A 72,089-nucleotide genomic window follows, 5' to 3' on the forward strand; every position below is an offset into this window, starting at 1 on the left:
AACGGAGTCAAACAGATGTACGGTTGAGAAGTTAATGAATTTCTAAGATTATTGGATTTTTGGTCTAAAGGAAAAAGGATTTAATTAAACCCTTTTTGAAAAAGAAAAGAAAGAGGGAGGGGAAACAGACTTCCCTCGGACGGCTAATGGGCCGGCCGGCCCGAGAAGGGGCGCGGCTCGGCCGAGCTAATGGGCCGCCCAAAGGCACACGGGGGGGGGGGGGGGGGGGAGGGGGACGGGGGGAGAGGGAGGGGGGAACCGGTGGGCCAGGTCCACCTCGCGTGGTCCCGAGTAGGACCCACTTGTCGGTGGCTCGGCTCACCGTGAGCGGAGTGTAGGCGACGCGATGCTAGGGTTTGGAGCGGGGCGCAGTGCACGCGTGCGGCTCGCGGTGGACGCGGCGCGCGGCGGGCCCACGCGCAGCCTCTCGGCTCTTCGTTGACCGCGCGCACGCGAGCGGGGACGGAGGGAATGACTGACCGGGGTCGGCTTGACCCGGTCCGGCCGAGCTGGCACTGACGTGGCGCCTACGTGGCAGCCACACGGGTCGGCGGGAGGAAGACGACGACGCCGGCCAGAACGGACGACGGACGGCGGCGGATTGCGGCGGGGCGATCTACGGCGATGCAGGCGAAGGCGAGCACACCGGGAGGTTGCACGGGACGAGGGGAGACGAGCCAATGGCTCGAATTTGCCAGAGGGAGTTCGACGGCGGCGGATTGCGGCGGCGGCAACCGGCGGCGAGCAAAGGGGTAACGACGGCGAAACGACGAGGGATCGATTCCTTCGCACTAGAGCATTACGTGACCATCGGAGTCCGTTTCTAGCGTCGGATTGGGCGGAGCTACGCCGAGCGAGGCCGGCGACGAGAGGCGCTTTCGAGCTCGGGCTGCGTCGGCGGCGAGCACACAGCGAGCGGCGGCAGGGCTTGGGGCGGCGCTAGCTAGCTACAGGGGGTCTACTCGTGCTACTACCCGAGTCTAAGGGGAGGAGATGGAGCGAGGAAGGGGAACGGAGAGGATGCACTACCGTGCGGAGCGGAGGGGCGCAGTGACAATGGCCGACGGCGCAGGGCGTGATCGCTCTGGCCTCGGCCCGAGGAAGAGGAGGAAGACGTGCGCTCGGAGTCCCCTTCCGTTCCTAGCGCGCACCGGCTCCTGCACACGCGACGGCGGAAGGCGACGGCAAGCAGGGCACGGGCGAGGCGGCAATGGCGTGGCGGCTTGGAGTGGAACAGGGAGGGAATTGGTTTGGGGAGGGGCTCGGGCTTTTATGGGCGGCTATGTCGGTTAGGGAACCGACCTCGGAGCAGTACTGGGGCGAGAGAGCTTCGAGGGGAAGGGATGGGTTCACGGGTGCGGTCAAACGCGGGTGATGGCTTGGCGTCAAGTGCTCCTCCCTGTCCATGGCGTTGGAACCGAGCGGGAGAAACAGAGGCCGGGCCGAGAGAGGAAAGGGGAAAACGGAGGGGAGAAAGGGAGCTCGAGCCATGCCGATTTGGGGGAGAGAGGGATGGAAGCGGGAGGCGCTGCCTCAGGGTTTTGGACGGATGCGAGCGGCGCGGCTCGGCCACGTGCGCTGGCTTGCGGGGCAGGCCGCGGCGCAGCGCGGCAGGGCGCGGGGCCGGACGGCGCAAGCACGGGCAGCAGGCGGCTGACGACGGCGGCGACCGCGTGGGCGCGCGCGCGAAGCAACTGCGCGTGGGTTTGAATTTGCGGGCGGGGAGCTCGCTGGGGATGGAGCGGGGAGAGAGAGCGAGAGAACGAGAGAGGGGGAGAGCGCTTGGCTCGGCGCACGCGCACGTGCGCGTGCGGCGCATGGGCAGAGCGAGGGAGAGAGAGAGGGAGCTGAGGGGGGAGAGCGGGCCGACAGAGGGAGAATCGGCCCACCAAACGAAAGGGAGGCATAATAGACTTTTGCGGATGAATTTGATTTGGGAAGGATTTGGATTCGGGATTTGAATTTGACGATAGATCGGGGATTTTGAGATCCGGAATGGCACAGAGACTTGACAACACTCAAAGAACAAATTTCGCAATTAGGGTTTTTAAGAATTTAATTTTCCCGCTAGGCGCCACGATGGAACGGGAGCTACAGATCCTTATGTACTTTTATGGCGCACCTAATACATATATTTCTGCTTAGGTAGAATGATCTCATTATTTAATAGTACATAAATAGGTTGTAAGTAGGTTCACTATATGCTTTTCTTCTTAGGTACATACTCCCTCCGTCCCAAAAAAAGACAAATCATGGATTTCCGTGTCCAACTTTGACTGTCCGTCTTATATGAAATTTTTTTATAATTCGTATTTTCATTGTTGTTAGATGATAAAACATGATTAATAATTTATGCGTGACTTGTCTTTTTAATCTTTTTCATAATTTTTTCAAATAAGACGGACGGTCAAACGTTGGGTACGGAAAGCAGGGTTTGTCTTTTTTTCATACGGAGGGAGTAACTTATTTTGAAATCCCGAAGACCCATATTTTTGATAGCACATTTGATACAGTAGCATTATGCGCAGCTTGAAGCAATGTGAGTAATTGGACAGGCATTTATGTCAGTGCGCTTAGCAGCAATGAGTCCACGTGCCTCACGGATATCAAGATCCTTGTTGAACATTCCATTGGGCAGCTTCTAGTCAAAATGGTAGAGAAGGTTAGCCAAGGCAACCTCTGCGTTGGTAAGCCCAAGATTTATACCAGGACATATTCTGCGACCAGAGCCGAATGGAAGAAACTCAAAGTTATTCCCTTTGTATTCTATATCGTTGTTTTCGAACCTCTCTGGCTTGAACTCCTCTGCATCCTCCTAGTACTTACTATCCTTGCATATGGACCACACGTTCACAAATACAGCTGTACCCTTAGGTACGTCATAACCCATGATCTTACATGTTTCACAGCATTTGCGAGGGATCAAGAAGGGCGTAGGGCAATGAAGTCTCAGTGACTCCTTTATTACCATCTACAAATAGCTCAGCTGGGCAATGTCAACTTCAGTTATGGTGTCTTTCCCTGGAAAGGCATGTCTCATCTTAGCTTGTGCCTTTGACATTATTCTTGGGGATCGGATGAGCTCTGCCAATGTCCAGGTAAGTGTTGTTGAAGATGTCTCGCTGCCCCCAGCAAAAATATCCTGGAATGATTATTAATTATTACTCCCTCTGTTTCATAATGTAAGACTTTCTAGTATTGTTCGTATTTATATAGATGTTAATAAATCTAGACACGCATATATGTTTAGATTTATTAACACCTATATGAATATGAGTAATGCTAGAATGACTTACATTATGAAACAGAGGAAGTAATCAAGTGTGTATGCAAGCTATAAATATGGCATATATAAAGAGGCATGGAGAGAGAGAGAGAGTGATGTGAGGGAAATCTTTTATTTTTTAGACCTTTTAATGTTTTAATTTTATCAATAGATCATTCACAAAAATATTTTCAAGAAATAAAAGTTTTGGCAACGCCAACTGATGGCAGGGTGGTTTGGCCGTGCCAGCCACGGTGGCATTGCAAGCAGCTGCCACACCACCTGCGCTTGTTGTGACAGAGTTATTTGGCTACAGAAAGTTCATTTCTTAAAAGTACTTTTGGGAATGGTATATTAATTAAATTAAAACAGTATAAAAGGTCTAGAAAATAGAAAAAAAATCGATGTGAGGCAGGCTTGCATTGCATATGTACGTACCATCAAAAGCACGAGGATAACTTCATTAGTAACAGGAAGCGGCGAAGTGCCTTCCTTCTGGAGCCTGAGCAAGACGTCGAGAGAGCATGACTTGCTGTCCGCTGCCGCCTGATCGGCGGCGACGTTGCCGCTCATCAAGTCCTCTTTGATTTGGTCCTTGTGTTCCTGGATGATCTGCTCTATGATGCGCTCCATCTTCTTGCGGTTCGCCAGCGCCTTGCGCGGCACCGTGGCGACCATAGACGCGAGCTTGGAGGACGGGAAGAGGTCGGCGACGCTGAGCCCCGACGTCTCGCGCGCCATGGCGTGCAGGGCCTCCAGGTACTCCTCGCTGTACCTGCACCGGCTCCCCACGGAGCACCGGAGCACGATGTCGTTGATGAGCCTGGCCCCCATCTCGGTGAGGTTCACGGCGGTGCCGGCCGACACATCGGCGACGAGCCGCGCCACCTCCTCCCGCCGGATGCGGCGGAACGAGCGCACCCGCGCCGTGGTGAGCAGCTCCTGCGTCATCATCTTGCGGAGGTGGCGCCACCGCTCGCCGTAGGGCCCCATCACGATGTCCCTGCCTCCGAAGCTGAACGCCGCCGTGGTGCTGGTCATGTGGCGGTCGGCGAACGCCAGGTCCTGGCTCCGGAGGATCTCCTGCGCCGCCTCCGGCGACGACGCCACCAGCAGCGCCACCTCGCCGAAATACAGCTGCATCACGGGGCCGTGCCTCCGGCGATCAGCGGCAGCGTCCATGGCCCCGGCGGCAGCTTGAGCTTCGCCTTCGACGACGGCTTTGAGTTCGTGGCATATGATATCAGCTTCGACAACAACACCAACACAAGGAGGGATGCCCCCGCACCGACCACTATCTTATTGTCCTCCATCGATCTCCGTACGTCGTCCTTGTTATGCTACTAGTAGCTGTAGCTTGTACTATAGCTTGTGTGTAATGCTATATATAAGCTTTGATATATGCAGATGCTAGTACTACAGCATGTGTGTGCTATATATAGCACTGGCATGTGCAGTTGTGTACTGGGTGTTCTAACTTCAAAGTCAATAGAGTTGTGTATTAGTCGTGCCACTATACTTCAAAGGTGTATTTTTTTAATCAAAACCTCCTATGTCATCGTTGCTTACATAATTCCTTTTCTAAGTTAGTACTACTTTGCTTTATAATATGGAAATTGCTAACCCTCTTAAAGATCCATCCCTAAATGGATTGCAGATTTTGGGCCGCCCGATGTGCTTGGTAACCTCCTCTTGGTCTTCTCTATCACCATACACAACCCAAACTCTGACAGAAGACCTAGGTGGACATGGGCAAGTCTTGGTGATAAAACTAGAGTTATGGGGATGAAGGAGGGCAGTTGGCTAGTGTTATCAAAGGGTGCTTGTGTTAGAAAGTGAGGACTGGTGGTGGCGGATCTGATAGGGTAGAGCCACCAAAAACGAAGAAGACTAGCCAGGGGGAGAAGGCTGCCCAGCACCATTGGCGCATTCCAGGCTACTAGCGACGCCAAGTGGCAGTGAAGAGTAGGAAAGCAAGTCGAGAAGGCATTAAGAGGTGTCAGGGTCTAGCGCTTGTGCAGTGGCGGAGTCAGAAAAAGAAAGAATGATATTAGGCTAATTAGTATTTTTACCATTATATATGGCATCTGATCACAAATCTGAGGAACACGGTTCTATTATTTGGCTTATTCGTGGATTAAGCCAAATTGTATATTTGCAAACAATAAGCAATTTTTATATACGTGTTCTTAGCGATCTAAAAGCAAAGATTAAAAAATAAACTTCAATGAAAAAAACTCCAAAATCAGCTTAAAATTTAAGGTTGAAAATTCAAATTTTGGCTGATAAGTATAAACATAAGCGAAAAGATGAGGCCATCAAACGGACCGCATCCTCGCACTGCATGTATTCTGTGGCTGCACAGAAATTAAAGTAAACTATTATACCAAAAGAGTCAATACGGCTAGGCTGCATAACTGAATTTTCTCGGCTCGTGTTGGAAATGCATGCAAACATGGTAACTGGTAAGAAAAATGACAGCTCGAACATTTGTTTAATTCTTCAGGTGCTTGACCAACAAAGTTTTCTGAATGCGCGTCGATCGGCTTGGCGTGGATCTTTGATCCTACCTATCACGAAGGTTGAAATTATTACTCCATGCGAGCTTGCTGTCTTGACATTTTCCAACTCAAACTTTTGTCTTTTCTATGTTTATTATTTCTGTAGTTTTTAGTGACAGATATTTCGTTTTACAATGGAAATCTTAATATGTATTGATGACGACAGACATTAAAATAAGTCATCATTCATAGTTTAAACTCAATCAATCATTCATATTTCCTCGAAGGCGGCGCGGAGGCTGCCGACGAGCGCGTCGAGGCTGCCCCACGCCTGACGGAGCAGGCACGGGCACGGCGCCGGCGGCGAGGGGTTGCTCCGCTGGCCGCCGTCCTCGCCATCTGAGAGAGAAAAGAGAGAGAAGAGAGGAATGAAGAGAGAGATAGGAGATAGAACTTACATGTGGGCCCAAGGGCATTTTTGACATTTCACGCGATTTCTCTCTCCTCCCCAACCGGAAAGTATTATTTTAATCGACATGGTGTCCACTGGCAAATTACCACGTTTATGGAGTGTTTTCCCCTAAAAGTGAGTTTGGGTAGTGTCCTAGGGCTGAAACCACATATAACAAGTGTCATGTAGCAAAATTTGCCAAATTGGAATGGTAGTTGAGGATAAAATAGGAAGAAATTTGAATGATAAGTGATTAATAAAACCATTAGTACTATATTGTGACAACTATTTTGGAACAAATTTAAATCCTAGAAATACAATTATTATGAGACAGGGGTAATACTTATTTGAATTTCAGGATTGATGGAATGAGTATTTCCTAGCCACCTACTCCTATATATGTGTGCTCCTACAGTCAACCTCTTTTACTCCTTTAATTTTAAAATGCAAAAATATAAAATTGGATTAGATATTTCTTAGATTACAAATCTGGATATACATTCTAGATACAAATCTTAGATTACAAATCTGGATATACGTTTTGTCCAAATTCGTAATACTAGTTTGTATCCTATATATATATATATATATAGTTTTAGGTGGTTATATTTTGAAACGGAGATAGCAACGTTGTGGCACAGGCAGACTATATACCTACACGAGCAGAGCTATTTGTAGTACACATATTTCCCTACGCAGTACATCTGGAACGTACACAGACATCATGGCACTGCTCGCCGTTGGCCAAGCACGCTGCCACAGGCACAGGCTGCCGGTGATTTCATGTGCCGCAACCACGAAGCCGGCGAGGCTGAACCTGCCGCCGGGGCCAAGCACGCTGCCGCTGATCGGCAGCATCCACCACCTGGTGTCCACCTGGTGTCGCCGACGGGGCGGCGGGAAGCCGACGGGGCGCGACTCGAAGTGTAGCATATATGTGTGCATGCCTATTATACAAGTTTAGGCAAAAATAGATAAAAAAATTCAGGTGAATAATAATTAATTACAAAAATATATCATTTCAGGACATTTTTGTGGGTGGCAGCGATACATCGTCAACAACACTGACCTGGACAATGGCAGAGCTCATCAGGTCGCCGAGAGTAATGGCGAAGGTACAAGCCGAGCTACGTCAAGCCTTTCAAGGAAAGAGCACTATCACTGAAGACGATCTTGGAAAATTGAGCTATTTCAAGATGGTAATAAAGGATTCCTTGAGACTACATTGCCCGGCGCCCTTCTTGATCCCTCGGAAATGCCGTGAGACAAGCAAGATCATGGGTTACGATGTATCTAAGGGTACATCGGTATTTGTGAATGTGTGGGTAGGGGTGAAAACGGTACGGAAACGGACGGAAACAACCTTTATCGTTTTCGTTTTCATATTTTTTTCGGAATCGGAATCGGAATCGAAAACCCCGGAAATGAAAACGGAAATGAATATTATCGAAACCGAAAACGGAGCGAAAATGAACCGGCGCGGATATGGTAACGAAAATTTATCGGAATACAAAAACCCCTCAAACTGAGCTTCAAAATTTTGTCAAGTCCAATTCTCAAGTCTCAACAGTCAACAATTCATCATAAAACACAATTATATGAAATCGTCTCAACAGCAAAATATATTCTTCTATAACTTCATATAATTTGCATAATAAATATTTAAAAAAAATTACAGCAAAACACCCTTGTATAAGATATATAGTATACACTATTATTCAGTGCTATACTGCTAACCTGCTATGAGCTATCACTCCATCATCAGTACATAGTTCATCAATTGTTTCGGTCACCACAGAACAGCAACACACATCAATCCATCAGTACAGTACTTGGTTCAATCACAAAACAGCTACTTGCATTTGATGATTCCATCATAAATCTGCAGCACAAAAGAAATCAAATCAATGGTTTAGGCTCGTCGGCTCGTCGCTGGGCTGCTGGCTGCTGCCGCTGGGCTGTTGGCTACTGCCGCTGGGCTGCTGGCTGCTGCGACTGCGAGGCGAGGCGTCGTCGGCTCCTTGGTGTGGCTGTGGCATCGTCATCAGTGGTGGTAGCGGCAGTGAAACGGCAGGACGGCGCCGCGGCCGCGAGACGGCGCTGCGAAACGGCGGGTCAGCGTCGCGAGATGGCGGCGGTACGAGATGGCGTAGACGGTGGGGGCGAGGTCGCAAGGAGCCGAGGACGGCAGACCAGCGGTGGCGCGGGCGCCGGGCGGTGGGCGCTAGTGATGGGCGGAGCGCGATGCTCCGCCGCCGGCTCGCGGTCTCGCAAAGTCGCGATGCCGTGTGGCTGTCTCTCTTCTCTAGGGTTAGCCACTATTTGGGTAGATGCCGCGATTTGGGTTGGGCTGAAAACTTGGGGACGAGTTATATACTATTGATTCTTTGGGCCTTTTTAACTTCGGAAATTCCGATAATTTTTCAGGAATTTTTCCGACCGATTCCGAGTTCCGACGGAAACTGCTATTATCATATTCGATTCCGTTTCCGAGAAATTCCGAAAAAATTCCGACCGGCTGATTCCGTTTCCGAAAACAGGCTTGGAATCCGGAAAGTTTCCGTACCGTTTTTACCCCTATATGTGGGCAATTTGCAGGGATAGTAACTATTGGGAGAATGCCGAGGAATTCATGTCAGAGAGGTTCGAAAACAACAATATAGAATTCAAAGGGAATAACTTTGAGTTTCTTCCATTTGGCTCTGGACGCAGGATATGTCCCGGCATAAATCTTGGGCTGGCCAACATAGAGCTTGCCTTGGCTAACCTCCTTTATCATTTCGATTGGAAGTTGCCGAATGGAATGTTGCACAAGGATCTTAGATATGCGGGAGGCACCTGAACTTCTTGCTGCTAAACACACTAGTCTGAATGTGTGTCCAGTTAGTAAGATTGCTTCAAGGTGTGCATAAGTTCCAGTGTAATTAGAGGTACTATAAGAGATGGGGTCTTCGTAATTTTTAAACAACTTATGTACCTATTTTAGAAAGGCATAGCAAGCCTACTTATATACTGACTAGTAGCATGTCCGTGCTAACGCTACGGTAATATTTATATTAAGCAACCAAAAGACAATATATAAAATGAGATTAATTTTAAGAAATAAAAAATGCCAGATCAAGAGAAGTATAACACCAGCATTCAAATCCAAGTTTTCTTTGCTACTCTTATATACATAATGAAATTTTTCATCTCGCAGCGGTCATGGTTCCTTGGCGACGCGGATTGACTAAATAATAAGAGATCATCGGATGGCGACCAGCATTCGGCGAAGCATTCCCGACCCCCGATACGCACGAAATCGTGGTATGGATCTTGTGGAGAATATGGATATCCCATATCTACATGACAGTTATAATTTAGTCGGATATACGGTACCAAATATAGATAGAATATCTTTATGAAGACTCGGGTTAGTTTTTTACTTGTATGTCAAGGAAATACTCGAGATCTTAGTCGGTTACGATTGTATTTTATCTATAATCCCATATTCCGTTAGGATATGGGCTATATTTTGTAAAGCGGACTCCTTCCCCTATATAAGGAGGGTACGTGTGCCTCTCAGGGCGCGATTCTTTTTTCCAATTTATACAATCAATAACGTACTCGGCGGAATCATCCCCGGACAGGAGTAGGGTATTACTTCTTGAATAAGAAGGCCTGAACCTGTATAAAATTCCTTGTCTCCAAACCCATCCACTTTCCTAGCCTGATAGCCACCCCCTTTTATTATTGCCGAAATCTTGTTTCGACAGTTGGCGCACCAGGTAGGGGCAGCGTCAAGTTTTTGCCAACTAAGTGCGATGGGTTCCGTTTCTGGCATCGACAACTTCGACTTCCCTCCCGGGCAGGCGTTCCGGTTCGGCAGCCTCAACTTCATCATCAACGACTTCGGCAAGATCTCTCTCCTTGACTCAGATTCGAACCAGTCGGGGAGAGACTAGGTCCCCGTGCCGTTCGGTATTCCGAACTCGGCCGAGGCCTACTCCAAGATCATATCTTCCGAGTCGGCTTCAAACCACTCGGACGAGATCCAATCTACTCCTCCGCGACCAGATCAAGACGACGGGTCCTATCCTTCAATCTTGATGAAACTTCCTGATGACCTTGCCGCCGTCTTCACAGCCAAAACATCTCCCACTCGGAGATCTAGGCGAGCTCCGGCATCGGCCCCGATCCAGTCTAGATCCAGGAAGGTTGGCGTTATACTCCAACCTCTTGGGACAGTCTCGACGGAAGAGTTGGATGGCTACCTCAGCTCCCCCGGCGTCAGTTCTCGACCAACCGAGATCCTCGACTACGACGACTTCGGCTACCACTATAACCACGGCGACCTCGACAACTTCGATGACAGCTATGAGGATAACTACACGCCCCTTTTCTTCGGCGTATTCATGGCTGACAACGAAACGGAGGAACAGTGCCGAGCCCGAGAAGCAGACCAAGATTGCGCATGGCAAGAAGCTGAACGTCGCCGACTGGAGGAAGAGCGACAGCGACAGGAGCGAGAACGACTACAGCGTGGGCAACAAGATCGCGAACGGATTGCAAAGGAGGCTGAAGATCGACGGCAACGCGCCTTGGAATCCGGGCGGCGAGCGAGAGAACTCATTGGGCAACAAGACATCGACGGAACAGCGGTCTTTCGCACCCCCCAGTAGAACGCGATTGCAGCAATCACTCTCCTCGACACCTTCCTCAAGGAAGACGCACTCAACCAAGCTGATCATGTTGTCAACATCTTGAACTAGACAAAGACCATGATCGCTGCCTCGGTTCCAGCCAACTCCGCAAGCACCCGCACCCCGACTGGTAGCCGAGTCCCTCATCTTCGATCTTAAGACTATCACCAGCCAAGCCTCAGCATTGCCGGCGCCGGATCTAGTTGCAGGAGCAGAGGACATGATGAATGGTCTGTTCGTTCGCCTCCCGAACGATATAGGGAGCGTCGAGTTGAACGACCACACTCCCCACATCGAAGGCGCCCCATCGATCTTCGCGACACCATCAACCAGCGCCGCGCAGCAAGAGGCCACCATTCACCAGATCGTTACGACGACGATGTGGACGGAGTTGCTGCCTTCACAAGCGATCTGCGTCGAGTGGATTGGCCAGCCGGCTTTAAGCCGTCTAGAATCGAGAAATATGACGGCACCACCAACCCTGGGTCTTGGCTCACCGTCTATGGTCTCGCAATCCGCGCAGCAGGAGGAGACAGCATGGCCATGGCAAACTATCTGCCTGTGGCTCTAGCGGATTCCGCCCGATCCTGGCTCCACGGACTACCCCGTGGCATGATCGGATCATGGGCAGAACTTCATGATCACTTCATCGCCAACTTCTAGGGCACCTTTGAACGCCCCGGTATACAGTTTGATCTCTACAACGTCGTTAAGAAGTCTAGAGAATCCCTTCGAGATTACTTCCGGCGCTTCTCCGAGCAACGCTACAAGATCTCCGACATCACCGACGACGTCATCATTGCCGCCTTTACTAAAGGCATTCGCCACGAGGACCTAGTCGACAAGTTCGGACGCAAACCTCCCAAGACGGTCAAGCAGATGTTTGAAAAAGCAAACGAGTATGCCAAAGCCGAAGATGCTATTACGGCGTCCAAGCAGTCGGGCACCACTTGGAAGCCAAAGAATGACACGCCGACCGCAGGAGGGAGTGGAAGTAACAACCGCAAGGATCGCAAGCGTAAGCCCAAAGAACTTGTGGCAACAACCTCTCCATCTTCCCGACAACGTCCCCGCGTCAACACATTCGACAAGATAATGAACTCCCAATGTCCGCATCATTCTAACTCTAACCACGTGGCCAAAGACTGCTTCGTCTACAAACAATTTACGGAGCAATATATCAAGAATGCACGTAAGCCTTCAGACGGAGAGCAAGGAACATCAAAGAAGAAAGACGATGAAGACGATGCCCCGACTGGTTTTCAAGATCATCGCAAAGAACTCAATCACATCTTCGGCGGACCTCTGGCTTATGAATCTAAGAGAAAGCAGAAGCTAATAGAACAGGAGATCAATGCGGTTCAGCCCAACACGCCCCAATACCTTCGGTGGTCAGAAATAGCAATCAAGTTTGACCGCTTGGATCATCCCGACAGAGTGGTCCACCCGGGGCGGTACCCCCTAGTACTAGACCCAGTGGTTCGCAATGTCAAGCTCCGAAGAACTCTCATCGATGGTGGCAGTGCACTCAACATCCTTTTCGCTAAGACCCTGGACGATATGCAGATTCCTCGCACGGAATTAAAGCCGAGTAATGCACCCTTCCACGGTGTTATCCCAGGATTATCAGCTACTCCACTCGGCCAGATCACTCTTCCGGTCACTTTCGGCACTCGGGAGAATTTTCGCACAGAAAATGTTTGTTTCGAAGTCGCTGATTTCGAGACAGCGTACCATGCTATACTTGGACGACCGGCCCTAGCCAAATTCATGGCCGTCCCACACTACACCTACATGATGATGAAGATGCCTGGTCCTCGAGGAGTCATATCACTACGAAGCGACATCAAGCAAGCCGTCATATGTGACAAAGAAAGTTGCGAGATGGCCCAGACCCGCGAGATTACACTCGACCGAGAAGAGATCCGACTGGCTGCGACCATGGCAAGCGAAGGAGAAGTGCCCGCAACCAAGATGCTCAAAAGCGGAGAAAGCAATGCTAAGACGAAAAAGACTCCCTTAGATCCCTCTGATCCTGATAAGACTACTGTAATAAGCGCTGAGTTAGATTGTAAATAGGAAAGCGCGCTCATCACCTTTCTTCAAAATAATAAAGATATCTTTGCATGGAAACCATCCGATATGCCTGGTATTCCTAGAGAGGTGATTGAGCACTCTTTACATGTTAAGGAAGACGCCAAACCCATCAAGCAACGACTCCGCCGTTTTGCATAGGACAGGAAGGATGCGATCAAGGAGGAATTAACCAAGCTGTTAGCAGCGGGCTTCATCAAGGAAGTCCTTCATCCAGACTGGCTGGCTAACCCAGTCCTGGTTCGGAAAAAGACGGGGCAATGGCGCATGTGTTTTGATTACACCAACCTCAACAAGTCTTGCCCCAAAAACCCTTTTGGGTTACCTCGCATTGACCAGGTGGTTGACTCAACGGCCGGCTGCGAGATACTCAGTTTTTTGGACTGCTACTCGGGATATCATCAGATCCGACTGAAAGAATCCGACTGCTTGAAGACCTCGTTTATTACACACTTCGGGGCCTACTGCTACATCACCATGCCTTTTGGATTGAAGAACGCAGGAGCAACCTATCAAAGCATGATTCAGAGATGTTTCTCGACTCAGATCGGCCGCAATGTTGAAGCTTATGTTGATGATGTAGTCGTCAAGACCAAGCAGAAGGATGACCTAATCACAGATTTAGAGGAAACTTTTACAAGCATTCGTGCTTTCAAGATGAAACTAAACCCTAAAAAGTGCATCTTCGGAGTACCGTCAGGGAAGTTGCTCGGATTTATGGTATCTTAAAGAGGCATACAGGCAAACCCGGAGAAAATCAACGCCATCCTCAACATGAAATCGCCAAGCTACCAAAAAGACGTCCAAAAGCTGACTGGTTGCATGGCGGCGCTCAGCCGGTTCGTCTCACGACTCGGCGAGCGAGGGATGCCCTTTTTCAAGCTGCTGAAGAAGACTGACAATTTTCAGTGGGGACCCGAAGCACAAAAAGCCTTTGAAGACTTCAAGAAACTTCTCACCACTCCACCAGTTTTGGCCTCGCCGCATCCACAAGAGCCGCTACTGTTATATGTGTCGGCGACCTCCCAGGTTGTGAGCACGGTCCTGGTTGTTGAGCGTGAAGAGGAAGGCCATATTCAAAAAGTCCAACGACCAATTATTTTGTCAGCGAGGTTTTAGCCAACTCCAAGACAAGGTATCCTCAGGTTCAAAAGTTATTATATGGTGTCTTAATTACCGTCAGGAAATTATCTCACTACTTTCAAAGTCACTCGGTCACAGTGGTCACATCGTTTCTACTTAGGGATATACTTCATAATCGCGAAGCAAACGGACGGATTGCGAAGTGGGCCTTAGAATTGATGTCTTTGGACATATCGTTCAAACCACGAACTTTGACCAAGTCACAAGCTTTAGCTAATTTCCTTGCCGAGTGGATCGAGTGCCAAGAAGACATGCCAGAGGAAAAGATGGAATATTGGACTATGCATTTTGATGGGTCGAAGAGGCTTACAGGCACTGGAGCTGGGGTTGTTTTAATCTCCCCGACTGGAGAAAGATTGAGCTACGTATTGTGGATACATTTTTCTGCGTCCCATAACGTGGCGGAATACAAGGCACTACTCCATGGATTAAGGATTGCCATCTCTCTAGGCATTCGCCGATTAATTGTCTGAGGGGACTCTCAGTTGGTTGTTAATGAAGTCATGAAAGAGTGGTCCTGTCTAGATGATACTATGACCGCTTATCGACAAGAGGTACGCAAGTTGGAAGACAAATTCGATGGACTCGAGCTCACCCATGTCCTCCGACATAACAATGAGGCAGCCGACAGGCTGGCCAATTTTGGTTCAAAACGGGATGCAGCTCCTTCAGATGTGTTCGTTGAACATCTTTACGAACCAACCGTGCCCAGAAAAGAGACAATTGAAGCCATGGATACTCAAGGCGTAAGCATGATCGAAGCCGACTGGAGAGAACCGTTCATAAAATTTTTGAGCAAACAAGAACTTCCTCAAGACAAAAATGAAGCCGAGCGGATTTCCCAGCGCAGCAAACTTTACATTATTCATGAAACTGATCTGTACAAGAAAAGTCCATCAGGAATACTGCAACACTGTGTGTCTTTGGAAGAAGGAAGACAATTATTGAAGGATATACATTCTGGTATTTGTGGTAACCATGCCGCTACACGGACTATTGTCGGCAAAGCTTATCAGCAAGGTTTTTTCTGGCCTACAGCTGTATCTGATGCTGACAAGGTTGTGCAGACGTGCGAGGGTTGTCAATTTTTTGCCAGACAAATTCACCTACCAGCCCAAAAGTTGCAAACCATCCCATTGTCCTGGCCGTTTGCGGTCTGGGGGCTTGACATGGTCGGCCCGTTTAAAAGGGCAGTCGGGGGTTACACGCATCTCTTTGTGGCTACTGACAAATTCTCCAAATGGATTGAGGCTAAACCGGTCATCACGATTACGGCAGATAAAGCTAGAGATTTTTTCATTAACATTGTGCATCGGTTTGGGGTACCTAATCGGATCATCACTGATAATGGCAGTCAATTCACTGGCGGAGCATTTAAAGACTTTTGTGAAGACTTCGGTATAAAAATTTGCTATGCCTCCGTGGCACACCCCATGAGTAACGGACAAGTCGAGCGTGCTAATGGCATGATACTTCAAGGGATAAAAGCACGAGTTTTTGACCGACTACGTCCCTATGCTGGCAAGTGGGTCAATCAGCTGCCGTCCGTACTTTGGTCTTTACGCACTACTCCCAGTCGGGCTACTGGCCAGTCGCCGTTCTTTTTGGTTTATGGTGCAGAAGCAATGTTGCCAAGTGAAGTGGAATTTGAATCACTACGATTTCGGAACTTCAACGAGGAGCGTTATGAAGAGGGCCGAGTAGACGACATCAATCGATTAGAAGAAGCCCGTGAAGCAGCTTTAATTCAGTCGACTCGGTATTTGCAAGGGTTGCGCCGTTATCATAATCGGAATGTTCGATCGCGAGCCTTTTTAGTCGGCGACCTGCTTCTGAGGAAAATTCAAACGACACAGGATCGGCATAAATTATCTCCCTTATGGGAAGGACCGTTCATAATTGCTGAAGTCACTTGGCCAAGTTCTTATCGACTCAAGCGCGAAGATGGTACTCTCATCAACAATTCTTGGAATATTGAACACCTTCGTCGATTTTATGCTTAGGCATTTCGTTTGTATCTTTCCTCTTTGACTGCTAACCTCAAGTTTTTCCTTGAAGTTTTCAGTCGGGGGGCTACTATGATAATAATAGAGTGTGATTTTTATCAATTCAATTTGCTTACTTGATTTATCATTGCCCTGTTTGGTCTTTCGACTTAGTCAATGAGGACTGAAGGTTTTTAATAGCTTTTGCGGGTTTTAGGCTCAATAAGGCTAGATAAAGGCTTTTAAGAAATCAAAAGCTAAGTATGGAACACCAAGCATAGCATAAATTCATCAATATTGTACAAATTGAGCCTCCATCATCATTAATTGTCAAAATCATTGTTATATCAATCAGTATCAGTTTTTTCATCATCAGACTTATCAGATCCAGTCGGCCGAAGGTCAACTTCTTGGAATCTTTCAACCACATCAGCAGCAATCTTGTCAGCGGCTTTCTGCGCATCGTTAATGAGGTCAAGAGCAGCTTCTTCGCTCGTCCCGTCTGCAAAGCCATTAATGGCATCCATATCAACCCTTGGATAAAGGGATTTGGTCATCGCCAACGCCAGACTTGCTCCCATACTTCCAGCTTCTTTGATGTTCTTGAAATAAGTATCTGGAGCGACTCTCAGCTTGTCGAAGATTTCGGCAGCATCAAGTGTACTCGAACCGGCGTTATTGAAAAACATGGCCTAGATGAGTGGAGTAGCGGCATTAGCGACTTTTTCCCTGGCTCCTTCAAGCTTGTTGATCTTGTCAACTAAGACATCAAACTGTGCTTGAGACTTGATCTTGCGGTCTGCATCAACAGATTCACATTAATGAATCAGCATATAGAAGATAATGGCTTTTGAGGTATTGATTATTGGTACCTTCAACCTCCTTTAAAGCTGAATCTCTCTGTCTTGCCAGCTCTGCCTTGTCATTTTCCAGAGTTTGGATCTGCTTCTCTAGTTGAGATATCTTGGCAGCTTGCACTACATTAACTCCGGTTAATCAAGATTACAGAGATAACAGCACAAATCAGTTGGGCAGAGTTTGCGCGAACCTTTGGATGAGCCACTCAGTTCAAAATTGGATTCCTGGAGCTCAGCAATCTGATCCCTCAGATCGTGTTCATTCTTTCTGGCAAGTTCTCTGGCCTCGTGCAGTTGACTCCTAGTGGTTTCGAGGGTTCCAAGATGAGGAACTAGTTTCTCAAGGGTTGCGGTTTTCGCCTCGTTCCTAAGATGAATCCTCTACAGAGCAGTTTAATCAGCGCTCGAGCCAAACGGCAAACAAGATGGCTGAGGTCAGGCGTCAAGGAACTTACATTTACAATGCGAGTCGCTTGGTTGAGTGCCTTCTTCAGTAGGCAGACTTCTTCATCTTCTTTTTGCCGGTTTATTACAATTCCTTGAGGTTGCAAGTTGTCATCCCACCACTTGACCAGAATGGGAGGGCACGAATCTTCCGCTGCTTGTGTACGGGGATTTTCTTCTTCATCACCAATCATTGGTCCTAATGTACCCACTGACAAAGGTTAGACAATTGATCAGAGTTATTTGGGTCAACATGGTTTCAGACAAAGTGTTTACCCGTAATGATTTCTGGACGAGGACGAGTGGATTCGGATGCCTTTAAAGGAGATCCAGATCTCCGGTCATTGCTGGCATCTTGTCCGCGAGGGTTGTCTGCTTGGGTTTCAACTTCTGGAATCTCTTGGCTTGGCCCTGCGTCCGACTGGTTTCCAGTCGGGGGCTCCTGATTAACTCCGGCTTCGGCTTCAGCCGACTGGTTTCCAGTCGGGGGTTCGTTGCTGGGTTCTACATTGTCACTGGCCCGTAGATTATCACTCAGGAGATCTTTTGCAGTCGGCCTGGTTTCTTTTGAGGAACCCGCCTCCATGTTGGTCGGGTCAGAGTCTTTTCCAAATGGGTCTATATCAGATGGTTTCCTGCAAGTTTGATTGTCAGTACTATTATCGCAATGGGTGCGCATCAATGCAACGGAGATCGTAATATGAGTTGCACCTAGAAGACTTCCTGATCTTTGGCACAGGACGACTGGATGTTTTCTTCCTTGGAGTAGCCTGCTTCGGCAGTTTATTGGTTGCCTCTCGGTCTCCAAGCTTTCTAGCAGTGTCGCCTTCATCGTTACTTAGAACCAGCTTCCTCTTGCGAGAATTTGGCTGGCCGACTGGATCAGGAGCACTTGGTTGAGTTTCAGACCGGATTCTTGGTCCTCCGCTTCCCTGACCAGTTTGGCAGTGAGGTGATTGGTGTTGAGTGATTGGCGGATCCGATTTCATCATAGCAAATTCCTGGGCGTGACATCCTTTATTGTTAACTGATTCAACAAACAGATAAGACCGTATTCTGTGAAAAGTTGAAGTGTTCGGTTACATACCGGTGGAGGAGGATTAAAGGCATTAAATGGCACGACTGGCAGCAAGTGTGAATAGCTGACAACGATAGCATTAGAGAAGATCTTATACATCCTTTCCTTCATGACCTTGAAGTCAAGAGAATCTGGATCTTCACGATTTGGGTCGTGCTTGCCGTCAAATTCGAAGGCTGTGCGAGATCTCTCTTTGATTGGAGCTAACCGACACTTGATAAAGTGCCGTGTGATCTGTTCTCCCTGAAGGCCTTGTTCTTTTAGCTTTATCATGCGCTCCATCAGTTCCACTGCTTGTGCAGCTTCGTCTCCCATTGGCAGTGAGTTCCAAGTATCCCGATAAACTGGAGGAAGACAGGAGTACTCGGGGAGAGCAGGCTCAGGGTTTTGAACATAAAACCAATTTGCATGCCAGCCTTTGTTTCAGGTCTTGAAGGGCATGGAAAAGTATTTTTGGCTTAGCGTTCCCCGGAGTTGGAAACCAGCACCCCCAACAACACGTGGTTTGCTTTTGTTTGGCTGGGGCTTGAGGAAGAAGATGCGGCGGAACAAGGCGAAATGAGGCCTAATGCCCAGAAAAGCTTCGTAGGCATGAATAAAATTGGCGATAAGCACTATGGAGTTTGGATTCAGATGATGCAAGCTAATCCCGTAGAAGTTCAGAATTCCCCGGAAGAACCTTGAGGTTGGAAGAGAAAATCCGCCATAGAAGAAATGAGCAAATACCACGATTTCGTGCGTATCGGGGGTTGGGAATGCTTCGCCGAATGCTGGTCGCCATCCGATGATCTCCTTTGCTGGAAGAACGCCGTGCGCCACCATCTCCTTCAGATTATCTTCCGTCACATCGGAGGGCGCCCGCTGGCTCTCGAAGCTTTCTCTCTGTTCCGCCATGAATGTGGACTGGATGGTTTGATTTGGTCCGAGATACGGCTGGAAAGGGATGGAGAATTGGAGCGGTGGATGCGGGTAGAAATTTTGTGGAGTGTTTGAGGATGGACTGGAGCGGATTGCTGAACCCTAGCTTGGCCGGCGTAGTTTGTACTGTAGCAGGAAATGGGGAAAATGGCGAGAGTCTCGGCGGGGAAGACGAAGAGACGTTTTTCACTTTGGTGATATTAGGGTATCGGGAGTGCTAGCAGGCCTAGGCTGGCACAGTACTTCAGCCCAATTTTATTTCCAGCGTGGCCCATTGTGATCCTTAGGGACTTAGGCACTTTTTGCTTTGGCAATTTGTGCTCACAATGATGTGGTCCAATGCTGTTAAAACCCTTTTTAATGCGGTTTGATAATTCTTTGGAATTAACACGATGCAAACAAAAGGTGCCCGACAGAAAGGTGTTATACCGTTTTTGTAAGCTTTATTAAGCTGTAAAAGCTGTTTGGGTTGATTTGAGATGACTGGTTTACTAATAGTCATTCTTTTAGCATGTTATATGCTTATTTTGGTTATGGTAAGGGTCACAGCCTAGGCTATTAGACTCATTAATTACCGTGATTTTTTATCATGTTTGGTGAATCATTTTAAGAGTTTCTTACTCGGATTCCTATCAAATATGTCTATTTTTGGACCTTTTGAGTGTTTATCACTCGGCCCTTTCAAATTTTTTTATCCTTGATATGTTCAAGGAGTGTTGATAAAACCACTCGGTTCTTGACTACGTGTTTAGTTTTTCAACTAATCACATAGTCGGGGGCTACACCTAATTAGGTGCATCTACTCGATGCACTATGTTTTATTTTCGCCCTTCGCAGTCTTTGATTTTAGCACTCGGCAAACTAGAGCAAGTTGAATTGAAGCACTCGGATTGCTGTTTTTTGTTTCGAGAAGGCTGTTTTGTCAACTGTGAAGGTCTTGGGGGCTACTGTGGAGAATATGGATATCCCATATCTACATGACAATTATAATTTAGTCGGATATACGGTAACAAATATAGATAGAATATCTTTATGAAGACTCGGGTTAGTTTTTTACTTGTATGTTAAGGAAATACCCGAGATCTTAGTCGGTTACGATTGTATTTTATCTATAATCCCATATTCCGTTAGGATATGGGCTGTATTTTGTAAAGCGGACTCCTTCCCCTATATAAGGAGGGTCCGTGTGCCTCTCGGGGCGCGATTCTTTTTTTCAATTTATACAATCAATAACATACTCGGCGGAATCATCCCCGGACAGGAGTAGGGTATTACTTCTTAAATAAGAAGGCCTGAACCTGTATAAAATTCCTTGTCTCCAAACCCATCCACTTTCCTAGCTTGATAGCCACCCCCTTTTATTATTGCCGAAATCTTGTTTCGACACTATATAATGAAATTTTTCATCTCGCAGCGGTCATGGTTCCTTGGCGACGCGGATTGACTAAATAATAAGAAAATGGATGCACAAAGACTAAATGAATCCTTTCCAAGACCAGGTGTTGGCTTATCTGAAACTGAAATCATGTAACCAAGAGATGTGAACTGGAATTATGTCTTCTGTATGCCATTATTAAAAAAAGAAAAGAAAATTGTTGATGTCCAGCTAAACACATATATTGCCAACAGCTGCTGAACATCCATGAAAGCTTTTTCCTCAGACTTTGTGTAATATCAGTATCACAAAGATAAAGATGCATGGGGTTGTAGTGTTATATGGAAAAATACAGCATCAAATCTATTGTAGCTAGATCAGCCACCCTCCTACATGAAAATACACTTTTATATTCGCATGGATGACTTGTACATATTTGAAAGTTTATCTAACCTGCGGAGATATTTCAGGATAGTAAAGTATAGCATTTTTAGATAAACATTCCATGTATTGTGAGATTAGTGTTTCAGTTATCTAATGAAGTCAGAGAGATTCAAACAAAAGACCTGCCACCGGTAGTTGCAAACAGATGTAAAAGGATTATCCGTAAAAGAAAAGGTAGGCAAGTAGTAATTACAGTCACTTTATGATATTCAAATCTACCCAGAAATCTGTAATGACAGAACTATTTCCTAAAAATGATCAGTAGGCTGCATCTGTACACTTTGTAAGTCAATCTCAAATTGTCCTGAGCAATTTATACTTGTTAGACAAATGGTTCATGAGGAATTGAGACACCAACAGCAGACGAATCGCAAACTCAGCATAGCAACAGCAGCAGAGGAGGCCAAACAGTTGTCCATCCCATGCAGTGGAATGAAATACCCACATGAACAACTTTTCCATGTTAATCTATTTTTGTATGTCCTAGTATGAGCGATCACTGTTGTCATTCTTTCAACTCCTAACCAACAAAAAAAAAATATAGAACTGTAGCTAACATAAAAGATCAGGTGATAGAGAAAATAAAAGACTTCCGCTCTCTGCATATATGTTACATTGCAGCATACACCAAAGCACAAATCAGAAAATTCTTACTAAACAGTAAGATTTTCTTGTATGCTTCACTTTTCTAGAGTAAAATATTAGAAGTACGTCAACAAACATCACTAATCCCATGCAGATTTCTGTTTCAAGTAACATGGATATTTTGAATGAATAAGCAGTCAAAATCATATAGGACACATACACAGCTTAACACAGTTCTCTTTTGCCTAAAAGTCCAAAGTAGAAAGAAAGTACACAAACTAAATCAACTTAACTCTCAGATCAGAAAAGTTCCATCTATTACTTAACAGAGTGATAGGTGCACCAAAATTCCATCTATTACTACAATGCTTATGCGCATTTTCACAAGCACGTACAGTGCAAAGGGCTAATACAGTAACCTATTCAGGAGGATATATAGCAGAGCAATGTCTGCTCTGGGTCTCTGTGTTGCTACATTAATTCGACTGCAGCATGTCCACATGGACAATGTCGACGCGTAAATCATTCGTTACCTGGCAATATAGGTAGTGTTTGGTTGCAAGGATGGGATAGGATGGGATGGGATGAACCCACTTTTAGAGGTGTTTGGTTGAGAGGTGAGTGGGATGGGATGGTCCCTGGAGAGGAATATTCCTCTCAGATCCGGGACGAAACGGTCCGCCAAAATCGGCCGGACCAATCCATCCCACTTCGACGGAGAGAACGGTGTCAATTCCCGCAGCCTCCCGCTCGGCTCCGCCGCGGCGCCGCCACGGCCGCTCGTCCCTCCTCCGCCTGCTCCCTCCCCCAGCGCCGCTCCGTCCTCCTCCGGGCAACCGCCGCCGCTCGTCCGCGACCGCCGCTGCCTCGTCCGTGTCCGACCTTCGCCTTCGCGATCGGCCGCCGCCTTGTCCGCGACCGACCGCCGCCGCTCGTCCGCGCCTCACCTCGCCTCTGGGACCGGCCGCCGCTCGCCCGCGCCTCGCCTCGCCTCCGGGACCGGCCGCCGCTTGTCCACGACCGCTGCCTGTCCCTCCTCCACTTGCTCCCTCCCCCGGCGCCGCTCCGTCCTCCTCCGCCTGCTCCCTCCACCTCCGCGACCGCCCCTTCCACATCCGCGACCGCCGCCGCCTCGTCCGCGTCCGACCTCCGCCTCCGCGACCGCCGCCGCCTCGTCCGTGTCCGACCTCCGCCTCCGCGACCAACCGCCGCCTCGTCCGCGACGCCGCCGCTCATCCACGCTCGCCTCGTCTACCTTCGCGACCGTCGCCACTCGTCCGCGACCCGCCTCCGCCTCTCCTCCGCTCGTGCCGACGAGCTCCTTCGTCCCCAATCTCACCGGCAGCCTGGAAGCTAGCCACTGGGAGCAGACGGCCCTAACATCCGTGAAAAATTGTCCATCCCATCCCACCTCAATCCCTTCTACCATACAAAAAAAACTATAACCATTTCATACCATAAACCAAACACACAACTGGAACCATCCCATCCCAAAAAACTGGGATGGGTCTAACCCATTCCACTTGGTCCCCAAACCAAACACACCCTATTCAAGGTGTTTGGGCAGCACCGCAGCAGCAGATCCATTCAAGGTGTGAAGTCATCCGTATACGGTGGCCGGACGTGGTCGCCAGTCATTCTAGGTGTGAACTCATTCGTACAAGCGTGCAGGATCACCGCCGCCAATGTCCCCTCAGAGGATATCCACTCCTAACATCGCCTGACGTGCGGACCGCAGAGTATCAGCCGCCGGGGCGCGAGGAGCCGAGGAGGATCTCCGTTGCCTGGATCATAGGCGGTCACGCGGAGTCGCAGATGATTGACGCCGGCGGTGGCGTGGCTCGAGGTGGCGGTGGCGTGGATCGAGGAGGCGGCTATGGTTGAGGGGAGCGACCGAGAGGAGGGTATGCAAGAGAGAGAGAGAGAGGGGAGAGGGGTGCGTACGGAGGGGAGACGTGGGACGATCTCGAGCCGTTGGATTCGATGATTCTGGATCGTCGGATTTGATGAATGAGGATTGTATAGGAGTGTAGTTGGTGAATTATAGGGTAGAAGATGATGTGTAGTAAAATATATACCATGTGAACCACAAAATTACATCCATTTAAATAACGACATCACTGTACTTGTATATCTGTCCTGCCAAAGATAGAAGCATATAATGATGTTAAATGATGCGTAGGGTTTAGCATATAAGTATGTTAAATGATCTTCACATAAGTATTTTAATGTACTGATGTATAGGGTTTAGCATATAAGTATGTTAAATGATCATCCTCACATCATTTTTATAGTATTTTAATATTTATAATTTCTATAATATTTAACATATTTTCATCCATGTATCCCACAACAAATCCTGAGGTATCACATAGTATACCCAAAAAGCTTGTCCTCTCGCTAGTTGCATGCACTACAACAGATCTAGGCTTCTTTGACGATTCCCTATGACGACTTCATTAATATGTAACGAATTCGTGATAAAATCAACATTAAATTCTCTAACGGCCCATCTTAGCGACAATAGGAGGTCTTGGTGATCAGATATGTACCCATGACAAAAGATAATCGCAAACAATGGGGATTTCGTCATTACCGGTTCGTCTATCACACGGTGATGATGATTACTTCCTAGAACTTGCTAGTTAATGTCCTTATGGTTTTTGCCCCCTTTATTTTTGAAACGAAGCTAAAATTTAAAACTATTTTGGATGGACATGTTGACGATATTAAATCTTTGGCAAAAAGACATCCATACCCTTCCCGACTATTACACATTTCACACTGTTTTTTTATCAATTGTGTATTTGCTTCCATTTGTACATGCAGCTTGCAATTTTTATAAACTCTCACAAGTATGACAATTTTGACAGACTATGGATAAAATGTTGTTTCAAAATTTGACATAATTTTGCCAGAAATTTGGACATATTTTGACAAAAAACAAAGGATAGAATGGCACAAGTTTGACACTCAAGTAGAAGTATAGCAAGTACCAGAACCTCAAGAAAATCAAAATCACAAAGTCAACCAAATCCATCCTTGCAGCCTCGGCGTCGGAATAAACTTTTGAAACATGAGGTTTATTATCCATTTTGTTTGCAGTGAGACTATCTACTTTCAATGCTAGAATAAACTACTCAAAGCAACGAGTTTGTCAGCATGAACAACCTCAATGTCTTGGAGCATTCCTTAAGTACGACATCTCATAATTTATAATTTGGAAGAAGCGTGCATTTTCTTTATAGACACTCTAGAGTGACTGAATAAACTAAAGAACATCACAAATCCGTCTTTCCGATTTTCACCCCCAATGTTGGCGCTGCATGTTTTACTTATGTACAGAAATAATTATGCGTACGTTGTTGTTCCATGATGCAAATTGAGCAAGAGCTCAACTCAATAATTTATTATACACTTCCTTTTGTCAAGAATGATGGACAACTTACTACTACGAAAACCATCTTTCGTGGCAGCCATTTTAGATTTTCGCTGGCGGAATTTGGAGCCGCCACAAAGCAAAGGCCAGTGAAGATCTAATATTTTCGCTGGCGGTTTTGTTCCGCTTGCGAAAATCCATTTTCACAAGCGGACACACGATTTTTGCTAACGGTTTCGGTCCGCTTGCGAAAATCGATTTTTGCAAGCGGACAAACGATTTTTGCTAGCAGTTGAGTGTCGCTTGCGAAAACCCATTTTCTCAGGCGGTTGCTTAAAGAGAACCGTCAGTGAAAATCAACCCACCCCGCCAAAAATTCCCTACCCCAACTTCAAAATTCCCTACCCGACCAAATTCAAAACAATCCATATTTGAAAATGGACATAAACATCATTCAAACACAATCCTAATCTAGAGCATCACAAATACGTACATAATATTAGCATCAATCCAAATACAACATTGACATCATCAACAGAACAAACACAGATTAACCTAACAAACATCCTTACAAACCAAAACACACACAAAAACACAGAGAACCCTAGTCGCCGAAGCCATCGGGACGAGCCACCGCCGCTGCCATCTGCCGGTCACGGAACCAAAATACACAAAAGCACGCTTGCCGGCAGCGTCGCGGTCATCGTCATCGCCGCGGTCACGGTCGTCGTCGTCAGCTCCGCTGCCGGGGACGAGCCGCTGTTGTCACCGCCATCCGCTTCCGGGGACGAGCCGCCACTGTCGACTGGGACGAGCCGCCGCCATCCGCCGACGGGGATGAGCCGCCGCCGGGAACGAGCCGCCGCCATCCGCCGCCGGGGACGAGCTGCCGCCTCCCACGCTACGTGCTCCCTGCGCCACCGCCAGGGCAAATCTGCACGTCCTCCCCGTCGCCGCCTATGTTGTGCCACCAGCGGCGGCCTCCTCCCCTCGGACAGATGGGAGAGGAGGGGATGGGAGGGCAGGGGCGACGCGGAGAGCCGCCGGTCGTCGCCGCCAGAGCCGCCGCCGCTGCCGTCGCTGGTCGTCGCCTCCAGAGCCGCCGCCGCCGTCGCCGGTCGTCGCCGCCAGAGCTGTCGCCTCCGTCGCAGGTGGAGAGGCTGGGAGGGAGGAGAGGGAGGAGAGAGAAGAGGAGTGGATAAGAAGAGGAGGGGATGTGTGGTGTTTTAATGTGGAGAAGAGGATGAGGATGGGTAGGTGGGTGTTTTAATGTGACAGATACTTTTGGTTCGATTTTCACTGGCGGTTCTATTTATTGGTCGCCATGAAAAATTGGACCGCCAGCGAAAATTATCTATTTTCGCTGGCGGTGCACCTAATTGACCGCCAGCAAAAATAGACATATTTTCGCTGGCGGCCGCATTAGATAGGCCGCCAGCGAAAATGTATTTTCGCTGGCGGTCGGTGCCCCTCACCCCCTCATTACAAGTTTGCTCGCGGTTTTCATATTTTTCCGCCAGTGAAAATAATAGAGCAACGTCTTGAAAAATCAATTTTCTAGTAGTGACTAGATGATTTTCAATTGAAATTAAAAACTAAATATGAAACTTGTTAATGTACTAAAGTTTAAAATTTTGAAAACCCGTCTTGATGTCGCTTGAAACAACATAGTTGTATGAAGTAACGTGTTTGCATAACATTGGCTTGTCATATTCACAATGATGCTGCATATGCGGCCTTTGATATACGCTTGTTTTAGTAGTGGATTGAGAATAAAAGTTGATTGCTGCATCTTTACGTGGTCTGTATGGTATACGATTTTGTTGTGGTGGATTTAGTATTTGCCATATGTGCTTTGTGTTTGTTCTTATTGGAATAAAATGATGGACATCCTTTATACACTCCATTTATATCTAAAATACGAAGTAGCTTCGAATCAAATTTAAGCGCACAGTATAATTGTGGAGTACCAATCATGGTAATTAGTTACGACAATGCACTAGGATATATCCTTATAGAGGCAAGCTATTTAAATATGAAAGATAATTTTATTTCTATTTATATCACCTCAAGTTTCACATGTGACATATGATGATACCTGAGCGTATATTTAAACTTCCGAACTACAATATTGTGAAAATTCAGTACAAGACACCGCCAAGGGTGGTAATGCTACCGGGTGCACTATAGTACCTAGGGTAGATACCATATGTAGATGGCAAGTAAAAAGCCAACAGTGCTTGAGCTTGAGCCAGATTCCGGTCAATGTAGAGATCGCCAAACTGCTGGAGGTGTAGCTGCTGCGCTATGGCCTGGACAACGTTAATGTCCTGGTAGTGAGATTGTTGCGCCACCAGCCTGAGCTGTTGCAAGACTTGGTTGTTTCTCAGTTGAAACGCAGTTGATTGCAAGAAGGGGCTTGCCGCAATGCTATACTGCTGCCTTACGAACTCATTGTATGGGCTAAGCACCTGTTGCTGTAGCAGGAGAGGCGACTGCACCTGATATTGCCTAATATTTTGACCTAAAACATCAAACTGCGCAGTGGCGCTGCATGCAGCAATAGCAAGGAGAGCAAAGACGAAAATGATCTTCATTGTTGCAGGACACTAGTTCTTTTAAATTTTTGTTGTATAATGCTTGAATTGTGCGAGCGATGAGGAGGGTTTTCATGGAGTTTGTCCATTTATAGATGCGGTGGCACGGATTTTCTTTCGATTCCTCATCGGTTGCTTTAGTGTGTTTGTTTTGCTTGGATGTCCTATTAGGATCTAAGTGAGTCATGTCATTTGGATGTATGTTCTATTAGGTGCCCCAACAAATCCGCTTTGGTGTCATCATGAAAGTAACTTTTCTGTCCATCATGATGGTTAGCAGGGAAGAAAGATAACGATATGACTCATCGCTCACCTTATGCGTTTGTTTGGTGAGGATTGAATCTGTTATCTAGGTATGTTTATCACGTTTACTAAGCTATTATTTCACTACTGCATGCCATGTTGAACTTTAAGGTCGTGCGGCCTCATGCATCTTGAATTATAAAATTTCAACAGGAATGAGAAAATTATCAGGTGCATTTTATTGTTTCGTACATGCGGTAGTGCAGATTTGATTGTAGGAAGAATTAAGTTAGCGCTGAAATCTAAAATCACCATTCGAGATATTTACGAGAGATCACCATTATAATTTTGCTGAAACATGAGGTTTATTATCCATTTTGTTTGCAGTGAGACTATCTACTTTCAATGCTAGAATAAACTACTCAAAGCAACGAGTTTGTCAGTAAGAACAACCTCAATGTCTTGGAGCATTCCTTAACTACGACATATCATAATTTATAATTTGGAAGAAGCGTGCATTTTCATTATAGTCACTCTACAGTGACAGAATAAACTAAAGAACATCACAAATCCGTCTTTCCGGTTTTCACCCCCATTGTTGCCGCTGCATGTTTTGCTTCTGTACAGAAATAATTATGCCTACGTTGTTGTTCCATGATGCAAATTGAGCGAGAGCTCAACTCAAGAATTTATTATACACTTCCTTTTGCAAGAATGATGGACAACTAGATGATTTTCAATTGAAATTAATATCTATATATGAAACTTGTTAATGTACCAAAGTTTAAAAGTTTGAAAACCCGTCTTGATGTCGCTTGAAACAACATAGTTGCATGAAGTAACGTGTTTGCATGACATTGGCTTGTCATATTCACAATGATGCTGCATATGCGGCCTTTGTTATACGCTTGTTTTAGTAGTGGATGGAGAATCAAAGTTGAATGCTGCATCTTTACGTGGTCTGTATGGTATACAATTTTGTTGTGGTGGATTTAGAATTTGACATATGTGCTTTGTGTTTGTTCTTATTGGAATAAAATGATGGACATCCTTTATACACTCCATTTATATCTAAAATATGAAGTAGTTTCGAATCAAATTTAAGCGCACAGTACAATGCACTAGGATATATCCTTATAGAGGCAAGTTATTTAAATATGAAAGATAATTTTATTTCTATTTATATCATCTCAAGTTTCAGATATCACATATGATGATACCTGAGCTTATATTTTAACATCCGAACTACAATATTGTGAAAATTCAGTACAATATTCCGAGCTAGATATGCGGCCTTTGATATACGCTTGTTTTAGTAGTGGGACTAAATTCAATGGGACTAAATTCTTTTATTCCCTTCTATATTAAATAATCAAGATGAGGCAGCAGTGCAAAATTGCGCCGAATTTTAGGAAAATGGGGTTCACCAAGTCGAGTTCACGCCGCGTTTCTCTTGCGCAAACTCCACTTGGTGAGGGCATTTGTTTGACGGTATTTTGTGATCTTATAAATCCAAGGAGTATTTGTATTATCAAGACAAGCAAACAAAAGAGCAGCTATGATCGTCGCATTCATTAATATGTGAGACTGTATATAGCTTGCTCAATTGCATGGGATGCATGAGCCATGCACGTACTGGCATATGTATGTCCACCTATATGGCTATACATGGGTACATGTGTTCACCCATATATACATGCTTAGCTAATCTATACGTAAGCATGCATGCACAAGGAGACCTGAGTGACATGTGAGCAGCTCATAAACGAGCGCTCGTGACTATATATGTATTCACCGTACGTGCATGTATACGTACAGAAATACCGGGTGGCTTCTATGAGTTAAGAAGCAACATCTAGCTACACGGTTGAAATGTGAAGCTGCACGTGGGCCGGCAGCCCATAGACACATTGCGTTCTCATTGTATATAGGCGATTGTATCAGAATACATGCGTACGCGGGATTTCTCAACTGCAAGCTACTGATGTGCGCGGCTAGCGCCGGATAAACCCAACCAACAAACTTCATCTTATCCAGGTGATTCGGATTAGCGTGATCTGCAGCAACGTCGCCCGGAGGTATCGGAACAAACTCGTGCGGCCACGTCGGCGCCGGAGTATGCGCGCCCATCCGTTAGGTTTTCCCAGCGCCTATAAAAGCCAACGAGAGCCAGCCAGCCAGGGCATGGAGAATCATTCATAAAACACACATCCATCCATCCACACATATGTAGAACAAGAACACAAAGCGGAAGGGCACGCCAACGCGTGCGCCGACAGCCGGCGGCAGCCAACAGGCGCTCTGCCAAGAGACGGCGCCAGGCGATCGACATTCATCCAGCCATCCCTCTGCCCGGCGAGAAGACACGGCGCGCCAGCCGGCGGCTGTGGGCAGAATGAGGAGGAGAGAAGCAGTACACGGACATGGTCTCATCTACACCAGCACACCGGCGGCGAGTACAGCTCCGTCCTTTTCTTTGTTTCTCCTTCGTTTTGCAGATTGATCATGGAGGAGGAACATGGATGTAGAACCACAAGAAGAGATCGATCCATCCACTCATACATAGATCACACGAGGGAATACACAGAGGCCTCGGCGGAAGGGTACGCCGCCGTGCCTGCCGGCCGGCGGCATTCCGACGCTCGGCGAGGGTACAGGAAGCCACCCAAGAGACAGCGCCAGGCGATCGACATCCATGCATCGAGATCCATCCGACTCCCATCAAGATTCATCCACAGCTACTTCGCCGGAGCAGGAGAGCACGCCGCCGGTAGCGCTCGGCGCCGGTGTCCGGCAGAAGGACGTTGGAGGAAGGAGAGCAACCTGAACTTGGCCAATCAACAAGCACGAGAATTAGATCAATGGCTGCCCAAGGTAAAGGCTAACCAAATATTGTTCCTTTCCTGTTATATCTGCAGCACACATGCATGCATGAGGATATTTCTACACACGGCGGGTTAGTGCGTGGTGCATCGTCGTCGCTGGAGTTGTTGAGCCGACCCATCTATGGGCGCCACCTATAAGCTTCGTCACGTCGGAGTTGATGAGATGCCGTTCGTCTGCGATGCCATCGCCTTCATCACACGGCAGTCGCGGACGCCGTCGAGCCACCCACGTCCACAACTAGGCTGCTGCCTCACCAGAAATGCTGTTTCGGGCACTATTCACGCCATCCCGCGAAGATCGCGAGAGCTGCCATGGGCGTTTGCCAAGGCGCTGCCAGCCGAGCGGTGGTCATCCTCGCCAACTGATCACCACCTGCCGAAGATGGTCGTCCCCACGTCGCACTGATGGAGCGTTGGGAATAGTCGGAGCAGCCGCGGGCATCGTCAAGCCATCCCTAATCCGCCAGGAGGTCTTGTCAGATCCAAGGCGAATGCCATCATGCTGCCCGCATCCATGAACGTCGCCGAGTCGCCGAGGCGCTGCCAAGCAGTGCTTGTACCCGCCAATCGATCATCTATCAGGGAAAGCCGTCGTCCTCTCGCCGCCCTGCCGGAGCGCGCCGAAGATTGCCGGAGCCACCGTTGACTGCCATGATTTCTCCTGCTTCTATGTCGGAGGTCAAGCATCATGCATGGCGTCGACAACTATGGCTGCAGCAACTGAGAGTGAGGGCGACAGGATGACGACGAACCGATGCTGTTGAACGCCATGGCAACAAGCTAGCAAATGCACGCTAATTAAGGTAATTATTGTGGCAACGTGGCCGACCAACTGGAGGGTGACACATCATCACCATGCTTCAGTGCTATGCACAAGAAGAAGTCGTCAACGCGATGGCTAAACAAATCCTGTTGATTTCAAGCTTTCTCAGTTAGATGCCGAGCTGTGATTAAATCCGGCTGCCGTCTACATCGTCCACCTCGTCGGCGACACTCTAACGCTCGCCATCCCTGCTCAAGCTACCGGTGATGCCGTCTACCGGATGCCGCCACGTCGTCGAGATACGCCAACGCCCCCATCTCGCCAACTGCGGCTTCTCTTCTGTAATGCACGCCGTACCCTCGCCGGCGATCGTCGGAGTAGCCACTAGTGTCGCTCGAGCTGTTTCTGATCCAGGAGATGGTGGCAGTCGCCAGGATGCCGCTCGAGGAGCCGTCGACACATGCCACCCTGCTTGGACACACTGAAGGTCCCCAGAGCAGTCGCGGACACCGTCGTCAAGTCCAGCTGTGATTGTTTCACTTCATCACGGTGGAGTTGTCATGTCGACCGATCTGTTGGCGCTGATCACAAGCCTCCGTCAAGATCGATGCCACTCGTCCTCAGGACTGATGCCATCTGTTCGAGCTGCGGTGATGATTCTACTCGTTGCGATCTCGCCGAGACGTTAAACGTCGTCGCCTTTTGCCGACCGCTGCCTCGCAACACCGTCAATATCTACCCACCCTCGCCACCGTTGCAATCTTGGTGCCCACAAGCCGTCGTCAAGTCTGGCTGTGCTTCATTCTCTTCATCAGGCCGAGGTCATCGTGCTGTCTGTCCACGACGCCTTCTCTTTGTCACGTCGGAGCGTCAAAGTTCAGTGCCCCTACATCATCGTTGAGCCGTTCGTGATGCCGTCTGGCCATCCCTTCGTCACGTCGGACCGCCACTGCTTGGTTCCCGTGCATCGTCGTCAAGCCGAGGTCGTCGTTTCGTCCATCCACAATGTCTTTCTCTCCGCCGCGCCAAGGCTACGAGATGCCATCCGGCCGCGATGCCCTTCACCTCGTCAAGTCAGAGTCGTCGTTCTGTCATCACGCCAAGATGAGATACCGCCTGTCCGTGATGCTCTCCCTCTTCGTGGAGATTAATGGTGTCGCACATCCGCGTATTGGAGCATCGCTCATCTACGTCAACCTAAAGAAAGAATGGTGTCGTCTGTGATGCCAGGGAACCATTCGTGCTGAATGTACTCCAACAAATGCCCTTAGCCGTTCCGCCGACGAGGCATTTACTTCTTCCAAGGTCAGTGTCATTATCGGTGCCCTCATAGAGCCCCTTTTACGGGCTCATTATCATATCAACTGGATCAATAGTAGATCCATCATCTGAAGGAGGTGCTAAGCCATGTTTGTCTGGCTGTCGTCTACACTGATTTCTTCATCATCTTCATTACAAGTCCCTGTTGTATAAAGGGCATGACGAGTTGGGAGGTGCCTAGCCAAGTGTAATTCGGCTGTTGTCTACACCAACTGTCTTCGTCAACTCTTCATTACTTTGAGCTCGTCTAGCCAGGAGGTGCCCAGCCATGTATATTCGGCTGTTGTGTACACCAACTGACTTCACCAGCTCCTCTTCCCTTTAACACCATTCTGATGCCGTTGCTGTGACTTCTCTACCGTCCAAGCTACGCGAGTTCTATGCATGCTGAAGATCACTCTATCTACACCAGCACGTCACTCAAGACAGATGAGGCGGAGCGACGAGGGTGGGCGGAGTATAAATGAAGGCTATGTCTCCAACACCGGCGCACGGACCGACGAGGCTGTGGATCGCTGTCGGCGCCCACACACACATCCACCATCTTCACCAACATTCATCATGCATGGAGAACTTAAAGCGAAGACGACGAGACGATCACAAGCAGCTTAATCGGAGGTTCTCCTGCAGGCCTATACCTGCAAGTAATTAACTGGGAGCTTCTTGAGGCCCTAGGAACCAGAAGACCACATCGCTGATGTCAGATCTGTCCAACAACAGGCAATGGCACGCACATTTTATATTATACATAGAAATTGTATCTTGTTAATTCAATTAATAAAGATCACGTTTTTGTGTCTCTTTTGTGTTTAATTTACATTGTGTATCTAGGTACACTGGCACACCCGCACTAATTTTCTTTCTAAACATAGAGGGATATATATTCGTATTTTTTCTATCCTAAACAATCACCATTCGAGATATTTACGAGAGATCACCATTATAATTTTGCTGAAACATAAGGTTTATTATCCATTTTGTTTACAGTGAGACTATCTACTTTCAATGCTAGAATAAACAATTCAAAGCAACGAGTTTGTCAACAAGAACAACCTCAATGTCTTGGAGCATTCCTTAAGTACTACATCTCATAATTTTTAATTCGGAAGAAGCGTGCATTTACTTTATAGTCACTCTACAGTGACTGAATAAACTAAAGAACATCACAAATCCGTCTTTCCGGTTTTTACCCCCATTGTTGCCGCTGCATGTTTTGCTTCTGTACAGAAATAATTATGCCTACATTGTTGTTCCATGATGCAAATTGAGTGAGAGCTCAACTCAAGAATTTATTATACACTTCCTTTTGTCTAGAATGATGGACAACTAGATGATTTTCAATTGAAATTAATATCTATATATGAAACTTGTTAATGTACCAAAGTTTAAAATTTTAAAAACCCGTCTTGATGTCGCTTGAAACAACATAGTTGCATGAAGTCACGTGTTTGCACGACATTAGCTTGTCATATTCACAATGATGCTGCATATGCGGCCTTTGATATACGCTTGTTTTAGTAGTGGATGGAGAATCAAAGTTGATTGCTGCATCTTTACGTGGTCTGTATGGTATACGATTTTGTTGTGGTGGATTTAGTATTTTTCATATGTGCTTTGAGTTTGTTCTTATTGGAATAAAATGAAGGACATCCTTTATACACTCCATTTATATCTAAAATACGAAGTAGCTTCGAATCAAATTTAAGCGCACAGTAAAATTATGGAGTACCAATCATGGTAATTAGTTACGACAATGCACTAGGATATATCCTTATAGAGGCAAGCTATTTAAATATGAAAGATAATTTTATTTCTATTTATATCACCTCAAGTTTCACATGTCACATACAATGATACCTGAGCTTATATTTTAACTTCCAAACTACAATATTGTGAAAATTCAGTACAAGACACCGCCAAGGGTGGTAATGCTACCGGGTGCACTATAGTACCTAGGGTAGATACCATATGTAGATGGCAAGTTAAAAGCCAACAGTGCTTGAGCTTGAACCAGATTCCGGTCAATGTAGAGATCGCCAAACTGCTGGAGGTGTAGCTGCTGCGCTATGGCCTGGACAACGTTAATGTCCTGGTAGTGAGATTGTTGCGCCACCAGCCTGAGCTGTTGCAAGACTTGGTTGTTTCTCAGTTGAAACGCAGCTGATTGCAAGAAGGGGCTTGCCGCAATGCTATAATGCTGCCTTACGAACTCATTATATGGGCTAAGCACCTGTTGCTGTAGCAGGAGAGGGGACTGCACCTGATATTGCCTAATATTTTGACCTAAAACATCAAACTGCGCAGTGGCGCTGCATGCAGCAATAGCAAGGAGAGCAAAGACGAAAATGATCTTCATTATTGCAGGACACTAGTTCTTTTAAATTTTTGTTGTATAATGCTTGAATTGTGCGAGCGATGAGGAGGGTTTTTATGGAGTTTGTCCATTTATAGATGCGGTGGCACGGATTTTCTTTCGATTTCTCATCGGTTGATTTAGTGTGTTAGTTTTGCTTGGATGTCCTATTAGGATCTAAGTGAGTCATGTCATTTGGATGTATGTTCTATTAGGTGCCCCAACAAATCCGCTTTGGTGTCATCATGAAAGTAACTTTTCTGTCCATCATGATGGTTAGCAGGGAAGAAAGATAACGATATGCCTCATCGCTCACCTTACGCGTTTGTTTGGTGAGGATTGAATATGTTATCTAGGTATGTTTATCACGTTTACTAAGCTATTATTTCACTACTGCATGCCACGTTGAACGTTAAGGTCGTGCGACCTCATGCATCTTGAATTATAAAATTTCAACAGGAATGACAAAATTATAGTACGGCAGGTGCATTTTATTGTTTCGTTGATGCGGTAGTGAAGATTTGATTGTAGGAAGAATTAAGTTAGCGCTGAAGTCTAAAATCACCATTCGAGATATTTACGAGAGATCACCATTATAATTTTGCTGAAACATGAGGTTTATTATCCATTTTGTTTGCAGTGAGACTATCTACTTTCAATGCTAGAATAAACTACTCAAAGCAACGAGTTTGTTAGCAAGAACAACCTCAATGTCTTGGAGCATTCCTTAAGTACGACATCTCATAATTTTTAATTTGGAAGAAGGGTGCATTTTCTTTATAGTCACTCTACAGTGACAGAATAAACTAAAGAACATCACAAATCCATCTTTCCGGTTTTCACCCCCATTGTTGCCGCTGCATGTTTTGCTTCTGTACAGAAATAATTATGCCTACGTTGTTGTACCATGATTCAAATTGAGCGAGAGCTCAACTCAAGAATTTATTATACACTTCCTTTTGTCTAGAATGATGGACAACTAGATGATTTTCAATTGAAATTAATATCTATATATGAAACTTGTTAATGTACCATAGTTTAAAATTTTGAAAACCCGTCTTGATGTCGCTTGAAACAACATAGTTGCATGAAGTCACGTGTTTGCATGACATTGGCTTGTCATATTCACAATGATGCTGCATATGCGGCCTTTGATATACGCTTGTTTTAGTAGTGGATGGAGAATCAAAGTTGATTGCTGCATCTTTACGTGGTCTGTATGGTATACGATTTTGTTGTGGTGGATTTAGTATTTGTCATATGTGCTTTGAGTTTGTTCTTATTGGAATAAAATGATGGACATCCTTTATACACTCCATTTATATCTAAAATACGAAGTAGCTTCGAATCAAATTTAAGCGCACAGTAAAATTGTGGAGTACCAATCATGGTAATTAGTTACGACAATGCACTAGGATATATCCTTATAGAGGCAAGCTATTTAAATATGAAAGATAATTTTATTTCTATTTATATCACCTCAAGTTTCACATGTCACATACGATGATACCTGAGCTTATATTTTAACTTCCAAACTACAATATTGTGAAAATTCAGTACAAGACACCGCCAAGGGTGGTAATGCTACCGGGTGCACTATAGTACCTAGGGTAGATACCATATGTAGATGGCAAGTTAAAAGCCAACAGTGCTTGAGCTTGAACCAGATTCCGGTCAATGTAGAGATCGCCAAACTGCTGGAGGTGTAGCTGCTGCGCTATGGCCTGGACAACGTTAATGTCCTGGTAGTGAGATTGTTGCGCCACCAGCCTGAGCTGTTGCAAGACTTGGTTGTTTCTCAGTTGAAACGCAGCTGATTGCAAGAAGGGGCTTGCCGCAATGCTATAATGCTGCCTTACGAACTCATTATATGGGCTAAGCACCTGTTGCTGTAGCAGGAGAGGGGACTGCACCTGATATTGCCTAATATTTTGACCTAAAACATCAAACTGCGCAGTGGCGCTGCATGCAGCAATAGCAAGGAGAGCAAAGACGAAAATGATCTTCATTATTGCAGGACACTAGTTCTTTTAAATTTTTGTTGTATAATGCTTGAATTGTGCGAGCGATGAGGAGGGTTTTTATGGAGTTTGTCCATTTATAGATGCGGTGGCACGGATTTTCTTTCGATTTCTCATCGGTTGATTTAGTGTGTTAGTTTTGCTTGGATGTCCTATTAGGATCTAAGTGAGTCATGTCATTTGGATGTATGTTCTATTAGGTGCCCCAACAAATCCGCTTTGGTGTCATCATGAAAGTAACTTTTCTGTCCATCATGATGGTTAGCAGGGAAGAAAGATAACGATATGCCTCATCGCTCACCTTACGCGTTTGTTTGGTGAGGATTGAATATGTTATCTAGGTATGTTTATCACGTTTACTAAGCTATTATTTCACTACTGCATGCCACGTTGAACGTTAAGGTCGTGCGACCTCATGCATCTTGAATTATAAAATTTCAACAGGAATGACAAAATTATAGTACGGCAGGTGCATTTTATTGTTTCGTTGATGCGGTAGTGAAGATTTGATTGTAGGAAGAATTAAGTTAGCGCTGAAGTCTAAAATCACCATTCGAGATATTTACGAGAGATCACCATTATAATTTTGCTGAAACATGAGGTTTATTATCCATTTTGTTTGCAGTGAGACTATCTACTTTCAATGCTAGAATAAACTACTCAAAGCAACGAGTTTGTTAGCAAGAACAACCTCAATGTCTTGGAGCATTCCTTAAGTACGACATCTCATAATTTTTAATTTGGAAGAAGGGTGCATTTTCTTTATAGTCACTCTACAGTGACAGAATAAACTAAAGAACATCACAAATCCATCTTTCCGGTTTTCACCCCCATTGTTGCCGCTGCATGTTTTGCTTCTGTACAGAAATAATTATGCCTACGTTGTTGTACCATGATTCAAATTGAGCGAGAGCTCAACTCAAGAATTTATTATACACTTCCTTTTGTCTAGAATGATGGACAACTAGATGATTTTCAATTGAAATTAATATCTATATATGAAACTTGTTAATGTACCATAGTTTAAAATTTTGAAAACCCGTCTTGATGTCGCTTGAAACAACATAGTTGCATGAAGTCACGTGTTTGCATGACATTGGCTTGTCATATTCACAATGATGCTGCATATGCGGCCTTTGATATACGCTTGTTTTAGTAGTGGATGGAGAATCAAAGTTGATTGCTGCATCTTTACGTGGTCTGTATGGTATACGATTTTGTTGTGGTGGATTTAGTATTTGTCATATGTGCTTTGAGTTTGTTCTTATTGGAATAAAATGATGGACATCCTTTATACACTCCATTTATATCTAAAATACGAAGTAGCTTCGAATCAAATTTAAGCGCACAGTAAAATTGTGGAGTACCAATCATGGTAATTAGTTACGACAATGCACTAGGATATATCCTTATAGAGGCAAGCTATTTAAATATGAAAGATAATTTTATTTCTATTTATATCACCTCAAGTTTCACATGTCACATACGATGATACCTGAGCTTATATTTTAACTTCCAAACTACAATATTGTGAAAATTCAGTACAAGACACCGCCAAGGGTGGTAATGCTACCGGGTGCACTATAGTACCTAGGGTAGATACCATATGTAGATGGCAAGTTAAAAGCCAACAGTGCTTGAGCTTGAACCAGATTCCGGTCAATGTAGAGATCGCCAAACTGCTGGAGGTGTAGCTGCTGCGCTATGGCCTGGACAACGTTAATGTCCTGGTAGTGAGATTGTTGCGCCACCAGCCTGAGCTGTTGCAAGACTTGGTTGTTTCTCAGTTGAAACGCAGCTGATTGCAAGAAGGGGCTTGCCGCAATGCTATAATGCTGCCTTACGAACTCATTATATGGGCTAAGCACCTGTTGCTGTAGCAGGAGAGGGGACTGCACCTGATATTGCCTAATATTTTGACCTAAAACATCAAACTGCGCAGTGGCGCTGCATGCAGCAATAGCAAGGAGAGCAAAGACGAAAATGATCTTCATTATTGCAGGACACTAGTTCTTTTAAATTTTTGTTGTATAATGCTTGAATTGTGCGAGCGATGAGGAGGGTTTTTATGGAGTTTGTCCATTTATAGATGCGGTGGCACGGATTTTCTTTCGATTTCTCATCGGTTGATTTAGTGTGTTAGTTTTGCTTGGATGTCCTATTAGGATCTAAGTGAGTCATGTCATTTGGATGTATGTTCTATTAGGTGCCCCAACAAATCCGCTTTGGTGTCATCATGAAAGTAACTTTTCTGTCCATCATGATGGTTAGCAGGGAAGAAAGATAACGATATGCCTCATCGCTCACCTTACGCGTTTGTTTGGTGAGGATTGAATATGTTATCTAGGTATGTTTATCACGTTTACTAAGCTATTATTTCACTACTGCATGCCACGTTGAACGTTAAGGTCGTGCGACCTCATGCATCTTGAATTATAAAATTTCAACAGGAATGACAAAATTATAGTACGGCAGGTGCATTTTATTGTTTCGTTGATGCGGTAGTGAAGATTTGATTGTAGGAAGAATTAAGTTAGCGCTGAAGTCTAAAATCACCATTCGAGATATTTACGAGAGATCACCATTATAATTTTGCTGAAACATGAGGTTTATTATCCATTTTGTTTGCAGTGAGACTATCTACTTTCAATGCTAGAATAAACTACTCAAAGCAACGAGTTTGTTAGCAAGAACAACCTCAATGTCTTGGAGCATTCCTTAAGTACGACATCTCATAATTTTTAATTTGGAAGAAGGGTGCATTTTCTTTATAGTCACTCTACAGTGACAGAATAAACTAAAGAACATCACAAATCCATCTTTCCGGTTTTCACCCCCATTGTTGCCGCTGCATGTTTTGCTTCTGTACAGAAATAATTATGCCTACGTTGTTGTACCATGATTCAAATTGAGCGAGAGCTCAACTCAAGAATTTATTATACACTTCCTTTTGTCTAGAATGATGGACAACTAGATGATTTTCAATTGAAATTAATATCTATATATGAAACTTGTTAATGTACCATAGTTTAAAATTTTGAAAACCCGTCTTGATGTCGCTTGAAACAACATAGTTGCATGAAGTCACGTGTTTGCATGACATTGGCTTGTCATATTCACAATGATGCTGCATATGCGGCCTTTGATATACGCTTGTTTTAGTAGTGGATGGAGAATCAAAGTTGATTGCTGCATCTTTACGTGGTCTGTATGGTATACGATTTTGTTGTGGTGGATTTAGTATTTGTCATATGTGCTTTGAGTTTGTTCTTATTGGAATAAAATGATGGACATCCTTTATACACTCCATTTATATCTAAAATACGAAGTAGCTTCGAATCAAATTTAAGCGCACAGTAAAATTGTGGAGTACCAATCATGGTAATTAGTTACGACAATGCACTAGGATATATCCTTATAGAGGCAAGCTATTTAAATATGAAAGATAATTTTATTTCTATTTATATCACCTCAAGTTTCACATGTCACATACGATGATACCTGAGCTTATATTTTAACTTCCAAACTACAATATTGTGAAAATTCAGTACAAGACACCGCCAAGGGTGGTAATGCTACCGGGTGCACTATAGTACCTAGGGTAGATACCATATGTAGATGGCAAGTTAAAAGCCAACAGTGCTTGAGCTTGAACCAGATTCCGGTCAATGTAGAGATCGCCAAACTGCTGGAGGTGTAGCTGCTGCGCTATGGCCTGGACAACGTTAATGTCCTGGTAGTGAGATTGTTGCGCCACCAGCCTGAGCTGTTGCAAGACTTGGTTGTTTCTCAGTTGAAACGCAGCTGATTGCAAGAAGGGGCTTGCCGCAATGCTATAATGCTGCCTTACGAACTCATTATATGGGCTAAGCACCTGTTGCTGTAGCAGGAGAGGGGACTGCACCTGATATTGCCTAATATTTTGACCTAAAACATCAAACTGCGCAGTGGCGCTGCATGCAGCAATAGCAAGGAGAGCAAAGACGAAAATGATCTTCATTATTGCAGGACACTAGTTCTTTTAAATTTTTGTTGTATAATGCTTGAATTGTGCGAGCGATGAGGAGGGTTTTTATGGAGTTTGTCCATTTATAGATGCGGTGGCACGGATTTTCTTTCGATTTCTCATCGGTTGATTTAGTGTGTTAGTTTTGCTTGGATGTCCTATTAGGATCTAAGTGAGTCATGTCATTTGGATGTATGTTCTATTAGGTGCCCCAACAAATCCGCTTTGGTGTCATCATGAAAGTAACTTTTCTGTCCATCATGATGGTTAGCAGGGAAGAAAGATAACGATATGCCTCATCGCTCACCTTACGCGTTTGTTTGGTGAGGATTGAATATGTTATCTAGGTATGTTTATCACGTTTACTAAGCTATTATTTCACTACTGCATGCCACGTTGAACGTTAAGGTCGTGCGACCTCATGCATCTTGAATTATAAAATTTCAACAGGAATGACAAAATTATAGTACGGCAGGTGCATTTTATTGTTTCGTTGATGCGGTAGTGAAGATTTGATTGTAGGAAGAATTAAGTTAGCGCTGAAGTCTAAAATCACCATTCGAGATATTTACGAGAGATCACCATTATAATTTTGCTGAAACATGAGGTTTATTATCCATTTTGTTTGCAGTGAGACTATCTACTTTCAATGCTAGAATAAACTACTCAAAGCAACGAGTTTGTTAGCAAGAACAACCTCAATGTCTTGGAGCATTCCTTAAGTACGACATCTCATAATTTTTAATTTGGAAGAAGGGTGCATTTTCTTTATAGTCACTCTACAGTGACAGAATAAACTAAAGAACATCACAAATCCATCTTTCCGGTTTTCACCCCCATTGTTGCCGCTGCATGTTTTGCTTCTGTACAGAAATAATTATGCCTACGTTGTTGTACCATGATTCAAATTGAGCGAGAGCTCAACTCAAGAATTTATTATACACTTCCTTTTGTCTAGAATGATGGACAACTAGATGATTTTCAATTGAAATTAATATCTATATATGAAACTTGTTAATGTACCATAGTTTAAAATTTTGAAAACCCGTCTTGATGTCGCTTGAAACAACATAGTTGCATGAAGTCACGTGTTTGCATGACATTGGCTTGTCATATTCACAATGATGCTGCATATGCGGCCTTTGATATACGCTTGTTTTAGTAGTGGATGGAGAATCAAAGTTGATTGCTGCATCTTTACGTGGTCTGTATGGTATACGATTTTGTTGTGGTGGATTTAGTATTTGTCATATGTGCTTTGAGTTTGTTCTTATTGGAATAAAATGATGGACATCCTTTATACACTCCATTTATATCTAAAATACGAAGTAGCTTCGAATCAAATTTAAGCGCACAGTAAAATTGTGGAGTACCAATCATGGTAATTAGTTACGACAATGCACTAGGATATATCCTTATAGAGGCAAGCTATTTAAATATGAAAGATAATTTTATTTCTATTTATATCACCTCAAGTTTCACATGTCACATACGATGATACCTGAGCTTATATTTTAACTTCCAAACTACAATATTGTGAAAATTCAGTACAAGACACCGCCAAGGGTGGTAATGCTACCGGGTGCACTATAGTACCTAGGGTAGATACCATATGTAGATGGCAAGTTAAAAGCCAACAGTGCTTGAGCTTGAACCAGATTCCGGTCAATGTAGAGATCGCCAAACTGCTGGAGGTGTAGCTGCTGCGCTATGGCCTGGACAACGTTAATGTCCTGGTAGTGAGATTGTTGCGCCACCAGCCTGAGCTGTTGCAAGACTTGGTTGTTTCTCAGTTGAAACGCAGCTGATTGCAAGAAGGGGCTTGCCGCAATGCTATAATGCTGCCTTACGAACTCATTATATGGGCTAAGCACCTGTTGCTGTAGCAGGAGAGGGGACTGCACCTGATATTGCCTAATATTTTGACCTAAAACATCAAACTGCGCAGTGGCGCTGCATGCAGCAATAGCAAGGAGAGCAAAGACGAAAATGATCTTCATTATTGCAGGACACTAGTTCTTTTAAATTTTTGTTGTATAATGCTTGAATTGTGCGAGCGATGAGGAGGGTTTTTATGGAGTTTGTCCATTTATAGATGCGGTGGCACGGATTTTCTTTCGATTTCTCATCGGTTGATTTAGTGTGTTAGTTTTGCTTGGATGTCCTATTAGGATCTAAGTGAGTCATGTCATTTGGATGTATGTTCTATTAGGTGCCCCAACAAATCCGCTTTGGTGTCATCATGAAAGTAACTTTTCTGTCCATCATGATGGTTAGCAGGGAAGAAAGATAACGATATGCCTCATCGCTCACCTTACGCGTTTGTTTGGTGAGGATTGAATATGTTATCTAGGTATGTTTATCACGTTTACTAAGCTATTATTTCACTACTGCATGCCACGTTGAACGTTAAGGTCGTGCGACCTCATGCATCTTGAATTATAAAATTTCAACAGGAATGACAAAATTATAGTACGGCAGGTGCATTTTATTGTTTCGTTGATGCGGTAGTGAAGATTTGATTGTAGGAAGAATTAAGTTAGCGCTGAAGTCTAAAATCACCATTCGAGATATTTACGAGAGATCACCATTATAATTTTGCTGAAACATGAGGTTTATTATCCATTTTGTTTGCAGTGAGACTATCTACTTTCAATGCTAGAATAAACTACTCAAAGCAACGAGTTTGTTAGCAAGAACAACCTCAATGTCTTGGAGCATTCCTTAAGTACGACATCTCATAATTTTTAATTTGGAAGAAGGGTGCATTTTCTTTATAGTCACTCTACAGTGACAGAATAAACTAAAGAACATCACAAATCCATCTTTCCGGTTTTCACCCCCATTGTTGCCGCTGCATGTTTTGCTTCTGTACAGAAATAATTATGCCTACGTTGTTGTACCATGATTCAAATTGAGCGAGAGCTCAACTCAAGAATTTATTATACACTTCCTTTTGTCTAGAATGATGGACAACTAGATGATTTTCAATTGAAATTAATATCTATATGAAACTTGTTAATGTACCATAGTTTAAAATTTTGAAAACCCGTCTTGATGTCGCTTGAAACAACATAGTTGCATGAAGTCACGTGTTTGCATGACATTGGCTTGTCATATTCACAATGATGCTGCATATGCGGCCTTTGATATACGCTTGTTTTAGTAGTGGATGGAGAATCAAAGTTGATTGCTGCATCTTTACGTGGTCTGTATGGTATACGATTTTGTTGTGGTGGATTTAGTATTTGTCATATGTGCTTTGAGTTTGTTCTTATTGGAATAAAATGATGGACATCCTTTATACACTCCATTTATATCTAAAATACGAAGTAGCTTCGAATCAAATTTAAGCGCACAGTAAAATTGTGGAGTACCAATCATGGTAATTAGTTACGACAATGCACTAGGATATATCCTTATAGAGGCAAGCTATTTAAATATGAAAGATAATTTTATTTCTATTTATATCACCTCAAGTTTCACATGTCACATACGATGATACCTGAGCTTATATTTTAACTTCCAAACTACAATATTGTGAAAATTCAGTACAAGACACCGCCAAGGGTGGTAATGCTACCGGGTGCACTATAGTACCTAGGGTAGATACCATATGTAGATGGCAAGTTAAAAGCCAACAGTGCTTGAGCTTGAACCAGATTCCGGTCAATGTAGAGATCGCCAAACTGCTGGAGGTGTAGCTGCTGCGCTATGGCCTGGACAACGTTAATGTCCTGGTAGTGAGATTGTTGCGCCACCAGCCTGAGCTGTTGCAAGACTTGGTTGTTTCTCAGTTGAAACGCAGCTGATTGCAAGAAGGGGCTTGCCGCAATGCTATAATGCTGCCTTACGAACTCATTATATGGGCTAAGCACCTGTTGCTGTAGCAGGAGAGGGGACTGCACCTGATATTGCCTAATATTTTGACCTAAAACATCAAACTGCGCAGTGGCGCTGCATGCAGCAATAGCAAGGAGAGCAAAGACGAAAATGATCTTCATTATTGCAGGACACTAGTTCTTTTAAATTTTTGTTGTATAATGCTTGAATTGTGCGAGCGATGAGGAGGGTTTTTATGGAGTTTGTCCATTTATAGATGCGGTGGCACGGATTTTCTTTCGATTTCTCATCGGTTGATTTAGTGTGTTAGTTTTGCTTGGATGTCCTATTAGGATCTAAGTGAGTCATGTCATTTGGATGTATGTTCTATTAGGTGCCCCAACAAATCCGCTTTGGTGTCATCATGAAAGTAACTTTTCTGTCCATCATGATGGTTAGCAGGGAAGAAAGATAACGATATGCCTCATCGCTCACCTTACGCGTTTGTTTGGTGAGGATTGAATATGTTATCTAGGTATGTTTATCACGTTTACTAAGCTATTATTTCACTACTGCATGCCACGTTGAACGTTAAGGTCGTGCGACCTCATGCATCTTGAATTATAAAATTTCAACAGGAATGACAAAATTATAGTACGGCAGGTGCATTTTATTGTTTCGTTGATGCGGTAGTGAAGATTTGATTGTAGGAAGAATTAAGTTAGCGCTGAAGTCTAAAATCACCATTCGAGATATTTACGAGAGATCACCATTATAATTTTGCTGAAACATGAGGTTTATTATCCATTTTGTTTGCAGTGAGACTATCTACTTTCAATGCTAGAATAAACTACTCAAAGCAACGAGTTTGTTAGCAAGAACAACCTCAATGTCTTGGAGCATTCCTTAAGTACGACATCTCATAATTTTTAATTTGGAAGAAGGGTGCATTTTCTTTATAGTCACTCTACAGTGACAGAATAAACTAAAGAACATCACAAATCCATCTTTCCGGTTTTCACCCCCATTGTTGCCGCTGCATGTTTTGCTTCTGTACAGAAATAATTATGCCTACGTTGTTGTACCATGATTCAAATTGAGCGAGAGCTCAACTCAAGAATTTATTATACACTTCCTTTTGTCTAGAATGATGGACAACTAGATGATTTTCAATTGAAATTAATATCTATATATGAAACTTGTTAATGTACCATAGTTTAAAATTTTGAAAACCCGTCTTGATGTCGCTTGAAACAACATAGTTGCATGAAGTCACGTGTTTGCATGACATTGGCTTGTCATATTCACAATGATGCTGCATATGCGGCCTTTGATATACGCTTGTTTTAGTAGTGGATGGAGAATCAAAGTTGATTGCTGCATCTTTACGTGGTCTGTATGGTATACGATTTTGTTGTGGTGGATTTAGTATTTGTCATATGTGCTTTGAGTTTGTTCTTATTGGAATAAAATGATGGACATCCTTTATACACTCCATTTATATCTAAAATACGAAGTAGCTTCGAATCAAATTTAAGCGCACAGTAAAATTGTGGAGTACCAATCATGGTAATTAGTTACGACAATGCACTAGGATATATCCTTATAGAGGCAAGCTATTTAAATATGAAAGATAATTTTATTTCTATTTATATCACCTCAAGTTTCACATGTCACATACGATGATACCTGAGCTTATATTTTAACTTCCAAACTACAATATTGTGAAAATTCAGTACAAGACACCGCCAAGGGTGGTAATGCTACCGGGTGCACTATAGTACCTAGGGTAGATACCATATGTAGATGGCAAGTTAAAAGCCAACAGTGCTTGAGCTTGAACCAGATTCCGGTCAATGTAGAGATCGCCAAACTGCTGGAGGTGTAGCTGCTGCGCTATGGCCTGGACAACGTTAATGTCCTGGTAGTGAGATTGTTGCGCCACCAGCCTGAGCTGTTGCAAGACTTGGTTGTTTCTCAGTTGAAACGCAGCTGATTGCAAGAAGGGGCTTGCCGCAATGCTATAATGCTGCCTTACGAACTCATTATATGGGCTAAGCACCTGTTGCTGTAGCAGGAGAGGGGACTGCACCTGATATTGCCTAATATTTTGACCTAAAACATCAAACTGCACAGTGGCGCTGCATGCAGCAATAGCAAGGAGAGCAAAGACGAAAATGATCTTCATTATTGCAGGACACTAGTTCTTTTAAATTTTTGTTGTATAATGCTTGAATTGTGCGAGCGATGAGGAGGGTTTTTATGGAGTTTGTCCATTTATAGATGCGGTGGCACGGATTTTCTTTCGATTTCTCATCGGTTGATTTAGTGTGTTAGTTTTGCTTGGATGTCCTATTAGGATCTAAGTGAGTCATGTCATTTGGATGTATGTTCTATTAGGTGCCCCAACAAATCCGCTTTGGTGTCATCATGAAAGTAACTTTTCTGTCCATCATGATGGTTAGCAGGGAAGAAAGATAACGATATGCCTCATCGCTCACCTTACGCGTTTGTTTGGTGAGGATTGAATATGTTATCTAGGTATGTTTATCACGTTTACTAAGCTATTATTTCACTACTGCATGCCACGTTGAACGTTAAGGTCGTGCGACCTCATGCATCTTGAATTATAAAATTTCAACAGGAATGACAAAATTATAGTACGGCAGGTGCATTTTATTGTTTCGTTGATGCGGTAGTGAAGATTTGATTGTAGGAAGAATTAAGTTAGCGCTGAAGTCTAAAATCACCATTCGAGATATTTACGAGAGATCACCATTATAATTTTGCTGAAACATGAGGTTTATTATCCATTTTGTTTGCAGTGAGACTATCTACTTTCAATGCTAGAATAAACTACTCAAAGCAACGAGTTTGTTAGCAAGAACAACCTCAATGTCTTGGAGCATTCCTTAAGTACGACATCTCATAATTTTTAATTTGGAAGAAGGGTGCATTTTCTTTATAGTCACTCTACAGTGACAGAATAAACTAAAGAACATCACAAATCCATCTTTCCGGTTTTCACCCCCATTGTTGCCGCTGCATGTTTTGCTTCTGTACAGAAATAATTATGCCTACGTTGTTGTACCATGATTCAAATTGAGTGAGAGCTCAACTCAAGAATTTATTATACACTTCCTTTTGTCTAGAATGATGGACAACTAGATGATTTTCAATTGAAATTAATATCTATATATGAAACTTTTTAATGTACCAAAGTTTAAAATTTTGAAAACCTGTCTTGATGTCGCTTGAAACAACATAGTTGCATGAAGTGACGTGTTTGCATGACATTGGCTTGTCATATTCACAATGATGCTGCATATGTGGCCTTTGATATACGCTTGTTTTAGTAGTGGATGGAGAATCAAAGTTGATTGCTGCATCTTTACGTGGTCTGTATGGTATACGATTTTGTTGTGGTGGATTTAGTATTTGTCATATGTGCTTTGTGTTTGTTCTTATTGGAATAAAATGATGGACATCCTTTATACACTCCATTTATATCATACGAAGTAGCTTCGAATCAAATGTAAGCACATAGTAAAATTGTGGGGTACCAATCATGATAATAGTTACAACAATGCACTAGGATATATCCTCATAGAGGGCAACGACAATGGCGGCGGCCCTCCCCCACCCGGATCCACCGATGGCGGCAGTGACTAGAGGACGACGACGATGGTGGGCCGCAGATCTGGCGCGGAGGATGGCGGGGCTTGCGGCGGCAGTCTCGGGCGGTGGATCCAGCGCAGAGGATGGCGACGGTGGTGGCAGTGGTCTCGGGCGGCCATGGCGGCAGTGCATCTGGGCGGGCCAGTTGTATCGGCGGCTGGCGACGGCGACGGCGATGCTAGGCTTTTTTTATTTTTGGAATTTTATTTTTTTTGGTGATTTTTCTCTTTGGATGCGGTCGGCTTAAGTGTCCGCATGATTTTCACATGCGGTTACGCTGGCTGCATGCAAAGATCGCGATCTTCGCAGACGATTTGGCGCATGTGGTTGGCGTAACTGTATGCGAAAACCCTTCTCGCCCGTATGCAAAAACCCTTTTTGTAGTAGTGCCTGTTTCGCAATGTAGAATCTTAGCAATTGATACATGTTGGACCGGCGGACTGCTGAGGCTAGAGGTCGATCGGGTCATCCACTGGTTCGATTTTTTATACTATATTCTGGACTGCAAGGATAGCAACCGCTTTTCTTTGAACAAACTCCTTCTGTGCTTCGCACCATCATCATATCGTCTGTGATGCTGAAATGAAATCCAGTCGTTCTCTCCTCCATGTTCGACAACAACGATGTCAACAAGGAGTCAAGGAAGCCCCGCATATGTAATAGTACAGTTTAGTGAACCTAATTAATGAGTAGAAAATTCCTTATGTTTTGGTTTATAACACTGTAATTCCATCTTGAAGAACCTGACCATATAAGTAAAATCCAAGGTTTTGGGATCCGATTGGAAAAAAAATTCGGGCTCCACTGAAATAGACAAATTTTGAAAATTTTAGACGAAGTTTGAAGAAATGAACTGAATTTGACAAATTTAAACCAAATTCAGACAAGAAGGGAGTGAAATGGTATCTCGATCCTCACCGAAATGGGTGAAATTCACTGAAATTCGGACCATTCGGTTCAAATCCCAGAACCCTGGTAAAAACCTAATAAAGGGTATAAGCACACATAATGTGAAGGGTGTATATCTCCAGTATCACCATCTATGGCTTCACAGACTTTCTTTTTCCATATATCAATATATTAAAAGAGGTCTTCCTATCTTTATTTTAAAAAGATCCATTCATTGCTAGCTTAATTTGGTGGCAATAAATATCTCTGCTGCCAACAATATATACAATATAAAGAGAGTGCCCTCTCCCCGGTCACATTGCCAAACCATGACTTCACAAGCCCTCATATATCATTGCCTCATTGTTCAGCTCCTTCTGCTCCGAGCTCTTATGTCACAGTGAACTGATGTAGGATTCAAAGGTATCAGGAATATGGAAATAGAGAACGTGGTGTAAGTCTCGAGCTAGGCAAGGACCATGCGAAACCATTATTCTCCACCAACAGCGACCACGACCTCCATGGCAACCGCTAGCGAAGATGTATTTCAGAAAGCTTATGATGCGAGCGACCTCGCAATGCGATGCCATTCCTTATCAGATTCATGAACAATGGTGGCTCATCCATGCTGATATACTGTTGCAATTAGTAGCAGTTCCAATCTGTCTCTCGGAGATAATATATAGATTCAATTGTCCGGTCGATGATGTCTTGCTGTTGGTGATAGTGTCGATCACTCCTCTCATAATCAAGTCAATTAGCAGTGCACCTGATTGTCGTTATATGTGACTCGATCTTACCATCAAAACTGAAGTTCATTACAATTTTGAAAGTTGGATAATCAATTGCGTGATGATCATATTCCACAAGCCACATTCCTAATCATATCTAATAAAGTACTTTGTGTATTACAATGAAGATATGGCTTAAGTTGACTGTAGCCATGTCTTCCTTGTTATAATGCATATAGTACTTAAGGTGGTTGTACCGAGATGTACAAGGATTACTGACAATATAAAGGGTAGCCACCAAACGAACACATAGAGGAAATAGGGAATTAAGGTCCTTAAAGTGATTCTGCCTCCAAATGTGGACATCATGGAGTGTTTGGACATTATTCCAATTTTAGAACACGTGAACATTTCCTAACCATTAGAACCCAAGAGTAGACTCTTTGAGCAAGCTTGTAGACATGCGGCGGCATGTGATATCAGCTTGGCAAGGAAGATGAGGAGAAGGAATGCGCCCACGGCGAGCAACACCTTGTCCTCCTGTCCTCCATGTCCGTAAGATGAGCTCTAGTAGTGTAGTATATGTGTAATATAAATAGCCGTGGCGTATGGCACTAGGTCATGTCCGTAACAGATCAAGTAAGGTCACAATGAGCGTATGGTCAATTAAGTTTTAATTATTACAAGCTTGAGATATGGATATATTTTATTTTCTAGAGCAACTTATATAGACCGCCAGCAAAAATATAGCTATTCTCGTTAATAGCCCACAAAAACAACCACCAGCGAAAATCTCTCCGGCTATATATAAATGAACCACGGCCCACCACCACCACCCACCTGACCCAGTCTCCCACCTCCCTCTGGCTCCCTCTAGCCTCCTTCCTCTCTCCCACATCCCTCAGGCTCCTCTCTCCACCGCCGCCGGCTACGTCGATTCCACTGCCGGTGCCGTATCGGCCAACAGATCTAGCGACCTTGGCCTCCACGGTTATGGATTCGACTAGCCGGAACAGGCCGAGTCGGACGACAACAAGATCCTCGAATGGCGGCCACCAGATCTGGGGACTAGGACCTCAACGGCCATAGAAACGGCGAAGGCAACCACAATGCCGGGCCAGCGACCGCATCAGTGGTGAGCTGGTCTTGGGACGGCAACGGTGGACCAGCTTTCGAGCAGCAACAATAAGTGGGATGGCGAGGCTGTAGCGGCCCTTGGCGCGGGGGAGGGTAATTCATGCTTTTCTTTTTTTTTTACCATTTGACATGATAAAATTAACAGCCGACACCTATAACTACTCATTAGCATCAATGAAAAAAAGGCACCACTATTCCCGCCAAGTTATAGATGTCGGTTATTATAATAAACTGCACCAATGCACCAATAGACATTATATTCATTTCGGTTCTTATAATAAACCTGTATGTTTGAGTGCGATGTCACGGTACTGGTTTTATTATAAACTGGCAGATATGGGCATCACAAACGTGAACCGGCACCTATATATGAGTTCATATGTATTGGTTGATAATTAAAACCGGCACGTATGAGCTTCACTCATATATTTGTGTTTTTTACCTATATTTTTCATCTAAAGTCATATGAAGATAAACTTCATATCAATTTTGTAGGTCTCGATGAGATCTACAAGTTTATAGCTGATAAATGTTTCATTTGAGGTCATTTGGATGACCAAAAATGTGTTATAAGTTCTAAGATCTATTTGGATAATTGAAAATCTAAAATTTTTAAACTTTGTCGGATGGAGACAAAATCTATATGAAAGTAACAGACCTTGATGAGACCGACAATTTTGTAGCTGACAAAATTTTGATTTCAGCTCATCTCCGGTGTTAAATATAAATTATAAGATTCAAACTATAGTAGCTTAAAAAAATAGTATTTGCTTACAATGTGAGATGGCAAGTTGGCTTTTGATGGAAAGAGGGTTCGTGGGCTTCGAACCATTATAATCTTGTGCTCACGAACATGTTGCCAAAAACTTGTGAGTTGCAGGAATAGAAGTGTAACCATGACTACATGCATAGTAAAATATGAGGGAGAGCCTACGGATTGGGCGACTGATCCGGGGATGGGAAATCGGGCACTGACGTCAGCATAATGTCAGTGCCCAATTTACATGCAAAACTACTTTAAACCAATTTTTCTCTTAAATTACTTATCCAAATCATGATCCGATTGCACCATTAAATTCGTTGCAATTAAATCTTCAAAACAAGACCACACATGGATATATTCCGACGAAAAAAATTAGCTTATTATTGAATTTTTTTAAATGTTGCACGATGTTTCACCAGGTATATCGGAATTGTCTCACTAAGTAGATCGAAAATGTTTCACTCGTTTAAATCGGGTGTTGTTTCACCTTATATAAAAACAATGTTTCAGCAAATAGCGAAATAATGTTTCAGTTCATGCAACATTAGATCTATACATAGTGAAACATTGTGACTACACTAGGTGAAATATTTTTCGGTGGAACAAAAAATAAACCAAATTCCCTTAATAGGGGTTTCCAAAATATGTATGTTTTTTATTGCAATGGAATATTTCTTGCTGCAACATTAGATCTATACATAGTGAAACATTGTGAGTACACTAGGTGAAACAATTTTGATGGAACAAGAAATAAACAAAATTTCCTTAATAGAGAGTTTCTAAAATATGTGGTTTTTTGTTGCAAAAGAGTATTTTAATTCACTGCAACATTAGATCTATAAATAGTGAAACATTGTAAATACATTAGGTGAAACATCTTTTTTGAAAAAGGGAGGAAGAAGTAGGTAGGCCCACAAGGGGGAGGGGCGTGCACGGGGGGAGCGCCTGATTCGGCTCCCGCCGCGCCGGTCGCCCGGGGACGAGCATTTCCCAAAATATTATATATTTTTTCGGCTTTTCCGCACTTGTAAAAATGAAAAACGGTTGAACCCTATAGGTGTTGGTTCTTATTAAACTAGTGACTATCCTTATTGGTTCCTCTAAATTGGTACCGGTTAAAAAAGGCACTTATAAAGCACTTATTTATGAAGGTTTCTCTACTAGTGGTACTACGAATTAAGGCAGATGTCTGTTCAGATTTGTATTATTAGATGTGTCATATTCCTTATTAGGTTAACTTATTTTGTAATGAAGGGAGTAGCTAAATATCACAAGACATAAAATAAATTAAGTACCGGATAATACAGATAGAAAGAAGACAAACTAGAGTTCACCGGACGAAAGCGACGAAGACTGACCGGATCACCAATATTCTTTTTTTTCTTTTTTTTCCGAGATTGATTGACAACGGAAACTATTAATGATTTTGTTTTTTCTCTCAATATTAAATATTATACTAAGATTTCCATTGTTACATTCAATATTTATCATTAAAAACTATTAAGAAATCAACAAGACATTTATATTATTGAACGTTTTGAAAAGTTTGAGAGTTGGAATCTTGTCAAGACATTAGCAATATTTTTTCTATTCCATATGAAGTACTCCCTCCGTTTCTAAATGTTTGACACCGTTAACATTTTAGCACATGTTTGATCATTCGTCTTATTAAAAAAATATATCAATTATATACTAAAAGTCCATTAAACTTTTTAGAAACGCTCTTAAGCCGCCACGTGGCACTCCTACGAATGCTCCTAAGTCACCACATGGCACCATCTAATCTCACCGTTGATTTTCACTTAAATTAGTGGACCCATTATTTTAGACCATTAGATTGAATCTATTATTAAAAAATAATAACTTCCTCATGTTCGTACAATACAACAGTTCGTGCATCTCTGTGAAATTTCTTTCGGTTTATATTCCGGAAATGTTCTCCAGTTTATATATATTCTATCGTTATAGTGTTTGAAACACAACCTATATTATATATGCCCGCGCGAATGCGCGGGCCACCTTTCTAGTTTGTAAAATAGGTAGAACTATATGTATAAATAAAAGTATATTTAACAATGAATCAAATGATAGGAAAATAATAATAATTACTTAATTTTTTTAAATAAAACGAATGGTCAAGATGTTTTAAAAAAGTGATGTCGAGTATTTTGAAACGGATGGAATAATAATTTCGACCTTTTTATTATGATGGTTCGCACATTCGCGATATGTGGCATTGTCAAGATCCACGCCAATTCGATCCGCGCGCATGCGGATAGCTAATTTGTTGGTCAAGCAGGGCAAACTAAACGAAGTTCGAGCTGTCAATTTTTTCTGACTATGTGTTGCACGCATTTCCAACACGAGCCGAGAAAAAATCAGTTGTAGCGCAGAATAGTAACCGTGTTAACTTTTCTGGTTGAATAGTTTATAGAGGCCCCGTGTAGATTCCCTGATAAAATTTTACACCTTATCACATCGAATGTTTAACACATTAATGGTGTATTAAATATAGACAAAAAAATAAATACAGATTGTGTGTAAATTGTGAAATGAATCTTTTAAGCCTAATTACACCATGATTTGACAATGTGATGCTACAGTCAACATTTGCTAACGATAGATTAATTAGGCTTAATAAATTCGTCACGTGGTTTACAGGCAGATTCTTTAATTTATTTTGTTATTAGACTGTGTTTAATACTTTAAATGTGTATCTGTATATCCGATGTGACACGCCAAAACTTTATACGCCTGGATTTAAACACAACCAAAATCGATTTTGGCCAACGAGTCCCCCTCCACCCTCCAGGTGGACGATAACTTTGTCCGCTTAATAATATATTTATTCTGAAAGAAAACATGACCCGTATAAAAAAAATCAATTTTTACATGCGGGCATCTTACTAGTCCCACCAGCAATCAGTCACTAGACCGGCCACCCACTCCCCTCAACTTAAAAAAATATATATAATTCTTACCTTTTCCCTTACCTCCCTCCTCTCCTCTCCTCCCTCATTCTCTCCTCACGGAACTCCACCTCCTCTGCACTTCATGGGCCGATGAAGGTGGTGGTGGTGTCTAGCACTCTGGAAGGTGGCGAAGGCAGTGGCAGCATTGACAGCTCCCTCGCAAGGGCACGGGAGCGGCAACAGCAGCATCATCAGGGCTCGTGACGGCCAGATCCAGTGACAGCTCTCTCGCGTGGTCATGGGGTCAGCAGCGGCTCAATTCGACAACGACTCCATCCTGTAGGCATAGGATCGGCGGTAGCGGCTTTGTCACGGCTTGCGGTACTAATTTTGGGCCGGAGGGAGTAATTTTGAATAATCAAGTTATATTATTTTGAGTTACTGCGATTATTGCCAAACCCATGATTTGCTATATCATGTTCCTTCGTAACCTAAGCATAGATTTAATTGTAAAACATTGCCATAGCAGTAGATAGTACCGCAAATCCTTATACCAACACACTTGTTTTGCCTGTCGTCACTTTGGCTTTACCATGCGATGTTTGTTTTTCATACAAGTCACTCTTGTAGAGTGTCATGGAAGATTATTCCGGATGAAGATAAATGTTGTGGAGTGTGAGGCCATGCAGTATTGTGCTTGAGGTGTGCATGAGCCTCTGCTAGTTTGGTTGCTTCCCTAGATGTAATGACAAATTCCTCTTGTTGCACATATTATGTTATGAAATGTGATTCAGAGCATCAATTATTCACTGAGAAAGCGCAGGAAGGAGAAGAGTTCTTCACATGCGAGGAGTTTTAGGTCTATCTTTAGGATATGCTTTCAAGCAAGCATATGCATGGTGGTCTTTTGACTTTTCTCTGTTGGTCTTTGGCTTGTAGATTAGGTATGTGTGTTGTAAGCTTGACCTGTCAGCCACTGAAACGTGTCATAATATGCTTTTATGTTATATATTATGTGTAACAACATGGTTATATAAAGGCAAGTAATCTGTTTTTCAATATGTGTAAGATCGAAGTCTTGAACGATTGCGTATGCTTTCGGGATACCATACTAATCAAACCATGTATCCCCACAAATGGCTCAACTGGCCAAGCCACGCCTGCTTGGCCACTAACAGGTGGGGTTAGGCCCACTAGTCATCCCCAACGTCGTGCAGGTCATCTCGCTCGTTGGCCAAAACCCTAGCACAGCTGGCCACCCGATTCGCCTAATAATTAACGTTGTCCATAAATTGATTGAGGGGAATCGATCCATTCCTCTTGCTCTTCAATTCCACCACTTTTCCCCGACACATCAATTGCACACTACATTGAAGTGAAGAGGAGGTGTGCCATGGATGTGCCATAACTTCTAGTTTGAAAAGGGGGCTATGTTAGCTAGATGAGAAGGTAAGATGACAAGCCTATTTGGCAGATGGCACTAATCTACTGCTAATTTCCCACTCTTTAATGCAACTAGAAAGATAGCCTGCGCATGTGCGCGGGCACCTTATGAGTGAAATTTTATTATGAATATTTATGTGTGGATGAATTTTTATTAAAATATTTTTATTATATCGTAAACTAAAATTAAGCTTATTTAGTGTGCTTTAAATGCTAGTTATTTTCTTACAATTACACTTGCAACACATAAATTCTAAAATAAAATTACTTGAGATCATGCAGTTTTGAAATTATGAGAAAACATTATGTCGAAACAATGGAGAGGGTTCCTATTAGAAAATTTAGGATATTTTGACTCACCAAAAGGATATCCACAACCCCAAAACAAATCCAACAATACCATTTTTTGTTTGATTTTATTTTAAGTTTTATATGTTTCCATTCTAACTGTCCTCATAAAATGTTTGATTTTTTCTATTTAGGGTTTTAAATCCAGCAACATTTTTTCAGTTTTCAATTTATTTCATGTCCTTTTTTTGGAGTTTTCCCTACTATGAATCATCCTTGAAATGCCTTGATGTTTGCAATTTAGGGCAAAAATATAAATGCATTTATGGCATGGGGTAAAGGCATATGTTCTAAATTTTCTCTCATGAAATATTGAACTAATGGTCATAGTATTTTTTGTGAATTATCACTAAATTGAAGTGTTTTATAACAATTACATGTTTCTAGATTGTTCTACATCAGGACTGGATTTAAAATGTTAGCATGTTTTACCAAAAAAATTAAAACATGGACATGGTCTTTAATTCCTATATGGAATTGACTTGATACATTTCTAAGGCCACCTCAAGGTTGTATCATTGTTAAGATTCCTATGTGCAATCCACATGCTTATCGGTATGATCTTCAACCGACCACACCTTTATTTTTAACTTGTTGTCTATAATGCTAGATGAGTACATTTATGATTAAAAAATTGTGTCACTTAAATTTTTTTCTCTAATTTATTAGTGCCTTTATAGATCATATGTGTAATTTGGATGATATGATCATCATTATTAAGAACATTTATTTATCTCTGGAAAAGATTGCTTTAAAAGTATAAAGGTCAATTTGTATAAGCATAGCCCCCATATGAATGTTAAGAGAAATTAATTAAGTATGTAGAAAGTCGTTATATGTCTAATGGGATATAAGTAATAGATGGAGGTCCATTTATGTTTTTTTCCCATATAGATAATTTTAATTTGAATTGTTAAGGAGATAAACAAAACAAAGAGAAAAGAATGGTGCAGGCCATACATGGGCAAGGAGAGAGGGAGGTTTAGGATGTTTTTCTAGATGATTAATCTAACCACCTAAAATAGTGCATTGGATGTTTAAGTCAAAACTGATGGTCGGATGTTTTGTTTTCTTGTCAAAATTTTAAGGATTTTATCTGATATATGATAGTGACGTAACATCTTAAGAGCGTTTATAGGTGGACTTATAAAACTGCATGCCGCAACGGAGTAAGAGGGATGCAAAGAGGTTTGAGATATTTTTCTTTAAGAAACAAATGGATCTAATGACCCAAAATAATGTTTCCATAGATTTATATCAAAAGCAATGGTTGAATTTTTTTTTCAAAAATTATAAGATTTTTCTCTGATTTAAGAATGTCATATAGTAGCTTAGAAGCATTTATAAGATGTTTAATGGATTTGAATGCCGCATAGGGATGGGGAGAGAAGGAGAGAGGTTTGGGTTTTTCTATTTAATAATACTAACAATCTAAAACAATGTATCCATCAATTTAAGTAGAAATTGATAGTCGGATACTTCGTTTTTTTATATTTTATAGTATTTTCTTTAATTCAATAGCACTACGTAGCGGTTTAAAAGCGTTCGTAGGGTGTTTAAAGTGTCAGAGGGAGAGTTAGTAGACCTAGTAGGTGAAGGTCTATTTGTGGGGCATTTTACCTATAAAAATGATTTTGGTTTTAACTAATTTCTTATGAACACAAAAAGAAAACATATAGAAGAAGGAACGGGAGAGGGAAGTACGTACGTACCTTACATACATACGTTCGTTTGTTTGTAAAACGGGAGAGGTACCGGATGTGGTTTTTATTACCAAATATATCTAACGATGTAAAATAATGGGTCCACCAATTTAAATGAAAATCAATGGTTGGATTTCTCTTATTTATTAGAATGCCACTTGGCAACTTGAGAGCGTTTATAGGATGCCACTTGGTGACTCGAGAGCGTTTATACAAGTTTAATGGACTTTTAGTATATAATAGATAAGTAGAGTACAGACCGACATGTATTTTTGGCTGGAGCAATAGGATGATTGAAAACCAAACATGTCTGAGATGGGCTGTCCATGAAAGTACACGATTATTTCTTTGGCAGGACAAACATACAAGTACAAACTTTATAGGATGTAATTTGATTGAGCACCTAATACATATATGATTAAACATGAGTACATAAATAAGCTCTCTATGTGTTTCCGCTTAGGCACATTAGTTTTTGTGAAATCATGTAAACCTTATTTCTGATAGCACATTTGTTATGTTCTTTTTGAAGAGGCATTATTTGCTACATTGGCATTTATGAGCAGCTTGGAGCAATGTGAGTAACTGGACATACATTCAGGCTAGTGTGTTTAGCGGCAATAAGTCCAGGTGCTTCCCGCATATCAAGATCCTTGTGCAACATTCCATTGGACAGCTTCCAGTCAAAATGATAGAGCAGGTTAGCCAACGCAAACTCCATGTTGGCCAGCCCAAGATTAATGCCAGGACATATTCTGTGACCAGAGCCAAATGGTAGAAACTCAAAGTTACTCCCTTTGTATTCTATATTGTTGTTTTCGAACCTCTCTGGTTTAAACTCCTCGGCATCCTCCCAATACTTACTATCCCTGCATATTGCCCATACATTCACAAATACAGATGTACCCTTGGGTACATCATAACCCATGATCGTGCATGTCTCACGGCATTTGCGAGGAGCCAAGAGTGGTACTGGACAATGTAGTCTCAAGGACTCCTTTATTACCATCTTGAGATAGCTGAGTTGGGTAAGGTCATCTTCAGTGATGGTGTTCTTTCCTTCAAAGGCTTGCCGCACCTCGGCTTGTGCCTTTGCCATTACTCTAGGGGAACGAATGAGCTCCGCCATGGTCCATATCAGTGTTGTTGATGATGTATCAGTGCCCGCCGCAAACATGTCCTGGAATGATGGTTTTTTTAATTAACTATATATAACATGTTTTTTTCTTAATTCATTTTTACATAAACTTACACAATATGGTGAATCTACAATACAAATAGCTTAAAGATAATATAATTCTAGTACCACTAACCATGATACCATTTTTTCAGCAGAACTTAACTATATCTTCTAGTTTACTATTTTACTGTACTGTTGTGCATGATTTGCTCATTTGATTTCAATAGGTTGTTCTATCAAGATTACGCATTGGATGTTCCACGGATTGCTAATACTCCTACACTTGTCTCATAGTCCCACTGCATGCATGCATACATGTTATGCACGACTTCTTTCTTTTCTCTTCATGATGGTTGCTCTCCCGATAAGATATCCATGTAAAACCAATTACTTTGAAAGTTTCAAATGATTTTTTTCTAAATTATTAATCTAATTTATAATCTGATCAAACCATTTTATTACTTATAATTTAACATTTATAATAATATCTTACATGATTATATTCTTGACGTAAATAATTTTGTCCACAAAACGGCTGTTATTTCACCACTTACAAAAAAAATGTTTCATTACTTGAAGTCAAATATTTGAACTCATTTCATAAAATGTTTCAAACTAATGTAACATTTAAGGAGTACTAACTACAACACTGACAACAACTACTTGAACGGTGGGTCCTAACTAGTGAAACATCAAAGGAAATCATATATTTGCAAAGACCTTTGTTTTGTTGAAATATCATTATCTATACTCCTTATAAATGGGAGTAGTGGTGATGGTGATTCTGCCACCACCCTACACTAACTCCCATATTTTTAAGAAAAAAAAGGACATGTGAGATTAGAAAGGTGGAGTTAACAAGGTTCCTAAATGCAACATTATGTGGTAACTATTGAAACTACTCCCATCAACTTCTACTTTTGTGTGGAGTTAACAAGGTTCATAAAATGCAACATTATGTGGTAACTATTGAATCATCACATATTACTTGGTGAAACATTCATGGATTACCACGTGCAATATTTGCAAATGAACTAATAAAATATAAGTAAATACTAATTGAAAACATCTAAATAAGTCAGTGTAAAACATTAAAAAATATATATCAACTAGTAAAGAAAAACTAAAAATTCACAAGAATATATCATGTAAAATCTTATAGGAATTAATTAATTATGATAAAAAATTTAATGATATAATTGGATCGTAGATCAGATTATAAATACATTTGGAGAAAAATTGATTTATTGTTCAATGCGTAGCAGCCGGCTTTAGTAGGTTTTCTCTGGCTATCTACGTGCTGTAGTTAATTAGGATATATAGAGATGTGTGATGCTGGCTTACCATCAAAAGCACAATTATAACATCATTTGTAATTGGCATCGTTCCGCCGCCTTCCTTCTGGAGCCTGAGCAAGTCGTCGAGAGAGCATGACTTTCTCTCCGCCGCCGCCGCCTGATCGCCGGTGTCCGTCTCCATTTGGTCCTTGCGTTCTTGGATGATCTGCTCTATGATGCGCTCCATCTTCTTGCGGTTCGCGAGCGCCCTCCGCGGCGCCATCGCCACCATGGACGCGAGCTTCGACGACGGGAAGAGGTCGGCGACGCTGAGCGAGAACGACTGGACTACCATGGCATGCAGCGCCGCCAGGTACTCGTCGCTGTACTTGGACCGGCTCCCGACGGAGCACCGGAGCACGATGTCGTTGATCAGCTTGGCGGCCATCTCGGTGAGGTTCACGGTGGTGCCGCCCGACGCCGCGGCGGCCGACACGTCGCGCACGAGCCGCGCCACCTCCTCCTCGCGGACGCGCCGGAACGAGCGCACCCGCGCCGCGGTGAGCAGCTCCTGCGTGAGCAGCCGGCGGAGGTGGCGCCACCGCTCGCCGTACGGCGCCAGCGCGACGTCCCTGCCGCCGAAGCTGAACGCCGCCGTGGCGCTGGTCATGTGGCGGTCGGCGAACGCCAGGTCCTTGCTCCGGAGGACCTCCTGCGCGGCCTCCGGCGACGAGGCGACCACGGTGGGCACCTCGCCGAACCAGAGCTGCATGACGGGGCCGTGCTCCCGGGCCAGCCTCCGCATCGCGCCGTGCACGCTCTCGCTCGACGGCACGAAGTGGTGGATGCTGCCGATCAGCGGCAGCGTGCTTGGCCCCGGCGGCAGCTTAAGCCTCGACGGCGGCTTTGTGTTTGCGGCACATGAAATCACCGGCAGCCTGTGCCTGTGGCAGACTACTCCTGGACGCGTGGCGAGAAGCACCATGTCGCCCATGTCTCTACTACTGTACTAGTACACGTACGTGCTAGATGTACACTAGACTACTGTGGTGTGTGCAGCTTTAATCTACAGCATTCGTGTTATAAATAGCCGTGGCATTGCGTTGTGTAGCAATAATATATCTGCAATAAGGCTAGCCTTGTTCTAAATTTACGGTCAATTAATGGAGGTGTATACTAAAGGGCATCGTGGAAATGTATACTCCCTCCTCCGTCCCATAAAAAAAACAAATATAAAATCAGATGTGACAATGACTAGTACTATATATGAATCTGTCCAGATTCGTACTACTAACTTGTGCCACATTCGATACTAGCTAGCTAAGGTTTTTATGGGATGGAGGGAGCGGGTATGATTTAACTTTTTATTTATAATATTTGTTTAATTTGCTATTCTAATGATCCAATTAGAACACTCCCTTTGCCCTTTCTCCAAATTTTAGCATGTATTAATTTAGTCAATTCTGTAACTTTTCAGTGAATTAAATCAGACATGGATTCCGTGCATGGTATATAGATCTCGGGTACTCATTACCATTTTACGCTTTGAAGACTAAGTTTGTTGAATAGTACCACAATGGTTGTGGAAGGGCAAAGGACCTAAGATATAAGTGGCGGAGCCGCTTACCTCATTGGCTAGATTTTAGAGTCGGAAAGGCCTTTTATGATCCTGCAAACTTCTCATTGTTTGCTAAGCAGCCTAGCCAAAATTTAAATTTTGATCGGGTGTTATCATTGTAGTATATTTTTCCGCCTTGGTTTTTAAACCACGCCAATGATAGGGATATAAAAGTTTTAGTCTAGTTTTATACTTTTGAACCTTTTTAGCACTGACGTGAGTGATTCTGAAACTCCATATGATGGAGTAGTAATCGGTAGAGGAAGTTCATAAATATTGATATAGATGAATTGGGAATATCCAGCGAATAAATCAAATAAGTGAAAACCCATGAAAAGCATATTTAAATGTTCTCCAAATTCATGAAAGAAATTACTAGAGATTGGCATAAAGCATGAAATATATCCATTCCAAATCTCAAGTCGAAACTAAGTTTGGTTATAAAATGACAATTTTTAGATGAATAGTGTTGGCTAATTACCACTACAGCAGAAACACAAAAATAGAACGGCACTATAGGTGCTGAAAATTATAGATATGGAATGTGGTGATGTAGGTGCCGATTATTAAAGGAACCGCCACCTATGAGTCCTAGGAGATGTAGTGTCGATTTCTTAATAAGAACTAGCACCAATTAAATCGTCATTGTTTGTGGATTTTAATTAAACCGACACTTATGTGGAAGAACAAAATTACCATTCCACCGGTTTTCCAATTAGCCAATCTTCTCCCTCCCCTCATCCTTATCCTCTCTGCCCTTCCTCCTCTCTCCCACCCCCTCATCTTTATCCACACTCCCCTCTCTGCCCTCTCTCCCTTTCCCAGCCCCTTTCCATGCCACGGCAACCCCTCCTCCTCTCTCCCACCCCTTCCTGCATGGAGGTGTCGATTTGGCGCTGAACAAAAGGGTCACTTTTGAAATAAGTTTTAGCGGTGGTTCGTTTGTAAAATTAGTTTTTTCAAAGGTACAAATTGTCAAAATTTGTGATGTTAAAATTCGGAGTGAATGTATTTTGTGCCTAGTAGAGGTCTAGTAGTTTTTTTTTCAATTTTTTCATGAGGGAGGCGGAAGCGGATGCACCGTAGGAGGGTAGGAGGGAGGGAGGGAGGCAGATGCGAATGTGCCGTGGAGGGAGAGAGGAAGGCAGAAGCGGAGAGGGGGTGACGCACTGGAGGGAGTCGGATGGACAGACGGAAAAGGGGAAGCCTTACCTATTTTTTTTTAATTCGGTATATAGAGTTTTTCCAAACCGTTTTTTTCGCCACTTTCTTATGGATTCGGAAGAATCTTTTTTAGATGCTTTTTTGTCTTTTTTTATTTTTTTTTTGTTTTTTGCCTTTTATAGGAATCAGACTTTTATTTTTCTTGTTTTCCCTCTTTTTGAGGAGAATCGGATCTATGTTTTTTAGTTTTTTTCGTCACTTTTTTCGCCTTTTATAGGAATTGGACTTTTTTCCCTTTTTAAGGGGAATTGCATCTACGGTTTTAGTTTTGTTTTTTCACCACTTTCTTAAGGGAATCAAACTTTTTTTAAGTTGTTTTTTCGCTATTTTTTCTCGGACTTTTTTTTCCAGTTTTTAAGGAGAATCAGATCTACGGTATTTCTTTTTTTTCGCTAATTTCTTAGGGCTATTGAACTTTTTTAGGATGTTTTTTTTGCTTTTTTGTTTATTTGGACGGATGAAGAAAATGTTTTGAATTTTTTAAGTAGTAGAGATTTACAAAATGTTTGACGTATGGTCTTCTCTTATTTGTTTTGATTTTTACCGTATATGTCCCTATATAAATAGCATGGTAAATAAACAAATTATGTACCGGTATAATGCCAATTAATTAGATAGATAGAAATAAGAAAAACTAGAGTTCACTGGGACAAAAGCGATGATACTTCTTGCTGCACATCGCTTTCTTGGTCATACTCTGCTCTTTATTTCCAGTCATAGACGTCAACGTACGGTGAAAATCACCCGGAGAAAAGGCAGCGCTGGCAGTGACCAAGGAATTTTCATTATCTCATTTTCATTTTTCTTTACCGAGATTGTGACTAACAATTTAAACCAACGACGACGAGTTTTTTTCTTAATCTGTCCTGAAAAATACATATATTGAATATAAATTACGATTTCCATTATTATACAACGAAATATCTATCACTAAAAACTGTTACGAAAACAAACATAGAAAAGTCATTTATATTATTCAACGTTCTAATAGTTTCGATTGGAAAACTATAAGAGGTGCAGCACGCGTACGTACAGAACCGCCGCTTTCTTTTCTCCAACGCATGGAGTAATAATTCCAAGTCAATCGAAGCGTCTTCGGAAAATTTTGATGGTCAAGCACGAGAAAATTGAACGAAGTACGAGCTATCAATTTTTTTTTTTCCAAACATCGGTTAAATTGGTTAAGTAACTATAGCAGTGAAATATACCCATTCATGTTTTTAAGGTATATATTGTCATAGGTTCTCTTCTTTACGACTAATTTTTTAGTGGCAGGTGACATAACCGTCGACACTGAGTCATCTACGATGAATTTGTGAATCTCAATATATGTTGGCGTAGTAGTCGAAGGTGTTTGTAGAGATAAGGTGTGCGTGTGTTTATCGAAGTGATTATCATGTTATATGAACCCATGCGTGTTGTATGCATTTCTAATACGAACCGACAAAATCCAGTTGAGACGCCCAACCATGTTCTCTTTTTAATAGAATAGCGTAATTTCAGTGTAGCCACAGGCCCACAGCGATATATTGGTATGATATCCTCACATTAACAAAGGCGTTATCTGACCTGCCTTCAAGCAATGGTCTTTAGTATTTACACAGTTATGAAATCACCGGGCAAAGCGTGTGTTCAGCCCATGCATCCCTTCCTCAGGCGGGGGATTTGCAATTATGACACTGCAAACATTAACCTTTGTTATAATAACACTGGACCCATATTTCATAGACACAGATGGGCCCATTTGTTATCCACATGGAGTATCAAAACAGTGAAGCCACCATGTTTGCAGTCCTAATATTGCAATTTTCTCTCCTCAGGCTTATCCGATATTCCTATCTCGTGCGTACGCACTAGAATCTTAAGCGGCGCACAATCTCCAGCAGCTTCACATGCTTTCTCTTTTTTTTTCTTTTCTGGTTTTTCTTCAACTTCTTTTTTCTCTCCCCCACGCATTTATTCATATGTTGAAAAATTTTAACACTATATTTATTCAAGTTTTGAATTTTGAGTTGAAGCATTTTAAATTTAAGTAGGGAATTTTGAATTTTGATATGAATGTTTTGAAATTAAAATTTAAAATTTGAGCTCAAAGTTTTCAATATAATGTAATGAATTTCAAGATGAAAGATTTAAATTCTAATATACATTAAAAAATTGTGAAATAACGAAAATGGAAAAGAACATGTGAAAAAACTGGAAAAAAAAGGTGTGTCGGCTGGCAGACGCGCCAACATCCGTGAGTGCGCGCGCTAGCAACAGAGTTGGCTCGTCTCCACCAGATAGGAAGTCCCAGGTTTATCTCTTGTTAAAGATAAATGTGGGCTCGTACCAGATGTATGGAAACTTATTCTAATGGGACTAAGGGGTAGATACTAGAGAGTTTGATGATGTATCCACATATGAGAAGTGACACCTCTCGCTATATCTATGTCTATTGTTCATATACTGTGTGCTTATAGATAAAACAGTACCAAACTTGCAGAGATGATATGATACATGGGAGGTTAAATACTCCCAAAGAAGCAACCAAATATCTCATATAGTGAAGTACACATGGAAGGTGGTTAAGGAAGTTAAGGTGTCCATGTCCATATATAGGAAAATGCTCGGCGTCGGTCGACCGACGGGGGAGAAAAAAATCGGGCGCTCCCCCGCGGCCCTACCCCCACGCGCAGTGATACTGTTGGGTCCCACCACATTACCTGCCCCCACATGCGACAAATCAACCACATATTTTGCAAACCCTCTATTAAGGGAATTTGGTTTAATTTTTGTTGCACCAAAAATGTTTCACCTAGTGTACTCACAATGTTTCACTATGTATAGATCTAATGTTGCAGTGAACGAAACATTCCATTGCAACAAAATAACCCACATATTTTGGAACCCTCCTATTAAGGGAATTTGGTTTAGTTTTTGTTCCACCTAAAAATGTTTCGATTTTCTCGTCAACAACTATGTATATATCTAATGTTGCAGTGAACTAAAACATTATTTTACTATTTGCTGAAACATTGTTTTTATATAAGGTGAAACAACACCTGATTTAAACGAGCGAAACATTTTCGATCTACTTAGTGAAACAATTCCGATATACCTGGTGGAACATCGTGAAACATTTAAAAATAATTCAATAATAAGTTAAAAATAATTTCGTCGGAATATATCCATGTGTGATCTTGTTTTGAAGATTTAATTGCAACGAATTTAATGGTGTAATCGGATCATGATTTGGATAAGTAATTTAAAAGAAAAATCAGTTGAAAGTAGTTTTGCACGTAAATCGGACGCTGACGTCATGCTGACGTCAGCGCCCGATTTCCCTTGCTCTCCGTTGGGCGACCGACGTGTAGTCACGTCCCCATATATATGTGGTCACGTGGACACCTCATCAGAGTATTTAGAAGCCGTTCTATTTTTAGAACACATGTCTCATATCTGAGTGAGAGTGAGGTTGTAGGACTAGGAGGCATAGGGAATTATGCTTGTGTATAGCAGGAACATAGGTGATGTTTGGATCTAGGGATTTAACTTTAGTCCCTATATTTAGAAACTAATTTGGAGTATTAAATATAGACTACTTATAAAACTAATTACATAAATGAAAGCTAATTCGCGAGACAAATTTTTTAAGCCTAATTAATCCATAATTAGAGAATGTTTACTGTAGCATCACATAGGCTAATCATGGATTAATTAGGCTCAAAAGATTCGTCTCGCGAATTAGTCCAAGATTATAGATGGGTTTTATTAATAGTCTACGTTTAATATTTATAATTAGTATTCAAACATCCGATGTGATAGGGACTTAAAAGTTTTAGTTCCATCTAAACAGGGCCATACTATGGTGGTTGCTCTGAAGATAGACCTTCTGGGAGATGGGAAGTCCGGGTGAGAGGTCTTACACGATCACCACGTCGACCAGCAAGCTAGGCAGTTATTACCCGAAACAGGTAATTGCATGCATGCCCACCTCATGCATTCTCTGCAGGGCTATAAGCTAGCTATAGATGAACTAGCAAGACAACGAATATGCCGATCTAATCTCATAAAAGGAATTTTTTGCTGTTGTTAGTGCAATATATATACTGGTCCGACGGAGCTGAGGGTTTTGAAGGACATAAAGACATATATCACTACTACATAAGACATAGAGATTGACACTATAGCTGCCGGAACAGCTAAAACCGATACCTATAGTGTTTTTTTCAAATTCATAGGCTGAAAACATATAAAATCTACACTTTTAAGTAACTATAGGTGTTAAGGTGTTGGTTCTGGAGAAAAACCGCACCTATACTATATACTATATGTACCACTGGCAAGTAGTACTTCCAAATAAGCAACCAATGTATCCTGAAGACTGAAGTGCATATTAAATACTGTTTATTGTATGGTGTGGACACCACGTATAAATTATTTGGTAGCCGTCCTATTTTCCAATCACAAGTAGATATATCACAATAACTAGAACCCAAGAGCAGTTTGCTAATTAAGTCTATTTAAGTGAGGTTGTAGGGTTAGGAGACACCGGGAACCAAATGTCTAAGTGAGCTGATGGTGAATTATCCTCATTGATCCAGAGCCGCAAGCTCGCCTTTTGTTCAGTACCTTTTCTCTCCTGATCATCTACATGTGCCACCATGCTGAAATTCCTTGTGAACAACTGCACAATAGGCTTAGGATGTATTAGGATGGTCTTAAGTGGTGCATGGTCTCCAGGGGCTTCACGTGATTCCTCCTGTTTTTTTTCTTTTTTTTTTGGTTTTTCTTTCACTTCTCTTTTCTCTCTCCCACGCATTTATTCAAGTTTGGAAAACTTTCAACAAAAGATTTATTTAATTTTGGAATTTTGAGTTGAAAGTATTTTAAATTTAAGTTGGGAGTTTTGAATTTTGATGTAAATGTTTTGAAACTAAAATTTAAAATTCGAGTCCAAAGTTTTCAATATAATGTTATGAAATTTGAGATGAAAGATTTAAATTCTAGTATATATACATTAAAAAATTCGTGAAAAAAGGGAATAATAAAAAGAACTAAAATGGCTTATACTACTCTATGGATAGAGTTCTGGAATTGATAGAGAACTAAAAAGAACTAAAGCGATTGGGTCGATACAACTAAAAAAAACTTCTTATTTTTCCCATGATATGGGGCAAAATTTAGGAAAGCGTGAGAAATTTTTGGAAAAAAATCACGGAAAAAAAATGTGTGTTGGCTGGGCAAACGCCCCAGCTTCGCGAGTGCGCGCGCTAGCAACGAAGCTGGCACGTCTACGCTAGATAGCAAGAGTCCCATATTTATCTCTAGTAAAAAGAGAAATTTGGGCTTATACTAAATATACGGAAACTTATTCTAATGGGACTAATAGGACTCTCGCTATTATGATATATATACGAGAGAGAGAGGTAGAGAGATTGATGATGTATCCACATATGAGAAAGCAATCAAGTTGTAACGCCTCTCCCTATATCCGTGTGTCGGAGATATGGGCCTGGGGGTATGTAAAGTAGAGGGGAATTACTTTCCCTCCGGCCACGTAACTCTGTAAGTTGGCCCCACTCACGCGTCACGCGAGTCGTGGAAACGGCGGGGGGGAGGGAGGGGGGGCTCGGGGCATGGCGTCACCCCCTCGGGCTTTCCCGTGGCTTCGCCCCGAGGCCCTCACCCGGCTACCACGCGGCGGAGGGAGAGAGCGAGAGGGGAGCACAGGCTGTACAGCCATAAATGTGCAACGCCCCTACTGTCCCTCACCGCATTTAATACGGTAAGGGCAGACGTGCGGCGCGCCTAGCTAACCCCTCTCCATTGGATGTGACCGGTCTGTGACTGGCCTGTCACCGTCACATCCGATGGATAGGGCAATCATGTCCTCACGTCACCCCTGTACCCGGCGGAGTAGGGGTGGGTATGACCCGTCACATCCGAGCGTCACTCGGAGAAGGGCTATCACAAGTCATCGTTCATTTATGAGGGAATGACAGGGCTGTCCCCCGTGTCAGGCGGGGGGTGGCGCCGGGTTCCACTCGAGAACCGGTTGTTGCTTAGCTTCCGGGAGAAGGTACGGTTTGAAGCCCAGGAAAAGTGGAGTGGGATCCCCCTCCTATAGAGGGTAGGTAGAGGCGGAGCATGTGGTATCCCCTTGAACTATAAAAGGAGGACCCTGCCCACAGAGACAAGGTGGACGACTCCCAGAAAACCTGCACTTCAGAAGAGAGGAGGCGAGTGCGCTCTCTGGAGTGAAGAAACCTTTGTAAAGCTCATCCATAATCCCAAACACAGGAGTAGGGTTTTACGCTCCATAGCGGCCCGAACCTATATAATCCGACTGCGTGCAAGCTTGCTGGTAATCTTAGGAACGAGCGAGTGATTTCCGAGAGGCGAGCCTCCGCCCCCGGCCGAACTCACGAAAGGGGGGTCTCACGACTCCCCGCTATCGAGGATCTCCCCTCGACACCGTGTCTATGAATTGTTCATATAATGTGTGCTTATATGTTAAACAGTACAAAACTTGCAGTTATGTTATGATCAAGGAGTTTCTACTAAGCAATCACAAGGGAGAACAAATACTCACAAAGAAGAAACTAACATCTCATATACTGAAGTACACGTTTAAGGCGGTTAAGCTAATTTGTCTACGTGTCCATATATATGTGGACACCTCAGAGTATTATTTAGAAGCCGTCCTATTTTTAGAAACACATGTCTGACTGAGCTTGTAGGACTAGGAGGCATAGGGAATCATGCTTATGCATAGCAGGAACATATCATGTGGTGTTTGTCACTGCGAAGATAGCCCATTTGGGAGATGGAAATACGGGTAATATTACCTCTCTATTATGATGCAGGTAACTGCAAGCATGCACTTGGCGCGTTCTCTGCAGGCCTAGGTGAACTAGCAAGCAACGAATATGCCTCTAATCTAATAGAAGGTATTTTTCGTTGATGTTGGTGCAATATAATGATCAGATCAGAGCTGAGGGGTTTGAAGGACATAAAGATAGATTTATATGTCTTAGGTGTGTGTCCATGCATGATCAAACACACATTTTTTGGGTAGGAAAAATGTGGAGGTACTTCGAGACCATTAATTAACCGAATATAATTATCTATACTATCTATATAGTTATTGTCTATTAACTTCTATAGCTCAACATGCAAGTGCGCCGTATTATCACTAACTAGCAATTGTTAGTTAACGGAATGTAATTTTGTCATACTGAAACTGAGGGAAATTAATGCTAATCTATCCTCCAATATGACAAAAATGTGCACATTAATCACCACTATAATAATACTATCTTTTCTTTGAAAACGTAGTAGGCATCCATATACGGCATAATATTGCTCATGTGTGTAGATCTTGCAAAGCTGCATTATTATACCGACTGAAATGCAATATAAAGCAATGACTGCTAGTAGCTAGCTAGCATCTTAGAGCAGTTAATAGATAGAAAATCAGCTAGCAAATACAAGTGAATTCCTCCCTGGCTCTTGTTCAATACATTTCTTTCGTGATCATCTACAATCATCCAGAATTTTCTTGTGAACAGTGCATGGCAGGCTTGATGCATCAGGAAAGAAGCTAGCCTGCATATTTGCGAAGGCGCAAGAAGCAAAAGAGTTGCTAGATTTAGTTTGAAACAGATGAAAAGATGATGAACGATCTAGTGCTTGAGACATCACAAGCTTGGGAAAAAAAAGTAATCCAAGCAATGCTGATGCTTAACATTTAATTATAGAAAAGTCGTATATATTTTAGCGTGGCACAAATAGTTTGCTTAGGCTGCATTCGTTCCCGCCGTTCCCAACTTTCCCTCCTCGTTTTTCGCGCGCACGTTTTTAAAACTGCTAAACGGTGCGTTTTTTATAAAAAGTTTCTATACGAAAGTTGCTTAAAAAACATATTGATCCATTTTTTAAAAAAAAATAACTAATACTTAATTAATCACACGCTAAATGCTGCTTCGTTT

The 72,089-nt window shown here is 43.0% G+C and overlaps 1 protein-coding gene and 2 pseudogenes across 1 annotated transcript; 1 reads left to right on the top strand and 2 right to left on the bottom strand.

The window, feature by feature from the left end:
* Window positions 1-2,518: 2,518 nt before the first annotated feature.
* Window positions 2,519-4,578, bottom strand: LOC127780722 (ent-isokaurene C2/C3-hydroxylase-like; annotated as a pseudogene).
* A 2,363-nt stretch (window positions 4,579-6,941) lies between these two features.
* On the top strand, window positions 6,942-21,729 carry LOC127779354 (ent-cassadiene hydroxylase-like; annotated as a pseudogene).
* A 37,630-nt stretch (window positions 21,730-59,359) lies between these two features.
* On the bottom strand, window positions 59,360-62,278 carry LOC127780461 (ent-cassadiene hydroxylase-like). The gene is made up of 2 exons (XM_052307367.1): window positions 61,339-62,278; window positions 59,360-59,994 (listed from the first exon to the last, which is right to left on the bottom strand). The coding sequence occupies exons 1-2, from the start codon at window positions 62,263-62,265 to the stop codon at window positions 59,371-59,373; spliced, it is 1,551 nt and encodes a 516-aa protein (XP_052163327.1). The 5' UTR covers window positions 62,266-62,278; the 3' UTR covers window positions 59,360-59,370.
* Between the last annotated feature and the right edge of the window lie 9,811 nt (window positions 62,279-72,089).

The sequence above is a fragment of the Oryza glaberrima genome, chromosome 7, assembly GCF_000147395.1.
Source record: "Oryza glaberrima chromosome 7, OglaRS2, whole genome shotgun sequence".
NCBI classification, from domain to species: domain Eukaryota; kingdom Viridiplantae; phylum Streptophyta; class Magnoliopsida; order Poales; family Poaceae; genus Oryza; species Oryza glaberrima.

What these genes read in the sequence shown, in the direction of transcription:
- LOC127780461 (XM_052307367.1), bottom strand. Translation starts at nt 62,265, where the DNA reads ATGGGCGACATGGTGCTTCTCGCCACGCGTCCAGGAGTAGTCTGCCAC. An exon ending in TTATAATTGTGCTTTTGATG is followed by an intron (nt 59,995 to 61,338) that starts GTAAGCCAGCAT and finishes CCATCATTCCAG; the next exon opens with GACATGTTTGCGGCGGGCAC.